The sequence below is a fragment of the Schistocerca piceifrons genome, chromosome 6 (genome assembly GCF_021461385.2).
Source record: "Schistocerca piceifrons isolate TAMUIC-IGC-003096 chromosome 6, iqSchPice1.1, whole genome shotgun sequence".
Lineage (NCBI taxonomy): Eukaryota > Metazoa > Arthropoda > Insecta > Orthoptera > Acrididae > Schistocerca > Schistocerca piceifrons.
Window position 1 is genome coordinate 422,555,440 of NC_060143.1, and position 72,089 is coordinate 422,627,528.

Below are 72,089 nucleotides of genomic sequence, written 5' to 3' on the forward strand. Positions count from 1 at the left end.
GACGCGGTCGAACCGCGGTATTGGTCGTCGATGGACGGTTGAACGACAGGCAACACGAGCCGTGTACCTCCTTCCTGGGGGAATGATTGGAACTGATCGGCTTTCGGACCACCTTCGCTAAAAGGGGCTGCTGATGCATGGTAGTTTACACATTTGGGCGGGTTTAGTGACATCTCTGAATAGTCAGTGGGACTTTGTCTGTAATACAACATCCAAAGTCATCGCCTTTCCTCAGGAGTTCTGGTAACCGGGCTAAAGCATACCTTTTTTTTGATATGTGTATATAAGCTGCCATCCAGAAAACGTTTGGTAACCAAGAGATAGTCGACGGACTTCCAGGACTGGATTTGCGTTATCCTACTAGGTCCACTTGATATTTACTTGTAATTGTCGAGTGCAGTAAGTGGCAGTGGTTCACCAACTTTAAGTTTTCGAGCGACGAGTAAATCACAAAGTCATTCATTATTCGCTCTGTGATAAATCTGATTCTTTCTGTCATTAGCCTCTACCACAGCAATGGTAGAGTGATCAAATCCTCGATGCCACACTGGATGTGTGCTACTGCACCTGTAGGCATACATTCAAATCCCGCTGCAAATGTGTATTTAAAGCCGGATGTTTTCCCTGTTCCTCTACTTTTAAATTTAAACGACCGCAACAATTTTAAGTAATGGGATCTTACGAAACCTTTCAGATCGTACTGCAGTGCTGTGTAAGTAATGAAAGTAACCATTCATAATCGCCAGATGTCTGATGGAGATTGCCAAACTTTACTATGTATTATTTATTAGTCCATAGCAGCTTTTACGCCGCTTATTTGCACTATTTTAATGCACTATTTCGATGGAGTTGGAACGGTGGAAACATCGGATGTTCGCATTACGCAGTATTCGTATTTAGCTGATGTACATATCTTCAGAGCAATGGCAGAATAACCAGTCAGAAAAGCTGACAACAAGAAACCGGCAAACGTACAGGGAACGACCGGGATGATGTTACAAACATTCAGGGGTGATGGAGAAGTGTGACTGTACCAATCTGAGATAAAGGACGCTGGTCCTGAAAGGACCGCGTCGAAAATTGCAATCGAAATAAGTTTTCATGCCACTGACATGCGATTAATTAGCATATAATAGGTCTGTGTTGTGGCGTGCAGAGGTTTCGATGCTGTTCACCCAGCGTTGCGCAATTCCTTCACAGGCAGAAATAAAATCTTCCGCCGTAATGGTAATTTGCCGTTATGAAACAGCAACATATGGACAGTCTCTATAAATTCTATGAGCTTCTGTCCATCTACGCCGTCGCATTACAACTCGATAATTCTCATACGAATGTTAAGGCAACCTAGAACGTCGTTCGTATTAAAACATGAGGGACAGAATTAGTAACAGTCCGCGCAGACGCTACGTAGAATCTCAGCACCACTTTCAACTTGGTGAACCAGTTGATATTTCGGGTTTTCTCTCCATTAAGAGTACTGAAAATTGGGAAACTCTTCAAAATATATGATTTTTGCTTTTATTGAGAAAGCATCAGAACTGGTAATATTGTAATTATTACAAGCAGATGATTTTAGTCGTTCTTCCAGTATTTACGGACTGAATGACGGTTTTGCTTGAGGACGACTTCTGCCAGACATTACTTTCAGCGTTCATGGCGCATGCTTTTTGTGCACAGTAGACTACTTGAGTTGGAACTTATTGTTATTCGTAACTTACGAAGTCCCTCTGTGAATGTTCTTTTGTGATCAGTGCTGTTTGTCTTTTCATTCGAGTTCCTTGGTTTTGTGGATGGTGCCAATGACAGCGTTCTAAGGAAAAATATTTTCCAAGTGTTTAATGATCAAAATTCGCATTGCCTACTCATAATTATTGGAGCATGTCGACTGGAACACTCTAAAATGTGAATCTTGTCCGATGAGCGAGCTTTCCAGTATTCAGGGTACTTAAGAAGGAAAACCCAAAGTGACTGCTACAGTTATTCATTTATAATAATTAATTTGTAGCTTGTGCTAGTGACTTATTAGTAACTACGCTCTAGATCCTAAACCTCGTTGGAGAAGTGGTAGTATAATTGAATCTTGGCAACAACGCGGAATAAGTTTGGCAACTCTGTGCCAGATGAGTTACTTCCTGGATGTCACAGAATGATCTAGCTAAATTCACTTCATTTTGTGTGTCACTACTATTGAATAATCTTTGTGATTTTCATTTAAAGTGAGACGCAAGCCTATCACTTTATGATTTTGAGATCAGAAAACTCATTTCACGTGAAAACAGCAACTAATCTAGTTTTTCACGTTGCGATATCAGTGTTCCAGCCACCGCTGAGACAGTAAGTGTTGTAGTAAACACTGCAGTTGTTCGCCACCTCTTGGGGTCACGTGGTCGCATGTCAAACGAAGGCTGTGATGACTTGCGGTTCAAGTCTCGCGGAAGGCTACATTTTTAGCCGTTCGGTTACAGACCTATAATCAGCCATGTCGAAAATCTGTAAGGATGTCTTAAGAAAACTTCTCCATGAAATATTGTCTCACCACTTCCAGTACCTCATAGCGTAAGGGCGAAAACCATCATGCTGTTCAAATTTTAATGCCTCTTTCCGTTTCTACTGACATAACTTTTGGTTTTTGTGAATACATAGCGCTATTTATGAAATTCCACATTTACACACTACTTGAGTATGACACAGCAAAGCAAGTAAACAAAGACCATATCATACTGTATAATATATTATTAATTCATAAAGATATAGGCACTCTCGTTTTACAGATATTTAATGTTTTATTAAAATAGACATTTGTCGTAAGGCTATCGCGGTAAGCTGCATTTCATTTGTATTGGTATTCTCTCACATTATCTAAAATAGTCCGAAAATGTTCAGATAGTTCACCGATTCCACACCTTTATAAACCTAGCAGTTCTGAGTAAAGGATGTCATCAAAGGAAGTTGGAAGTGCTGTTTCGTCCGCAAAAAAATAATCTTGACGGTTGTTCGATGAGAACAGGAGGAGTGTACATTTGAGGGCGTAAGAACAGAGTAAAAGCACGTGACGGATGATTTCCCAAACAGCCTCCTGAATAGTTATGTTTTCATAATCAGTAGAGTGCAGTATTGGGTAGTAGCAACACGCGATTCAGTTTTGTCTGTCGTTTTTCTTAAACGGCGACCGAAAGGTGTCTTAGGTGTTCGAAACAAATATCAGCTGCGATGGACACATGTCTGGGAAGGAGTCTCTAGAGCACAACACCCTTTTTCAGCCGGCAGAAGCAGAGTATGTTCAGACTGATCTTGTTGTTGTTGTTGTTGTGGTCTTCAGTCCTGAGACTGGTTTGATGCAGCTCTCCATGCTACTCTATCCTGTGCAAGCTTCTTCATCTCCCAGTACCTACTGCAACCTACATCCTTCTGAATCTGCTTAGTGTATTCATCACTAGGTCCCCCTCTGCGATTTTTACCCTCCACGCTGCCCTCCAATGCTAAATTTGTGATCCCTTGATGCCTCAAAACATGTCCTACCAACCGATCCCTTCTTCTAGTCAAGTTGTGCCACAAACTTCTCTTCTCCCCAATCCTATTCAATACCTCCTCATTAGTTACGTGATCTACCCACCTTATCTTCAGCATTCTTCTGTAGCACCACATTTCGAAAGCTTCTATTCTCTTCTTGTCCAAACTGGTTATCGTCCATGTTTCACTTCCATACATGGCTACACTCCATACAAATACTTTCAGAAACGACTTCCTCACACTTAAATCTATACTCGATGTTAACAAATTTCTCTTCTTCAGAAACGATTTCCTTGCCATTGCCAGTCTACATTTTATATCCTCTCTACTTCGACCATCATCAGTTATTTTACTCCCTAAATAGCAAAACTCCTTTACTACTTTAAGTGTCTCATTTCCTAATCTAATTCCTTCAGCATCACCCGATTTAATTTGACTACATTCCATTATCCTCGTTTTGCTTTTGTTGATGTTCATCTTATATCCTCCTTTCAAGACACTGTCCATTCCGTTCAACTGCTCTTCCAAGTCCTTTGCTGTCTCTGACAGAATTACAATGTCATCGGCGAACCTCAAAGTTTTTACTTCTTCTCCATGAATTTTAATACTACTCCAAATTTTTCTTTTGTTTCGTTTACTGCTTGCTCAATATACAGATTGAATAACATCGGGGAGAGGCTACAACCCTGTGTCACTCCTTTCCCAACCACTGCTTCCCTTTCATGCCCCTCGACTCTTATAACTGCCATCTGGTTTCTATACAAATTGTAAATAGCCTTTCGCTCCCTGTATTTTACCCCTGCCACCTTTAGAATTTGAAAGAGAGTATTCCAATCAACATTGTCAAAAGCTTTCTCTAAGTCTACAAATGCTAGAAACGTAGGTTTGCCTTTTCTTAATCTTTCTTCTAAGATAAGTCGTAAGGTTAGTATTGCCTCACGTGTTCCAACATTTCTACGGAATCCAAACTGATCTTCCCCGAGGTCCGCTTCTACCAGTATTTCCATTCTGATCCTAGCTCGAGTATATGTCGCTTGTTATGGCTCTGTCTTTAATTTCTTCTTATGAAGTTAATATGAAGGCATCATAACATGTCACCAGAAACAGAATTGCACAGGAAGCCTAATGTATGAACTGACGGCGTTCAAGCAAAAATGCATTAATAACCACTGTTTTGATTTTTATGGGATTGAATTACAGCGTGGAATATTCCTACACCCGGTCTCTGAATTTTGCCTATTGATGCAAATGATGCACGATGCTTCAACGGCCTCAGTTTATCACATTCAGTTCATCACGAGTGTCAGCTATCGAGACTTCATAAATGAGGAAAATCATTGATACACAACGGTCTTTCTCGAAAGAAGATAATCCTTTTTTGACGTGTTTTGCCCAAAGGCACTCGCCCCACATACAATACAAAGGTTTCGCGCTGCCTCTGCTGCCAACACCCCTCTATTAAATTCAAAGAGATTAAGATGTCGCAGATGCTAGACCTATTTCCACTTGCGAGTGTATTTTACAACTCTTGAACGACGGTCACAAGTTTCAAGCATGCAGAATCCAATACGTAACTGCAAGGTAAGTGCTAGATCTGCAAATAAGAAAACAACAGTTGATAAATATACCCACAGCCCCGCGCCGCGTTCACCTGGCGGACGGCGCCTGGCATAAGGCGGTGGGTGGCAATCATGACGCAGCCCCAAGCTGTTTGGCGAAATAGCTTCCAGGAATTTGTGCTGTTATAGGTGGGTGTGAAAGTGAAGCGAATTATCTTTGAGGTTCCAGATGGAATAGACTCGAACCACAGACTCAGCATCTACTTTGCGTGACGTTTAACCCCTCGCCCCAGATTTCTTTTCTTTTTTTTTTCTTTTTTGCCCGTTGAGTGACCTTGATCCACCCTTTCAGCCCATCCTTCCGCTCGCGATGCTTGCTTTCGCTTCCAGTCTTCCATGCATTCTTCTTACGTTGTGAGAAACTGATACTTTGGTAGTAAGATAATAACTGTCTCTCCTCTTTGTTCTGTCTACCTCAGAAGATAACGTCTGCACTGTAACTATCTCAGCTGAGCGACAGCTTCAACGTTGTCTTCACGAACGTGTGTTTTCCAGTTCATTCCGCAATACCTCCATGAGCCATCCAACGCAACCGTTCCCCGATGTTTGTTTGTTGAGTGGTCTTCTCTTAACTCCGAGCACACCGCTCGCCAGAATCTCCGTACTGCCATTCTGAATGCTTCAGATGAAGATGACTGTATCTCAGGATAGAAGAAATTAAGGAAGTCCTGCTTCTGATTAAAAGAGGTTTTTACACATGGAATAAAATAAAATAACATAAAAAGTTCGACATCTACTGTCGTGAGGATAAAGTTTTTCTCAGAGATTCAACGTAAAATAAGGTGCTTCTGAGCTGTGTATTTCAGATTAAATTTCTGTTTCCTTTCAAAACAAATTCATCGTACAACAAAAAAAGAGGGAAACAAGAATTTTTTATTTTGTTCTTGAGTTTTGTGTGAGTGTCTTTCTCTGTTGATGTTGTAGACTAAGTCTAACGTAATTATATATACTTAAAAATTGCAATTTTGTATGGTCTTTTGTCTTCATTAGGTTACGATGCGGAAGGATAAGACACGTTTGGAAATCATCTTTAGTTCTCTTTTATTCGGTCAGAAGGTAATGTATTGTTTGGTCTTTTGGCCAGTTTACGTCATTTATTACTGTGAATGGGTATGGAAAATCACTAGGATTCAAAATGTCGACAGTCAAGGTACTGAGAAGGGCGGTGGGGGGGGGGAGGCGGTACTGTTCGCTTTTTCGTGGCTTTTATGATAATTTACCAGATGTCCTTCACTTCAGTGCACACAAACCTATGTTATTCTCTGTCTATTAGGTCGCTATTGTCACATGTATTTGAATCACCCATGTGGATGGCATGATGTTACGCTTTGGTTGCTACATTTCTGTTCACTGCATTGTACGTAGTAGTTTCCACATTTGTTGGCGGGTGATTAGTGCTAATATTTTTTTTCAAATTCAAATGGTTCTGAGCACTATGGGACATAACATCTGAGGTCATCAGGCCCCTAGCGCTTAGAACTACTTAAACCTAACTAACCTAGGGGTACCACACACATCCATGCCCGAGGCAGGATTTGAACATGCGACTGTAGCAGTCGGATGATTACAGATTGAAGCTGCTAGAACCGCTCGGCCACACCGACCGGCTTTTCGAAATGACCTCCCAGTTGGAGTACAGGTACGTTTGTTCCATCACATTCCAGCTTTTATCTTCCGTTAATTTCATGTGTATGAACATAACTTTTACCATATTCGACGGGCGGACTGGTTTTGATACAACTGAGTTCGAGGAAAATTCCTGAAAATGATAAAAGCCGTTGGGGATGTGCCGCACATCTATGGGTGGATACAAGACAGTGGGATGAATTTCGCCTACGAAATGGGATGTGAAGCTGATAGTTGTAACTTGTGGCTTCCTTCCAACAACTGTGAGATTTAGACCCCCGTCGTCGGATGGGATAGTCAACGTGTCAAACATGGACCCTGAAAATTTTAGCATGAGCTGCAAACTGACCCAAAGCTCAGAGAATGCTTGCTGCTGTTTCACGTGATATGTGTAAAACCTGTGCCCCATAGTTTACTTTCGAGACTATGCGCAATTTTGCAAAGGATGGACATTTGGATATCGTCAAGTCTTTGCAAGCTATGTTCTTTGACGCTGGCTGACACTCTTGCGAGGATTTCCCTAGAGTTTGCAGCTTATAGGTTTGTATTAGAGCTGTGGCCCTTACCTAGAATTTGCTCGTGGGTGACCAGAATTAGTTCTTCCGTGTTTTGCAAAGATATTTCAAGCGTTACATTCATGGTGCGTGATTTAGTTTGCTTAGCTTCGCACCTGTTGGATGTTAGTACTTGCTGGTGGCCTGCAATGCCTTCTCGACGTCGCTTTCAGCGGTGACCACGAGACCCACATCATCTGCGTATGTAAAGCACATGATGTTTTGTGAGTTATTTCTGCAGAGTGGCTAGCAGAGTCTCAATGACAATAGCAAACATGGAACAACTTTGTCTCACCGAACCCATGATCGCAAGTTACCTTTTAAGCTGACCATTGTTCAAGATTTTCTTCAAAATCTACCAATAATTTTTCAAAACATTGGAGAAAATTCAGTGCGGTCATTGCTTTGAGAAGGTATTGGTGGCTGACCCTACTAAGACCATTCTCAAAATCAAGCGTCATTATAGCAGACTGAAGTCTGAGAATATCTGTCGTCGCTATGATGTGCCTATATTCGCAAACTGTTTGGATAATTGATCTGTCGTTAGCCACACTATACAGTCCGGTTACTTCAAGCATTATTATTTTTAGTCTTCGGGCAAGAATGCGTGCTATAATTATGTAATCGCTGTTTAGGAGAGTAATTTGCATTAGGCATTTTATTGGCACGCTGCAGGGATGGTTCAAAATTAGCACTACATTTCCTTCTTCTTCTTGTTTCGAATGGGCGTACTTTGGACCTCGATTGTTCAAATGTTGGGCTTTGATCTTTGCTCAGTACTGTCGCATCCTCTGCCGATGTAACTCCCTCCTTTCATCTGTCAAGGGGGGCTTTTCCTGAAATCGTCGGATTACCTTCAAATCAGGGCTTTTCCTGAAATCCTCGCACTTCCTTCAGGGTATGTCTCACACACTCTCTGTTCTGGAGATCAGTTATTCCTAGTTCTTTAATGTCCTTTTCAGCTTATGTGACCCATGCGGTGCAAACCTTCTTGTTTTGGTAGAAGGTGAACAGACGGTTGGTCAACCTGTTTGGAGGCAATCTTGCAACATGGCTATAGAAAGCTACCCTTCTTTTTCTTGCACTGTCAGAGAGCTTCTCGACATGTTCGTACACCTCTGTGTTATGTCGTCTTTTGAATTTCCGACCTTCTTCTACCGGGCCTGGGATCTTCCTGAGTATTCTCCTCTCTCTCTGTCTTCCAATTTGTCCATCAGACCCCTCCAGTTCATAGAAAGACATTCCATGGCATACAGGGCTTCTTGTCGTATGACTGATGTGTAGTGCTTAAGTTTCAGGTTGCGTGGCAGACATTTTTTTTTGTAGGTGTTCATAATCAATCGATAGGCTAGATCCAACTTGTTGACTCTCATGGATAATGACGTTTTCTTCCGATAAGTTGGGTTCAATCCATTCACCGAGATACTTAAACATCTCAGTCCTTTTGATTTTTCCCTGATCTAGTAACATCTCTCAATTTGCTTCTTTGATGTTGGCGAAGAACTGTTTGCTCCAGCGACACTTGAAGACCCACTTTCGCTGCCTATTTTCTGAGGCAGTTTACATGCATTGTTGGCATTTCAAGAGAATTAGCAATGAGCGCCATGTCATTTGCTAAAGCTAGGCAATCTACAATCAGTCCTTCGTTCTTACAGCCCAGGTAGAAGCCACTCTGACCACCCAAATTGATCGGTTCCTTACCCCATTCTCTCACAACCTTTTCAAGGACACAGGGAAGAGAGGTGGGGAGAGTACATCCCCTTGTCTCACTCCAGTTTTTATCTCGAAGCCCCCTGAGATCTCACCTCTAAATTTGACCTCCAAATAGATGTTTGTCAAGATTTCTAGAATGAGTCTGCGGATTTTGTTGTCTAGTTCTAGTCCATGGAGTATTTTCTTAAGTGTTTCTCTATCAACGGAGTCGTAGGCCTTCCAAAAATCAACAAATGTGATGACCACCATGTGGTTCGTCACCTTGAGTATGCCAGTACAGTTTTAAGGTTGAGGATCTGCTCAGCATAGGATCAGGTCTTCCTGAAACCTCCCTGATATTCTCCCAGGTGATTACCTGGTTGATCTTCTGCCCTTGTTAGTAACGCCTAGGAGAGGATCTTATATGTTACCAGGAAAAGAGAAATTCCATGGTTTTTGTTCAGATCAGTAAAATCTCCCTTTTTGTGAAGCGGATGGTCAGAGCCGTGTTCCAATCAGGTGGAAATTTCTCTGTTTCCCAGATATCCTGGATGATCTCCGTGAGCTTGCCCCCGACATTGCTCCCAACACATTTCCAGAATTCAGCAACGATACAGTCCTCTCCAGCTGCATTATTATTCTTTAGAAGTTATATGATTTGTCCAACTTCTTCCAGTGAAGGAAGCAGTGAGTCCAGGTTTGGTGTGGTTCATTCGCAGTCGAAGTCTTCGCTTTGTGGATCACAGATGAGTAGGTTTTTAAAGGTCGAGCTAAATGGTAGCAGTTGTCATGGTCGTTAAAAATCAGTTTGCCCTGCGAGTCTCTGGAGTTTTGGCGGATTATATTTTCTGAGTATCTAGTTGAAGGTCCTGTAGAAATCTCCGTTCTTAGCAAAGCTCTCTTCGATTTAAGTTAGATGGTTTTGTATGAAGGTCCATTTGGTTCCTTGAATTACCTTATCTGCAAGCCTTCTTTGTCCCAAAAAGTTCTCCTAATTTTTCTTGGATTTTTTACAATTCCATTTCCCCCAGAGTTTCTGTCTTTGGGCTGTATCGTTGTCACCGCCTTCATTCCACCACTGAAGCTTCCTTCTTCTCGTGAGGGGGGCGAGTTCATCGTCTGTCTTCACAAGACTCTCCTTCAGTTGCTCCCAGATGTTTAAATCTCTACTATTAAATCGCTGCTTTACTTCTTGCCAGTTCTTAAGTTGCTCCACGTCAGATCTTACCATCTTGGAAGTTCTGTGTACTCTAGTGTTTCTAGGCTGGAGTCTCTGGTTGATCTTTGAGAGGTAGTGGACTGAGTCCAGATTGGCACTTCTTAATACCTTTGCGTTTTGTATTTCCTTTTGAGATATTCTTGAAACGGCCACATGATCTATCTGGAATTCACCCATGTTGATGTTAGGTGAAATTCAAGTCTTCTGCTTCCTTGGCAGGTGTTTGAAGGCTGTAGACTTCATGACCAACCCAAAAGTCCTACACAGATACACCAATCGTTCCCCAATGCGGTTGGTTCTCGTAGGCACCGGATAGTTGCCCACTGTGTTCCTGTCCTTTTTCTTTCTTCCCAGTTGGGCATTGAGGTCACCAAGCTGTATGATGGTGTGTGTCTCTGGAACTTTATAGAGTATATCTTGTAAGTCTTCCCAGAATTTATAAGTTCTGTCTGGATTGCGTATATGGTCTTGGTTGGTTGAAGCATGTACGTTGACTACATTGTAGTCCTTGATAGCACATTTGAAGGAGAGTATGGATACACTGTTCCTTGGGGAGGTGAAGTCAGTCACTGAATTTAGTATCTTGTGACTGATTATAAGTCCTGTACCTAAGCGGTGTACATTCTTCATTACCTGCTGACCCACTTTCCTTTGAGGATTCTGTATCCTTGGGACTTGAAGGCACGATCATCCGTGAATCTAGTTTCCTATACTTTTGTCAGTACTATGATGTGTTGTGTTAGTGAATCAGTCAGATTTGTCAATTTACCCACTTTGACCAGTGAATTAGCATTAAATGTTGCGAAGAAGCTTTGCCGTCTTGGTATGAGTTTACGTCCGGTGATTTCAGGATCCTCCGACTCATCCTCAAAGCATGTTGATGTGGACTCCACAGAATTCGAAGATCCGCTAATGTTACCTCGTGTGATGGTGGATTGGTTACCACTTGGGCTAGTGTATTCAGCGAAATTTCTCTCCATGCTCAGATGAAGATTATTCTTCGTGGCATCAGTGGCGAGTCACTGTCCTAGATAGTACCCAAGTTGTTAGCTTGAGAGGCTTTTTATTGGAGTTTTTCACCCCTAGACAGGTTGCCTTCACTATGGCTAAGGAGCCCTGTCAATCCCACTCCTTACTTATAACAAGGGATGGTAGGAAAGAGGCCAAGGAAGGGACAGAATGAGGACAGGAAAATTGGGACAGATAGCCCGTTGTGGGACAAATTTTGTCTGGCTCCTTCCCTGCAGCCCGTCCGGCTTGGGTGACGCTTCTGGTAGGTCAACTACCGCCGGCATAGCCCTCCGGATCAAGACCATGTAAACCTCGTCGCCCGCACAGACAGTGCCCCCTGAGGAGGCCAGTTCCTTCTAGAAATTCCTTTGAGATTCATTAATTCATTACACTCGAGTAACAATTTATATTTAATTTGCACCTGGAAAAGATGGTAAAACTCTTCTGGAAGACCGTCAGGCCACGGCGCTTTGTTTTTGGGACTCTGCGCAATTACGGTTACCAGGTCATCATCGTGAATCTCTACTACAAGAGGCTGAGATGCCACAGTGCAATGTGTGCCATAAATATTTTGTTTCAGGGCCTCTTGTGCTTCACAATTAACACCACTGCCGCACATGACGTTAGCAAGATGGTCAAACATTTCATTTTTAAAGTCGTTCTGTGTTGTGAGAATTATTCTTTTATTTTTTATTATTTCTTTTATTTTTTTCCATTATTCTTTTTCCTCTATGCTTTTCATCTATTACATGAACCATTGAAGATCCTTCACGACAAACAGCGCCCTGCGTCCTCACACGCATACGAAACCTGTCTGTTTCCGCCTCCGTGCCAAAATTGTGGCTTTCATTTTCTTGATCTAGACATAATTTTCAGTGACAGATGCGTCGAGTTTGAATAGGTCCCACAGTCATTGAAATTAAACCTCTGCTACTTTTCTTTAGCAAAACTTTTTTTTCGCGAATAGTCGATTAACATTTTCCTTAATCACTGTTTCGCGCATTTTAGCCACCGCGACAGAGAAGAATTGTACAGTACTGGAAATCAGTGTAGAAGCTGTGTTCCTACTAAAGTAATATCTGAAGCATACAAGTATCGAATTTATCAAGAAAGTAGTAGATACACATAAGATATAAATAATCATGACGGAGTTGCATAATTCCTTCATAACACGAGTTATTGCCTGGATGGAAACTGATATAAGGGCACTCACTATCCAGTTGTGTTACTGCAGTGTTAGTACTTTGCCCGACATCCGTTCTTCCTGATTGTCTCATAGTGACCTACGGCGTTGATTGTGTTAAGATTCGTTGTTCTTGCAGTGAAACTGTCATGTACTCTTCTCGTATCGTTCTTTTGAGTTCACATGCAGCCTTAAACTGCCTTACATTGCGATAAACATGCCTTGCAAGTATTCCCCAAAGGTTTTCCACGTTGTTCAAATGCTACGTACAGCCCTGCGCAAGACATTGATATCTTTACCTTCAAACCGTTTTTTGACTGTAGCAGAAACAATTACACATGCATTATCTTGTCGAAACTTTAGACTTTATTCCCCTAGATCATCGTACATTCTAATCAGTTCTGTCTGCAGAATTTCAGTGTACATGTCAGATTTCATTCTAGTGATCAGCCAGGCAAAGCGTGATTTATCTTTAGCGTAGAAGGCTGTCCAAATCATAATACTTACATCACCAAAATTTCCGCTCATTCTTACTTGCTGCTCTGCTCTCACGTCATGCAAATAATATTAAAAAACACCCTGTCCACCTAAATTAAATTTCTCCGCTTCATTGAAGGCCTCTTTATCCCAGTGTAAATTCCATGACTAACGTTTTTAGCAAACTCATTATCTAGCTTCATTATGTTTGGGTGTTAGAACAGGTTTTAGCAGTCATTTCTTGAATGCAAGATGTCTGTCATTTGACAAAATTTGTCGTACACGTCTGGCAGCTACTGACAACTGTAAATCAACAGCAAGCTGAGACGAATAACGATTTGTGGCCATTGATTTTCGAAAAAGTAACCGTTTTGCTTCATAATTTTCTACTCTGGCCATATTTTCCGTTCTGTTCATGTCGTTCGCCCAGTCTAACGAGATTATCAGTCACTATACTTCAACGGTTCAACTTGCTTGCTACTTTAAGTTTAGAGTCCCATTTCCTTGTACACACTGATAGGCCCCTGTTTCTCCGGGTTAGTGGCTCATGGGCCACACTACTATGTGCAGAGTATTAGTCTTCAAATTGTTAGATACCTATATTCCATTCAAGCGTCTTGTCGAGCAATTGGTGATGAACGTAAAACCAAGCACGTCACCGTTTCTGTGCTCTCAGCAGACGAGTTAAGATTAATGAGCTTATCTTTGGGAGGTAGGATACAGTTATAAATCTCCCGCTAAAACAATAGTATCATAATGGACTCCGAAGAGGGGGACAATTTCGTATTTAAAAAAACTTTGTTCGTTTGCTGCTACCAGATGGAACATATAAACACATCAAAAAAAGTTTTGCATCACCCCGGTTCCGAGAACTCCTGCGGAAAGACGATGACTTTGGATATTGTATTACAGACACAGTCCCTCTGACTGTTCAGAGATGTCACTAAACCCGCCCAAAGATGTAAACAACCGTACATGAGCAGCGCCTATTACACGGAGGGGGTCCAACAGCCGATCAGTTTCTGTCATTCCACCAGGAAGGAGATACACGGCTCTTGTTGTCTGTAGTTCAACCATGCCTAGGCAGTCAATACCGCGGTTCGAATCCGTCCTCATTGTTAGTTTGTGTCAGTAAGGGCTCTCAACAAGGGAAGTGTCCAGGGTCTCAGACTGAACAAAAACTGTCTACGACATGCCTCGCTCAGGCCACCCTAGGGCTACTACTGCAGTGGATGACCGCTACCTAAGGATTATGTCTCGGAGGAACCTTGACAGCAAATACACCATGTTAAATAGTACTTTTTGTGCAGCCACAGGACGTCTTGTTACGACTCAAACTGTGCGCAATAGGCTGCATGACGCACAACTTCACTCTCGACGTCTATGGCGAGGTCCATTTTTGCAACCAAAACACCGCAGCGCGGTACAGATAGCCCCAACAACATAGTGGAATGACCGCTCAGGATTGGCATCACGTTCTCTTCACCGATGAGTGTCTCATATGCCTTCAAACAGACAATCGATGGATACGTGTTTTGAGGCAACCCGGTCAGGCTGAACGCATTAGACACACTGTGCAGCGACTGCAGCAAGGTAGAGGTTTCCTGCTGTTTTGGGGTGGCATTATGTGGGGCCGACGTACGCCGGTGGTGGTCATAGAAGGCGCCGTACCGGCTGTACGATACGTGAATGCCATCCTCCGACCGATAGTGCAACAAAATCGGTAGTATATTGGCGAGGCATTCATCTTCATGGACGACAGTTTGCTCCCCATCGTGCACATCTGGTGAATGACTTCCTTCAGGTAAACGACATCGCTCGACAAGAGTGGCCAGTATGTTCTCCAGACATGAATCCTATCGAACATGCCTGGGATAGATTGAAAAGAGCTGTTTGTAGACGACGTGACCCACCAACCACTCTGAGGGATCGACGGCGAATCGCCATTTGGAACTGGGACAATCTGGATCAATAGTGCCTTGATGAACTTGTGGACAGTATCCCACGACGAATACAGGTATGCATCAATGCTAGAGGACATGCTACTGAGTATTAAAGGTACCGATCGGTGTGTTGAGTAATCTGGACCACCACCTCTGAAGGTCACGCTGTATGGTTGTACAAAATGCAATGTGTGGTTTTCATGAGCAATAAAAAGGGCGGAAATGATGTTTGTGTTGATCTCTATTCAAATTCTCTGTAGATGTTCCTGAGCTCTCGGAACCGAGGTGATGCAAAACTTTTTTTGATGTGTGTTAGCAATCCATGTGTCGTAGATAGTACGAGCGATCCTTCTATTGTTTTTGGGTTTTTCAACGTGATTGAATATTATAGGCTCCTCCTTCGAAAGTACCACTGTCTCAGATTCACCTTAACTTCCAGCATTAATTACAGTGCTATAACTCTAAGATATCGTGTAGTGTGATGTCTGTCACTTCTTGAAGTACAATAATATTAATTTTTGCCGCATACAGAAAGTCTTTCGGGCTATTCAATTTCAGTGAACTGTGTATGCTGCTGATGTTCAGTATTGCAATTCTGTAGGCTTGAGATGAGCTCACAATTTACTATGTTTTTATACATTCAACTTTTTCATCACTCACAATCTGTATCAAAGCTGTCAGTAAATATCAGATACATAATCGCTTACTGTTACTAAGTCTCGGAGAGGTATCTGTTCTTGAAAGAAGACTGGCAGTGCCCCTGTGGAAGTTAAAGGAGTTTCTCTCATTTCCACATCTCCCAGTCTCGTCTCCCCAGTTCCTTTAAAAAGATCTGAAGTTTTCTTCCACGGCTGTATGGAGGATTTCTGCAACACATTTGTCGGGAGCTGCACTTGTGTTTTGTTCTTCTTCCTTCGTTAGGAATGGGTGCTCTACCGCCGGCTGGTGTGTGAACAATTGCGGACTGAGTACGACTGGAAGATTCCTGTCAACTTGCATTTACTTTGTGGGCTACCTTTTTGATCTTTCCATCCATCAGTGGAACAATTTGCTCAGCAGTTCATGTGCTTCGTTTCCTATTTTTTCTAGGCGAGCAGCTTTTCGGTGAGCTTGGAGATTTTTCTGTTGTAATATCCTGTTCAGGTTCAGTGATGTTCCCGTCAGCAGGTGGTGCGTCGGATTTCGGATTACTTTCCGGAACTGGCTCGTGTAGGGCTTCCTTGGGGTGTATGGTTGGTTGCAGTGTGGTTGGAATTACATCCTCTACTTCATTGACTTCCACTGGAATACCATTATCATTAGCATTATCAATCTGAGGAGTGGTCATAATGGGGGCGGCGTATGGGGCTCCAGTGACTGCCGCCACATACTTTATCGGCATACAGGATAGAGCTGTAGGTCTAACAGCTTCATCGGCCGGCATCTGGGCTGCACGCCATTGTATACATTTGCACTCACGTGACCCATTGAACCACGCCATGCACACATTCTATGCTGTCCTTCATCCATGACGATGGCTCGATAGGCGCAAACGTTGTTGTAAGGCAAGTTGTGTTTCAATAGTTGCACTTTAAGTTGTCTGATATCATTGAGCTCTGGAAAGTTATATGTGTTCGAACATTACAGAGCCCTATCTCATAAGACAATTCTACTGTATTTATTTGTTGGTCTGTAGCTTTCAATGGCCATTCAAAAACCATTACTTTCTTATACCCAAAACCGGCAAAAGTTTTTCCACTAGATTCGACCTTTTTACCACAAAGATCAGCATTCGTCAATTTGACATACACAACAGCATTCACCATCGAGAAATAAATACTAACTAAACTGAAATTTTCTGGCAGATTAAAACTGTGTGCCGGACCGAGACTCGAACTCGGGACCTTTGCCTTTCGTGGGCAAGTGCTCTACCAACTGAACTACCCAAGCACGATTCATGCCCCGTCCTCACAGCTGTACTTCTGCCAGTACCTCGTCTGCTACCTTCCAAACTTTACATAAGCTCTCCTGCGAACCTTGCAGAACTAGCACTCCTGAAAGAAAGGACACTGCGGAGAAATGGCTTAGCCACAGCCTGGGGGATGTTTCCAGAGTGAGATTTTCACTGTGCAGCGGAGTGTGCGCTGATATGAAACTTTCTGGCAGATTAAAACTATGTGCCGGACCGAGACTCGAACTCGGGACCTTTCGCAGGAGAGCTTCTGTAAAGCTTGGAAGGTAGGAGACGATGTACCGGCAGAAGTAAAGTTGTGAGGACGGGGCGTGAGTCGTGCTTGGGTAGCTCAGTTGGTAAAGCACTTGGCCGCGAAAGGCAAAGGTCCCGAGTTCGAGTCTCGGTCCGGCACACAGTTTTAGTCTGCCAGAAAGTTTCATATCACCGCACACTCCGTTGCAGAGTGAAAATCTCATCCTGGCCACTAACTAAACTATCAGAACTTATCTTCATAGCTTGTTCAAGAAAATATTCAAATATGTAAGAGTTCGGTTTAAAAGACTGCCAGGCGAAGGTGTCTGCTCTGTTTAGCTGACTTACACCTCCATATTCTGAGAATCGCGCAAAAACAAACACCACAGCATAAAGCTGCAGCAAGCGCTCAGACTCACCGCAAGCGAGTGAGACCGCTGCAGCTTGCAGCAGTGATCCGCACGCGTCTGCTGCCAAAGTTGGACTGCCACTGGACCGTGAGCAGGTACTGCACTGTAACAGCTCATGAAGAGTCACAGTATATCCTCCATACACTTCAGTATCCTACAGTGTTGCAAGATGGTGCATATGGCCCGAGTTAGAATTCTGAAGGGCAGCCAGTTGTATTGGCCACCTTAAGTGAATGACACCGACTTGGTCTCTGCGGCGGCCAGCACTGTGCATGACAAGCTGAATCATATAGTTAAACGCCTTCTGTATTCCACATGTTTACCGAAAGTTATTCGCAATATTTCAATTGCGCAGTATTCATGCTTTTATTACATTCTTAGTGCACAACGTATTTCAAAATTTCTATCGTCGTTTAGTGACAGGTATAACGTTTCCGCCGTTTGATGGTTTTCATATGACTACCAGGCATTGTCCGGCATATGTAGACTATTTATTTTCGTGTAGAGCTATCTGTTTGTTTTCCATATTTTTGTTGCGGATCCAATTACAGTTGTTCAATTTATTTAATACGTTCTCTGGCTTCATTGTAGCCTGTTTACTTACATTGTTGATTGTGTTTTGTAAATACTCCTGCCTTTAGAAAATTTACCTATAGTAAGTTTACTTGAGATTTGGCTTTGTGAATGAATATTCCACTCCAATGGCCATATTGTCTTTGTTATGAAACATACCCATGGGGTGTGAATAGTGTTTTTGACTAATAATCAAAACTCCTGCATGCTGGCTTCTAATGCTGCACTGCATAAATTTTGAGTAAAAATCATCAGCAATGGCAGCTGAAGTCTTCCAGCATAAGAAATCACCCTTTTCTGCCAATGGCGTTGTCAAAGAGGCAGAGAAGCGCACAGTGGTTCAGGGCACTCTCTTGCCTTGGGGTGGGAAACTGTTCCTACAAGGCGGAATAATCGGAAATTATCAGCAGAAGACGAGGGAAGCCACTGCATTAAAGATAGGTAATGTGCAGCCTCAGGACATATGGCCTGTAATGGAAAAAGTATCATCATGATCACTCCACTGGTAAAAGGTTCTGAACTAGTCCCCCATTCAAATCTTCAGAAGGGTTTTGCCAAAATGGAGGTGACCATGAGAAAAAGGCTGAATAACCAACGAAAGGGTGACGTTCTAAAAATTACGGCATGGAACATCAGAATTTTGAAAGTGATATGAAATTAAAAAAAAACCGCATTTAAATCAAGTAAGTGAATGAAAATAATGATGAAAGTCATTTGATTCCATTTAGCGACGTAAGGAATGAAATCCTTTTTTATTTTTAAATAAGTATAGAAATAACTTTGATCACTACTTTAATTTATTTAATTGATTTAAATGTATTTTCTTTAATTTTTTTTAATCTTTTCACACATCGATTAAATCATTGTATTAAATTTTACATTTTCTCTTTTATTTTCTTCCTATACTTTATTTGCTATCTTTGTGCACATGATTTCAGTGACTTTTTTGTATTAATTTCCATCTAACTTCATCCATTTGGTCATCTTATATTTTCGGCCATGTTACTGCATTCATTATTTCTATCCCTCATTTTCCACATTTATTTATAATCCCATCTTTTGTTTAAATATTAATCTGTGTTATTTTGTCCATGATGCAACAGCAATTTGTGTTTTAAATGTTTGTATGTCGATTACTAGCCAATAAAATGTGCACCTTGTATGTAACGAAAAATACATTAATGACACTATTACACCCTCAATATAAATAGACTATTTCACATTTCGTCTTTTAACCGATAGTTTGGCTATACGATTATTTACATGTAGCGACAGATAAATACAGGTAATAAAACCACATGCACAATGATTCCGAATCAAAATAGGAAGACGGGCAGAAGTTAAACTTATATAGAATATGATTAGAATTTTTTAAAGTTACATGTAAACCAAGTAATTGAATAAAATTAACTGTCAAACTGACGTCGATTACTATTTAAGAATAAAATGAGATCCGAACCCATATGGTCGTATGCTAACCATTATGCTAGAATGGAACTGTATGCCCTAACTTCAACTTTATGTCTCTAGAACATCACGAAAATCTGTGAATTTCTTTTTCCATCAATTACAAGCAAACAAGGACCCGCTAGGACTAATGACAAGAATGGGATATCTGGGACTCTAACCTATGTCACCATACAGATGGTTTTATAAAGCCAGTCCTAATGCATGATACCTCTACTTCTAACCCTCAATCTAGATGTAGTGGGGGACAGTGAACTTAAACAGAAATAAGACATGGACTTCTGGTCAGACGAGTTAGTGGAATAGCAAGAAAAGCAGATAATGGTAAAAGGTGGTAGGATTAGTTATGGATAGGAAAGAAGGCCAGAGAGTGAGTGACTGTGACCAGTTTAGTGATAGGGTTGTTCTGATCAACATCGGCAGGGGCGACAATAGTTCAGATATACACGTCAACGTTGCATGCAGAAGATGAGATAGAGAAAGTGTATGCAGATATTGAAGAGGTTATTCAATATGTAAAGGGACATGTTGAACGAATAGTCATGGGGGCAGAAAAAAAAATGTTCAAAAGTGTGTGAAATCTTATGGGATTTAACTGCTAAGGTCATCAGTCCCTAAGTTTACACACTACTTAACCTAAATTGTACTACGGACAAACACACACACCCATGCCCGAGGGAGGACTCGAACCAAGGCCGGGACCAGCCGCACAGTCCATTACTGCAGCGCCCTAGACCGCTCGGCTAATCCCACGCGGTTATGTGGGACTGAAATGTAGCTGTAGGAAAAGGAGTAGAACAAAGGATTATGGGAGAATATGGGTTTGGTATAAGGAAAGAAGCAAGAGAAAGACAAATTGGGTTCTCTAATAAATTTTACATAGTAAAAGCTAATAAACTTTCTGTGAATCTCAAGAGGAGGAGGTAAACGTGGTAAAGCCCAGGAGATACTGGAAGATTTCAGTTAGATGACATCATGGTCTAGTAGAGATTCCGAGATTAGATATTCGATTGTAAGGTGTACATAGGAGCAGATATAGACTCAGAAGAGAAGACTGAAGTTTAAGAGAAATGACCAGAGAAGTCATTGTACAAAGAATTGGGATTCTGAAGTACTGAGGAATGATGAGACTGTTGGAAAATCTCTAGGGATGTGGATACTGCGATAAGGAATACCAGGCAAAGCAGTTTAGCTGAAGAGGGATGGACATCAGTAACATGGGCAATCACATATATTCGATGCACAAACATATGTATAACAAAGGTAACTGAGAAGAAGCAGTAGGTAACAGAAGAAATAGTTCAGCTAACCAATGAAATAAATAAATAGAAAGACATTCAGAGAAATACAGAAATACAAATCATTTAGGAATGAAACAAACAGGAAATCCAGAGAAGCTAAGGCGAGCTGCCTACAGGAAAAATGTGAAGAAATCGAAACAGAAATGACTGTCAGAAGGAGTAGCACACAGAACAGTCAAAACAACCTACTGCGAAATTAAAGCAAAGGCGGGAACATTGAGAGTGCCACAGGAATGCCACTGTTAAATGCAGATAAGAGAGCAGATAAGTGTTGGTTGGAACATTGAGAGTGCAACAGGAATGCCACTGTTAAATGCAGATGAGAGAGCGGATAAGAGTTGGTTGGTTGGTGCTATAGTGTGCAAAAGTGCTAAGGTCATGAGCGACCGTATCATTATGTAAGAAAAGAACAAAAAAACCTGAGGTGAGAAAGGCAAAAACCCAATCAAGAAACTTTAAAAAAGAAGGAGCAGCTGAGGACAAGGAAGTCCCTAGGAAAAAATTTTCGGAACATCATGGAGATCGCGGAGGTCCCCATCGGGGAGGGTGGGGGGAGGGATCAAATTTGCTTCGCCATCCCGCTGGGGCAAATAAAAAGCAAGACGCGAACGACAGAGAGCGTGTCATTTGCTAAAACTTCTGGTAAAGTAGACAGCAAACAGATGAAAATGTAAACAGTTAAAAAATGGGCACCGGTTCAGTAAGAGACGTACCGACGAGGGGTTGAGAGCAGTATTAACAGAGTGAGACAGAGTCGCCATCTAATAAATAGTAGTGACAAAAACGACAGTGTCCTATATGCAGCTGGGCTAGAATGACCGCGTCGCAACATGGGGGCCAAGAGTAAGTTCACCACGCTGTTGAGAGAGGTTTGATGTCGTGGAGTTTGTTGCCCTGGAGAGAAGACCTTTGTGCTCTCCAAAGTGAAACCATGCGGTGTGATTGGAAAGTTTTAAGAATGGATCCGCTACTGCTTACAGGTTTGGCAACCAGGTACACGGAGAGTGGGGTTTGAGTCACTGCCTCGTTCTTGAACGCTCTATGACAGGAAACTGCATTTCCTTCATTCAGTTCATTGTGGCAGCTGTTTGACTGCGGGTCTGTTAGGGCTTGTTTCCAGATTCTGTATGCGTAAAAATGGACGTAAAAACGGAGCAACGAGTTTGTGTGGAATTTTGTTTTAAAACCGGGAAATCAGCTTCTGAAACTTAACAACTATTGAATACAGCTTTTGGAGATAATTTTATGAGCCTGTCAAATGTTTTTGTCTGGTTCAACAGATTTAAAAATGGCCACGAATCATTTGAAGATGAACCATGATTTAGCCATCATTCCACCTCAAAAATGATTGAAAATGTTGTGAATGTTGGCGACGTAGTGTGCTCTGATGGTAGACTTACAATTAGAGAGATAGCTGATAAACCTAATTTAAGTTTCTATGCAGTTCAGTTAATATTAACTGAAGATCTGAACATGCATCGAGTGTCGGCAAAATTCATTTCAAGTGTTGTCAAGTGACCAGAGACGACAGTACCGACCTGAAGTGTGCCAAGGACTGATTTATGGGACTAAAAATGACCCAAATTTGTTAAATAAGGTAATTACAAATGACGAATCGTGGGTATACGGATATGATCCTGGAACCAAAGTGCAGTCTTCTTACTGGAAGACTCCAGGTTCACCACAACTGAAAAAAGGACGCCAAAGTCAGTCGAAAGTGAAGACGATGTTGGTGATTTTTTTCGGTTCTATCAGTATTGTGCGTCATGAATTTACCTTGGAGGACAGAAAATTAACCAGGAATACTACAAATGTGTCCTTGAGCGTTTCCACGAAAAGGTGCAGAAGAAAAGGCCTGCATTGTGGAAAGACAGAAGTTGGGTGCTACACCATGACAATGCTCCGGCTCATCGTGGCTTCTCCATAGTTGAATTTTTGACCAAATTCAACATTCCTGTGCTTTCACAACCGCCATATTCTCCTGGTTTGGCCCCTGAAATCCTCTGACTGTTTCCTAAACTGAAATTTTTACTGAAAGGGAAGCGATTTGATTTGATTGAAAACATCCAGGCAAATACGGAGAGCATCGGCAACACACTTCAGGAAAAAAATTTCCAGGAATGTTTCCAAACATGGATACACCGTGGGAGTCGGTGTGTTCAATCATAAGGGGACTATACTGAAGGAGATGCATCAGAGTAGCATGTAAGAACCACCACTGTACAATTACAAGTCCATTCTTACCATTTTACAATTACAAGTCCATCCTTAAAACTTTCCAATCACACCTCGTACATGAAGATCACCAGAGGGAACAAAATGACTACCAGGCCAAGGGAGGAGAATTCCAGACTTTGCAGCTGCAGCAGGAGCCTCGTTCCCTGGCAAGCAGACGTGACCGGGAACCCACAGCAACACCACATTGGCTGCCCTTACAGTAAGCGAGTGGAGGCAGTCTTGCATCCGTTGCACTAAAGTGTGGATTGAATACAGTGCGCAAAGTCTGTGAAGAGCACTGAGAGAATCTGAGCAGATGACACAATTTGGAAGCCCGTGGCGCCAGGATGTACTGGCTAGGTGGCCTAATGAAGGGCGTCGAGCTCCACGGTAAAAAAGGATCATGGCCAAGTACAAGAATATGGTCAGATTTGGAACCATAGGTGCAGACGAAGACACTATCCCCAAGGCGCGTGCGAAGTGCGAGAAACAGGCTGCGATACACAAGGCCAGGAATGGGCCCCTTAGGAAATGGATGTAGTCCGAAATGAGCAAGTACCTCGGCACGAAGCCAGGGGTTTAAGAGCTCACCCACATGGAATACGTGGCAGGGCGCTTAAAGCAAAGCTGTCGAATCAGCAAATGAAAGCAAACTCCGGGTGGCAACAGAGATGATGGACGCAGCTGATACTGGCGGTCAAGGGAATCGTCAAACAAGGGAGCATGTAATGGGTGACCAGGCACAGAACACAACCGGCTTGCATAACGACTGAGGAGAACATCCCGCCGGTAGGACAATGGTAAGCCAGCAGCCTCGGCATAAAGACTCGTTACAGGGCTAGAATACAACGCGCAAGTGGCTAAACGTATTCCGCAATGGTGGATGGTATTAAGATAATTTAAGACACACGAACATGTTGATGAATATACGATATATCCATAATTCAGTTTCGAACGGACAAGGGACCGGTTTAAATGGAGGAGGTTAGTCCGATCCTCTACCTACGAGGCACCGCATTAAAACACGTAGGATATCAAGGGATCGAGTACAACGTGCTGCCAGGTAAGAGGCGTGGTAAGATCAACAGAGTTTCCTATCAAAATTAAGTCCCAAAAATTTCGTGTGTCAACGAACGGAGGAAGGAATGAGACGAGACTTAGGGATGGGGGAAGAAACTCCCGGCGCTGCAGGATGTTCATACAGACAGTCGTGTCAGCCAAAAAGCGGAAGCCATTGTTGATGCTCCACTAATAAAGATGATCAAGACATACCTAAAGACGCCGCTCAGGTAGACAGGTTCGCTCAGACCTGCAATAGATCACAAAGTCATCACCGAAAAGAGAGCCTGAGATACATGACGAGAGACAATCCTAGATAGACTTAATGGCTATGCAAATAAGACGACGCTGAGCACAAGACAATGAGGCACCCCGTTCTCTTGAATAAATGTGTCGGACAAAGACGACCCCACACATACCTTACAAACACAGTGTTTTAACAATTTCCAGGTAAAAGGGGAAGGCGACCACGGAAGCTCCACTTGTACATAATACGGGGGATATCCGTCCTCCAGTAGGTGTCATACCCCTTCTCCAAATCGAAAAACACGGCCGCAGTTTGGCACTTCCGCAAAAAATTGTTCATAGTATGAGTTGACAAGGTGACGAGATGGTCAACTGTGGAGCGGTGCCTGCGGAATCCACAGTGGGTGTCAGTAAGAAGGTTCCAAGACTCAAGACACCACAACAGCTTACCATGAATCATACATCCCATCACCTTCCAGATGCTACTGGTGAGGGAAATTGAGCGGTAGGTGTAAGTAGGTATAAGTATGGGAATGACAATGGTCTCACGCCAGTTACTGGGAAATGTGTCATCTGTCCAAATGTGGTTATATATATGGAGGAGAAAGCATAGGTCCTAGGGAGATAGGTTTTGCAACATAAGAATGTGAATGCCGAATGGTCCTTGGGACAAAGAGAGAGCATGTTTAAGCTCCATCATAGTAGAAGCTGTACTGTAAGATTCACAATTATGGGAGGAGAAGGATATCGTCCTTGCCTCTGCCGCCCGTTTTAGAGCCAGGAAGGCAGGAAGGTAGTGCGTGGAACTCTAATGTCTGCAAAATATCGGCGCAAGGTATTGGAGATACAGAAAGGGTGTACAATGACATTGTTCGCTAAGGTCAGACCAGGAAATGAGGAGTGAACCGCGGTTCTTGAAACCGATGGAAAATTACCCCAAACAACAGAAGAGGTATAAAAACCGTTAAAAGAGCTTTGAAGAGCAAGCCAACTAGCTTTTTGCTATCCCTGAAGATGTAGCGACACTGCGCACGTAGCTGTTTATAGCGAATACATTTCACCATCGTGAGATGGCGTTTAAAAACGCGGAGAGCTCGTCTATGCGGGGGGGGGGGGGGGGGGGGGATGCCTCAGTCCACCAGGGAATGGGGGCACGTCGCAGCGAGGAAGAGGTGAAGAGGTGCGAGGTATGGAACATTCTCAGCATTAAGGATAGCGTGTGTAAGGACTTCTACCTGCTCATCAGTGCAGAGGACGTGGTGTTCATCGAATGTGGCCATTGAGGAGTAGAGCTACCTGTCACCTTTGAAAAGCTGCCAGTTGGTTGGAGACACAGATGGATTAGCAAACGAATGACACGGGGGAAATGCTCACTCGAGTGGGTGTCGGAAAAAGCGGACTATTCGAGACGAAGAGCGAGCTGAGCAGTACAGATCGAAAGGTGCGAGTGGGAAAAGGAGTGCGTGGACACGGAAAAAAATTGTCTTTCTGTACCCATGTTCAAAGAAATTACATTGGGTTGGTTGAAAACATCTACTAGGAGAGAGTCTCCCAGACAGTGGCGTGGAGAGCACCAGAGGGAATGGTGGGCACTGAAGTCGCTGAGCAGCAAAAAGGGAGGTGGAAGTTGAGCAATAAGTTGCAAAATGTCCGCCCTGGTGACAGCAGAAGACGAGGGTAAGTAGACGTTACAAAGAAAGAGGAGCTGTAATTCAGCCATACTGGATCGGATTCGCGGATGTTCCATTGGAGAATAATCTTATCCAATGATAGACAGGAGATGAGTCAAATAAGGGGGCAGTCACCACGGTGGCTGACGAGTGCCAGAATTCGAACGTGGACAATAAACAATTTCAGAGGCTGGAGGATCTTGGTCCATCAAGTTCGATAGAGGTGTCGATAATGGCCTTCGATTGGCTAGTAAACAGGTTGTTGGCGGTACGTCCCAGTGAAACGGAGGTTGGCCGGACGAGGGTAATGCATGGTGACACTGTTGAAGAGAAGGGGAGAAGAGAAGGTGGAGAAGGGGAAGATGGTTTGCCTTTGTTTACTGCATAATACCTTGGCGTTCGGCCTGTGCAAACCCTGATGTTGGCTACATGTGTGCAAAATGGCTCTGAGCACTATGGGACTTATCTTCTGAGGTCATCAGTCCCCTAGAACTTAGAACTACTTAAACCTAACTAACCTAAGGACACCACACACATCCATACCCTAGGCAGGATTCGAACCTGCAACCGTAGCGGCCGCTCGGTATCCAGACTGTAGCGCCTAGAACCGCTCGGCCACTACAGCCGGCTATATGTGTGCAGAAAGCCACTGCGAAAGAACGTCTTTTTAGATTTCATGCTTCTGTTTGCGAGGCCGGCGAAGGTTTGTTGGCTGAAGTGGCCGTGCGGTTAAAGGCGCTGCAGTCTGGAACCGCAAGACCGCTACGGTCGCAGGTTCGAATCCTGCCTCGGGCATGGATGTTTGTGATGTCCTTAGGTTAGTTAGGTTTAACTAGTTCTAAGTTCTAAGGAACTAATGACCTCAGCAGTTGAGTCCCATAGTGCTCAGAGCCATTTTTTTGAAGGTTTGTTGGTGTGGTGGGCACCTGTAGCAGGTGAAGATGAGGGTGAGACCGTGGAGCTGGACGGTTTCGCAACAGTGGCACAAAACTGGTAGCCGCAAGTCTGCGTAGCAATGCCCTTCGTAGGTCTGGATGTAACGAGAACTGTACTATAATTGTCAGAGTGCGGTGTACGAGGTTTGCGGCTACTCTACATTTTCGGATCACTGTTAGTAGGAACATTTTCTTCACCCGATCTCCTGAATGTCTGTCTCATTGAGGTAGATTGGACAGTCACAGGAAGAAGCAGCATAATCGCCCTTGCATTTCATACTGTGAGGAGAAGGAAGTGGAGGACGACGGTTCAATCCCGCGTCCGGCCGTCCTGATTTAGGTTTTCCGTGATTTCCCTAAATCGCTCCAGCAAATGCCGGGATGGTTCCTTTGAAAGGGCACGGCCGACTTCCTTCCCTAAACCCGTGAGACCGATGACCTCGCTGTCCGGTCTCCTTCCCCAATCAACCCAACGCCAATCCCAAGGAAGTGGACACTCACACTCATGAGCGTCCTTGCCGCAGGTTACGCATTTGGCTGCATATTCAGAAGATTCACGGGTGTGGTTGTAGCAATTACATTTATAGTAACGCATTGGATTCGGGATATATGATCTGACAGCAATAGCTTCGTAGCCAGCCTTAATTTTTGATGGAGGTACCACACACCCTCAAATGTGAAGAATAGAGAGCGGGTTGGCACTAACTCTTTGTCAACTCTTTTCATACAAGGCTACCTGGAGTCGCTGTTGTTTCAGCTTCGGCCAGCCCAGCAAGCAGTCAGGTGTATATGACAATACAGAAGAAATTCAGAGTGCAGTGGGGTTTTACTTTAACGGGATAGCTGTGGAGAAACGTTGCAGTAAGCAGTTGTGTGCTTGAAATGCGCTATCCGTTGCCAAACCAAAGTCCCATTATGCACTTCTGGACAACAAGTGGATTAAATGTCGCGAAGCTGTGACCATCTACCACGCGTGACACCACGTTGTATTTGGGTGCACCCAGGAGAGGCGTATATTCTTTCATTTTAATCCATTTACGTTTTTGTTATGAGAAACTCATTACGAAGAGATCACTCATGATTGACAGCGTCTCTGACGGCGTCTTCCTTCCTGATGCCCCCAATCTCCCCTAGGGAGGGGTGTGGGGCGCACCTGCATTAGGTGACTGTTCACACCTCAGGTCACACTTCGCAGACTCCTAACAGAGGGACCAATTGGCATAGAGGAAAGTACCAGCTCAGGCAGTCACCTTTCCCTGGGCCTGGCCTACTTGTCGTCCCGACTTGGAATTACGCGTTACCCAGTCAACTTTTACGCGTCAAACGCTTGAGCTGACCTCCAGGACCGCACAGGGAGGAAGAAGAACAGAAGGAAAAAGAGAGACCTGAAACGCCAAAGTGAAGGGAGACTAAGAAGAGGAAGGAAAAGAAAAGAAAGACTGCTGGGCACGAGGAATCCACAAACAGCTTTACCAAAAACTTAGGTTTCCCAAAGAAGGGATACGACTCTATCTTCACGAGAGGGGAAGAGAATAGCAGGAGGATAAACATGCAGCACGGAAAGGGAAGGTGCGCGGCGAAGACAGACTCCGTAGTAGCCAAGCACGAACTCACGAAAGAGTGGTGAGCCCCCTGGGGAGAGAGCGAATATGTGGAAAGAGTACATTGAAGGCCTTTGCGACGGGAAGGAGCTGTCTGGTGATGTGATGGAAAGAGAAACAGGAGCCAACAAGGAAGAGATAGGAGATCCGGTATTAAAACCAGTATTTGGATGACATTTGGACAACTTAAGCTCAAATAAGGCAGCGGGGATGGATAATATTGCATCTTAATTTCTAAAATCATTGGGGAAGTGGCAACAAAACTACCACTTAAGTCCGATATTCCTGGTATGGTCAATGTGGGGGCAATCTGCAGTTTATGGTAACTGAAGAAAATTTCCAAAGCCAAGATCGCTAAAAAGGCATTCTACTGGATGGCAAAGGTATGCTGTCTCCATAAGATCTTATGTTCTGAAAGGTTTACATCTTATTGTCTGTCAGTGTTGCAAAAAAATTGTCGCTTTGATTTGTATGAGATCGGCGACATACCATTAGATTTTCGGAAGGACATCATCCACACAATTCTGAAATTAGGAAGAAGTGACAAGACCGAAAATAATCAAAGAATCAGTTCGACAACTGATGCATCGAAGTTGCTGACAAGAATTACTGAGTAACAACCGGAAAAGAAGAGAATCGAAGCATTTGAGATCTGGTGCTACAAACGAATGTTGAATATTCGTTGGAATGATAACTTACGCAATGAGGAGGTTCTCTGCAGAATCGGCGAGGAAAGGAATATATGGAAAACACTGACGAGAAGAAAGGATATGATGACAGGACATTTGTTGAGATATCAGGGAATAACTTCCATGGCACTAGAGGGGACTGTAGAGGGTAAAAACTATAGAGAAGGACAGAGATTTGAGTGCATCCAGCAAGTAATTAAAGACATAGGTGGCAAATGCTTCTCTGGGATGAAAAGGTTAGCGAGTTGCATCAAACCACTGAAATCGCAGACAACAATGAAACCAAATAAAATTTTTTTCTACGGTGTCTATAGCTCTTACAATTCTTTCTACTTTTGGGACGGTCAAATTAGAATTATCGAAGAAAGAGGTAATGTTACGAAAAGGAAAGAAATTAGTGAACATTTTGCCACTCGGTGACGCTGTAAGCGTCATAACATAGATGGATTCGGATAGAAACGGCACATGAATCGCAACACGAAGGCTTTGGTGTTGGTTGCACGTTAAACCAACCGCACTGTGCAATGTGCACGACCGATCAAGTTTGGCATTCAACAGTTGCACCACTGTTAGATAGGTAAGCCCTTCCACCATGGAAAAATCGTACCACATCGGATGGGAAAAATCGGTTTTTAATTGTCTTGAGACCAAAAACCGCATAAAAAGCAACAACGGAGTCGGTTATTAACTGTCGTGAGACAGGCGCACGGCGTGTTCCGTATGCTGTCGATCTTTTTATTCCACTAGTTGATATTGATAAACAGCTTCTTCCACAACAGGTGGGAGAGTCGCCGGCGTCACGTTCGAGGTGCCTCGCGCGTGTGTCTTCAGTTCACCTACGTTTGTGGAAGAGGAGGTTAGTGTTTAACGTCCCGTCGACAACATGGTCGTTAGAGACAGAGCACAAGCTCGGATTAGGGAAGGATGGGGAAGGAAATCGGCCGTGCCCTTTCACAAGAACCACCCCGACATTTGCCCGAAACAATTTAGAGAAATCACGGAAATCCTAAATCCGGATGACCGGAGACGGGTTTGAACCATCGTCCTTCCGTATGCGGGTCCAGTGTGCTAACCACTGCGCCACCTCATTCGGCGCTACGTTTGAAATCGGTGCATTGAACACAGCATCTTTCAGACAATCTCACAGCCAGGAGTCGTACTGATTAAAATTATGTGACCTGGACTGCCAGGCTGTAGCGAAATAAATGGTGATAATTCCAGCATTTCCAGAATGCCCCTGCAACAGCCACTTCACTGCCCATGGCAATGTCCGGGGAAGCGCTATCTTACACAAAAATGATTGTGCCCATAGATTGACGGTGTTGTAGGGCTGGAACAACTATGGTGCTCAAAATACTCTCATAACATTTACCAGTGTTAGTCATCTGAAATCTGGCCACAAAATGAGGGGCGGACCATCTAGGTGCTCTGTAGCTCTTGGCAGTAACTGTGCGACTGCGCGCCTTCTGTTTGTGTAAGTGTGCACTACGCTTTCGTGCACTCTTATTACTGTCGGCACAAACTAAGTTGGAGCGATCACAACGAAATCGCGCGTCTATGGAAATGACCGTCAGACCTCGGTATTTTTCTGTGGCAGTTATCGTATACACTCATAGTTATTGTTCTCTGGGAGTTAACGTGCTACCACTGCACGTAACCTAGAAATTGATAAATGTGTTCCGGACTCCAGTTAAAGGTCGTAAAAGCCGATGGTACTTCCAGAGAGGATAGTTACTGAAGTGAACAGTATTTTCATTCTGCTACCACTGACCAGAAATCACACAGCTGTGTATAATTTTGTAAGAATATGTTGTGTTAATTTTGGACAGTATAGAAAACTCATGTCAGTAATAATACAAGATGTAGCACATCATCAACCTTCTCAAAAAATGTACTTAATAATTTGTGACGTTGCTGAGAGGGAAAACTCCCTGTGTTTTATCTCGTACACAGAATGGAAAGAAACGAAGTGTTGTAAAGAGTATGCAACATTTTAATATTTTTTAGAGATTTTACACTTACTAAATTTTTTTGAGTATGGTAGGCGATCTGAAACGGAAAACTGTTGACTGTCTTCTCGAAGCATACCGTATCCCTAGTGCTTAGTGGCATCATTGATGAAAAAGTGCCAGTGCTGTATCACAGATCAATCTCATCAAAGGTATCTTAAGAAATTAAGAGTACAAAAAAGTTGTGTAATTTGGTGTCACTTAGCTTTGTGACATTGTTAAGTGATAAAAGGGATTTCTCAAATTTCACACCTGCATATTTTTTGTTTTTAATTAGTCTTTGGCCACTGACTTGGAAAAATTTTCTCCGACGTATTGGGTACATCGGTTTTATACAGGAAAATTGTACAATGTAGTATTTACACTTCAGACAAGTATGGAAAATTAAGCATTTGGAATGAATACAGGTTTTTACAATAATAATATGGTCGGATACTTGTCAGTGGTATTTAAATAAAACTGTAGATTAACTCACTTTAGGGCCTACTAGTACTTGTGCATACTACATCAACATATTTGAATGATGTATGCTTTTTTGTTTTCAAGGAGCTCAAGTCAGCTCATTTTCTGTGATGTTAGGGAACACTGAAAATCTTTCTGCCTGGTTCACGCATTATCGTGTTGAGGTTTAGTTGTAAACAAAAATTATTCCTTCATTATGAGTAGTTATCTGCCTCATAGATGATGTATCCTGTTATATATTCAGACACTTAACTATCAGGATATTAAAATGTAAAAACAAAGACAAACATCATAGCAGGCAGGTGACATTGCCAAAGTGTACCGGAAACGGTGCGTATTATTGCCTCACATATTTGACGAACTATGTACGCTATCATCACATTTAAGTTTTAAAAAAAGGCAAGACATGGAATCGACAGCTATGCATTCCCCCAGACAGGAAATTTTGTTATTGAGAAATTTCTGAAAACTCTGCACATTCGTATTCCCCCACACCAATACTGTAAATTCAGAATCTTACAATGTGGATACCCAAAGAAGAATTAGGTCAACAGAGTAAAAAGGTGCGGTAATGACATCTGAGGCGTTTATATCTGTTACTCTTACTAGGTTAACACAATCAGCCATCCACTGGAATTCTGCGTACAATAACGCCAAATAGAAGAGATACGTAACAAACTGAAGACTTGGAGATACTTATATAGCCGCTCTCTCAACAAAAAAGTAAGACCCTCTCGATAGCAGAAGAAATCGAGCAGTTTTCCGGAATCACAGAGAATTTCGCTCAGGTGGGCTATCTTGTACAGGAATAAGAGAATCTATCACATTGCGTATATTTTTGTGTTGTATTACAAGGCCCTGCACTTGTTCCATTAAGCGAACAGCATCACAAATTAAGCTTCGAATTTTACCTACGGTATTCAGCTTACGTATTAGTTCCTACATGAAAAAGCGCGTTTATAACATTTCACTCTAACGGTGCTGTAGCAAAGTTCTGTGTATTTCCTGTTTCAGCTGCGAGGGCAATATTTCTGATAGCGACCGATAACCTATATACGTACTATATGATACACCAATAATCGTTCAGTCATCAACTGATGTGTACTGGACCGTTAATATTCTAAAGGTGCTTCCACACGATGCCGTTTTTGTGTTCAATTTTGCGACTGCCCATAAATTTCCGACAGTGGAGCTATGCACACGCATTTGTACATGCGTCATTTCCTGGAAATGGCAAAAAGGAACAAATGTGTGTGAATTCCTAAGGGACCAAATTGCTGAGGTCATCGGTCCCTAGACTTACACACTACTTAAACTAACTTATGCTAAGAACAACACACACACCCATGCCCGAGGCAGTACTCGAACCTCCGGCGAAAGGGGCCGCGCAATCCGTGACATGGCGCAGCAAACCACGCGGCCATTTCGCGAGGCCCTGGAAGTGGAGGCCGTGCGTAAAGCATATTGCTGCCCGCCTTCGGTGGGAATCTTTGCGCTTTTCAGCAGACGACAAGCAGCTGGGACCCATAGGTGTTTGATTGTGAAGTGTGTTGTGGTTATACTGTGAACCGATTTATGTGCAATAATGTCTGTTGACTTCAAAGGAAGTACGTTTAAGTTTGTAGATGATTTCAGACAAAGAAAAAAGTCGTATGGAGTGCCACTTCTGAAGAGTATTTGAATGAAAATTCGAGATGTGTTGCCCTGTACGCCACGTATTAGATAAAAAGCCTCCGATCATATTTCTGTAAAGAATAAGTAAGCATACTGTAAAATTTTGTGTATGAAAAGTATATACGAAAACTGGACGAATATTCATGCGATTTAAAAGCACAGCAACTGACGAGTCTGACATTTGAAAAGAAGAAGTGTTGGGATATGTGTAGCTGCTCAACAAACTACTAAAAGAGAAATGAAGCACACTGATGATGCAAACAATATGAAACTGAAAAACGCAACCTCCGTTTTTCTTTGGATTCTGGATTATATAAAATTTCCAAATTTGTCGAGTCCGAGAATGTAATCAACATATCATATTTCATCGTAACATACAAAAGACGTGCTGAAATTTACTAAACTTCACATAACGAATAAGAACCTTCCTTAAGTATTTCACTGTTATTTTTATTTATTATGCCTGTTCCGTTGATCCAGTATGCAAGATAATTGCATGGTAATGGAACGAGTCATAATTATATATGAGATCAGTACTTACACATCCTAATAGCCAAGGGCCAGTGAAAGTGGTACATCTGCCCAGTTTCGTGTGTGGCCCCCGCAAGCACTCAGAAGTGCCGCAACACAATGTGGAATGGACTCGACTAATGTCTGAAGTAGTGCTGGAGGGAATTGACACCATGAATCCTGCACGGCTGTCCATAAATCCGTAAGAGTACGAGGGGGTGGAGATCTCTTCTGCAGGCATTCCAGATATACTCAATAACATTCATGGTTGGGGAGTTCGGTGACCAGCAGAAGTGTTTAAATTCATAAGAGTGTTCCTTGAGCCGCTCTGTAGCAATTCTGGACGTGTGGGGTACTGCTGGAATTGCCCAAGGCCGTCGGAATGCACAATGGACATGAATTGATGCAGGTGATCAGACTGGATGTTTACGTGTCACCTCTCAGAGTCGTATCTAGACGCTTCAGGGGTCCCATATATCTCCAACTGCATACGCCCCACACCATTACAGAGCCTCCACCAGCTTGAACAGTCCCCTGCTGACATCTAGGATCCATGAATTAGTGAGATTGTCTCCATACCCGTACACGTCCATCAGGGAGACCCAATTTGAAACGAGACTCGTCCGACCGGGCAACATGTTTCCAGTCATCAACCGTAAAATGTCGGTGTTGACGGTCCCAAGCGAGGCGTAAAAGTTTGTGTCGCGCAGTAATCTAAATCTACATCTACATCTACATCTACATCTACATCTACATGATTACTGTGCAATTCACATTTGAGTGCTTGGCAGAGGGTTCATCGAACCACAATCATACTATCTCCCTACCATTCCACTCCCGAACAGCGCGCGGGAAAAACGAACACCTAAACCTTTCTCTTCGAGCTCTGATTTCTCTTATTTTATTTTGATGATCATTCCTACCTATGTAGGTTGGGCTCAACAAAATATTTTCGCATTCGGAAGAGAAAGTTGGTGACTGAAATTTCGTAAATAGATCTCGCCGCGACGACAAACGTCATTGCTTTAATGACTTCCATCCCAACTCGCGTATCATATCTGCCACACTCTCTCCCCTATTAAGTGATAATACAAAAGAAGCTGCCCTTTTTTTGCACCCTTTCGATATCCTCCGTCAATTCCGCCTGGTAAGGCTCCCACACCGCGCAGCAATATTCTAACAGAGGGCGAACGAGTATAGTGTACGCTGTCTCTTTAGTGGACTTGTTGCATCTTCTAAGTGTCCTGCCAATGAAACGCAATCTTTGGCTCGCCTTCCCCACAATATTATCTATGTGGTCTTTCCAACTGAAGTTGTTCGTAATTTTTACACGCAGGTACTTGTTGAATTGACAACCTTGAGAATTGTACTATTTATCGAGTAATCGAATTCCAACGGATTTCTTTTGGAACTCATGTGGATAACCTCACACTTTTCGTTATTTAGCGTCAAGTGCCACCTGCCGCACCATACAGCAATCTTTTCTAAATCGCTTTGCAACTGATACTGGTCTTCGGATGACCTTACTAGACGGTAAATTGCAGCATCGTCTGCGAACAACCTAAGAGAACTGCTCAGATTGTCACCCTGGTCATTTATATAGATCAGGAACAGCAGAGGTCCCAGGACGCTTCCCTGTGGAACACCTGATATCAATTCAGTTTTACTCGATGATTTGCCGTCTATTACTACGAACTGCGACCTTCCTGACTGGAAATCACGAATCCATGGTACGAAAGTGGGCCTTTGACTCCAAAAGCCCATATCGATGATGTTTCGTTAAATTATTCACTTTTTAATGGCCCAGCATTGAAATCTGCAGCAATTAGCGGAAGGGTTGCACTTCTGTCACATTGAACGACTCTCTTCAATCGTCGTTGGTCCCGTTCTTGCAGTATCTTTTTCCGGCCACAGCAATGTCGGAGATCTGTAGTTTTACCGGATTCTTGATATTCACGGTACACTCGTGAAATGGTCACGAGGAAAAATCCCTATTTCATCCCTAGGTCGGAGATGCTGTGTCCCATCGCTCGTGCCCCGACTATAACACTACGTTCAGACTCACTTAAAGCTTGATAACCTGCCATTGTAGCAGCAGTGACCGATCTAACAACTGCGCCAGACGGTAGTTGTCTTATATAGGCGTTACCGACCGCAGCGCCGTATTCTGCCTGTTCACATGTCTCTGTATTTCAATATGCATGCCTGTACCAGTTTCTTTGGCGCTGCAGTGTAAATACAATTTTTAATATGTGTATAAGAACAAAATATGCTAATAATTACAAGCTTAGGCATTTCCTACAGTGAAAAGAGGTATAAAAAATTTAAATAATAAATTACAATTATTCCACTTTACACGTTACAGACTTGATAGAATTGAAATGCTTTGCTTCGAAATGGGGAATAAATGATTCAAACTAGTATGTAAGCCGTCAGTTGGTAGCTAACAACATTTTTTCCCAGCCTTATGGCTGCAGTTTCCAGAGCACAAAATCTAAAATCTCATTATGACCTCGCTCTGAAATACGCACACAAAACTTTGTCATCACTTTGTAGTTCTCTTACCTCTGTTGTTTACATACTTTTTTACCCACAGTCGCTTATTCGTTTTCTTTTTCTGTCACCTTTTCATCACAATAAACATCATTTCTGGAAACCCAGAATATACTCTGTAGGAATCAACATGGATTCCGGAAACAGCGATCGTGTGAGCCCCAACTCGCTTTATTTGTTCATGAGACCCAGAAAATATTAGATACAAGCTCCCAGGTAGATGCCATTTTCCTTGACTTCCGGAAGGCGTTCTATACAGTTCCGTACTGTCGCCTGATAAACAAAGTAAGAGCGTACGGAATATCAGACCAGCTGTGTGGCTGGATTGAATAGTTTTTAGCAAACAGAACACAGCAAGTTGTTCTCAATGGGAGGGCGTCTACAGACGTTAGAGTAACATCTGGCGCGCCACAGGGTAGTGTTATGGGACCATTGCTTTTCACAATATATATAAATGACCTAGTGAATAGTGTCGGAAGTTCCATGCGGCTTTTCGCTGATGATGCTGTAGTATACAGAGAAGTTGCAGCATTAGAAAATTGCAGCGAAATGCAGGAAGATCTGTAGCGGATAGGCACTTGGTGCAGAGAGTGGCAACTGACCCGTAACATAGACAAATGTCATGTATTCCGAATACATAGAAAGAAGGATCCTTTATTATATTATTATATGGTAGCGGAACAAACACTAGTAGCAGTTACTTCTGTGAAATATCTGGGAGTATGCGTACGGAACGATTTAAAGTGGAATGATCATATAAAATTAATTGTTGGTAAGGCGGGTGCCAGGTTGAGATTCATTGGGAGAGTCCTTAGAAAATGTAGCCCATCAACAAAGGAGGTGGCTTACGAAACACTCGTTCGACCTATACTTGAGGATTGCTCATCAGTGTTGGATCTGTACCAGGTCGGGTTGACAGAGGAGATAGAGAAGATCCAAAGAAGGGCGTCGCGTTTCTTCACAGGGTTATCTGGTAAGCGTGATAGCGTTACGGAGATGTTTAGCAAACTCAAGTGGCAGACTCTGCAAGAGAGGCGCTCTGCATCGCCGTGTAGCTTGCTGTCGCGGTTTCGAGAGGGTGCGTTTCTTGATGAGGTATCGAGTATATTGCTTCCCCCAACTTATACCTCCCGAGAAGATCACAAGTGTAAAATTAGAGAGATTCAATCGCGCACGGAGTCTTTCCGGCAGTCGTTGTTCCGCGACCATACGCGACTGGAACACGAAAGTGAGGTAATGCAGTGGCACGTAAAGTATCCTCCGCCACACACCGTTGGGTGGCTTGCGGTGTATGAATGTGTATGTAGATGTAGACGTAGAACACAAGCTCCCAAGCAAAGAAGGGGACTCATACCAAACGGCTCGCGCATTGAACAAACGTGTGGACACGAGAACGCCCATGCGTACATGCGTTCTTTCCACAAAGTTTTGTTTGTGCCCTTTTATTCCCGTTGTAGCAGCTCACTATTCTCCGAAGTAACTGGATTAATAGATGTGTAGAACCAAAAAAACACTGAACTATCGTCCCTGGACTACTGTCACTAAGATTATGATACGTCCCCACGGTAGCCCCCCCCCCCCCCCCTTTCTTATGTGGGGCATACGGGTACCATTCAGTGTCGACTCTCTGGAGAATGGTTTCTCCTCTTCCGACTGTAAACATTTCCGGAACCCTGGTGCGCCTGGACCTCAGGACGCGTAGGATAAATGCGACGTGCAGGTCGGGAGAACACTTCACTGCGCTGTCCTGTTGTTGATCGAGGTGTCCCAGTAGGCACTGCAGTCGGTGCCCATGACCTTCTTTGCTGTTCCTGTGGCTGCGGCTGATTGGCTGGCGCGGCGTCTGGAGTATAGGGCGCCGAGGTACGACTTTTCTTCCTGCCCGCGTTCTATGTTCCCCTCGGACTGCGTGTCCAGCTGGCTGCTCGTCCTCTTCCTTCTGACATGTCTGTGAACTTTTCTCCTCTCTCGTGAAGACCACTGTATTATGAGGTGATAATGTTTCTCCACCTTGTCGATTGTTTGTGGTTCCTGGTTTTTCAGGTTGCGCTGTGTCCTCCTACTCTGCCACATACTCTGGTTTTAGTTTCTCTATAGATACTGCCGTGGTCTTGCCTTCTTGCTCTATGACAAAAGTATGTGTCTTACGCTTCAAGACTCGGCATGGTCCCTCATATGGCGGGCATAATGGTGGTTTGACTGCAACTCCTAGTCGTAACCACACAGCAGAACATTGATGAAGATGGCTCTGAGCACTATGGGACTTAACATCTATGGTCATCAGTCCCCTAGAACTTAGAACTACTTAAACCTAACTAACCTAAGGACAGCACACAACACCCAGCCATCACGAGGCAGAGAAAATCCCTGACCCCGCCGGGAATCGAACCCGGGTGATGAAGATGTTTATGAATAAATACAAGTATTATACAGTGACGCAGAGGAGCCTATGGGGGAAGTTTTTGGATTGAACGCTAGCTGAAGGTATCATTGTATTTTGAAGCTCTATTAAATCCGCGGGAATACAAATCTGTTTGCCGAGAACCATTTAACTTGGTGCTAGGTCCATATCTACTTTAACAGCCGTTCTTAACCCAAGCAGCAGTACAGGGAAAGCTTCTATCCATGTCTCCTGGTGACACATGAATGCAGCTTTACGAGTTCTATGCAGTCTTTATACCATGCCATTGCTGGCAGGATGATAGCTTGTAGTCCGCAAATGGGAAATTCTACATAATCCCTTAAGCTCTGTAAACCGTTCACACTCGAACTGACGTCCCCGGTCAGTTGACACTGTGGACGGACTCCAACATAGGGGCGAATTTGACCACGAGCTGTCTCGCACCACGATGTCGTATGCCTCCCGCCGGAGGTTAGAGTCCTCCCTCGGGCATGGGTGTGTGTGTTGTTCTTAGCACAAGTTAAAGTTAGTTTAAGGAGTGTGTATGTCTAGGGACCGATGACATCAGGAGTTTGGTCCCTCAGGAATTCACACACACATTTTTGATGTCGTTAGCGCGGCCGGTACGTAAGTTTCTTTCAGTCCATAACTCGAATTTTTTTTCTTCCTTTAATCTCTGCAATTCATCGTCTACTTTTTGTGCCGGGCCAATAGCTGGCCATGAAATTCCTTGAATCGCTGTACACGCTTTTGATATACAGCCCGCCACAATGTCGTCATAACCACTGTTGTTACGAACGTCCTTCGTAAATTGTCCTATGAATTCCAGATGTCTGATGCGACGTGAGGTACTCTCCTGGTGAATCCTCTGAAAGGCGTTGACCAGTGGGCGGTACAGAAGGGTCTTGCCTCTAAATCTGTACTGAAATATTTTACTTCTTTGTATATTGCCAATAACTCCCTATTGATAGCTGACCACAGAGTTTGAGCTGGTAAGAGCTTTCTTGAAAACAACGCCAATGGTTGCCATATCGCTGCCACCCGCTGCTGCATTGCTACACCAATGTCGCTCCGGCTTGCGTCAGCCATTAGAGCCAGCTCTGCAGTATGAGCTGGATGACATAACAGTAGCCAACACCAACGAATCCTTGAGTTTAGAGAAGGCTCCTGTTATCTGCTGTAACCACGGCACCTGAGGTTTGCCACTGGTATGTTCCCCTGCTAGATTTGTATAAAGAGGCTCTAGAATCTCAGCTACATGTGGTAAGTGACGTCCGTAAAAATTTATCAGTCCCAATAAACGACGTAACTCTTCGTATATTTCTGGTTGGCACATGTTTACTATTGCTTTTACTCGCTCTGGAAGGGGCTTACACCTTCTGCTGTAGCCTCGTACCCCAGAAATTTGATCTTCCTTTTCCCTAATCTACGTTTATCAGGGTTTAAAAGGACGTCAAATTTTTGCAAACGATCGAACAGCTGTCGTAAATGCCTCTTGTGTTCTTCCGCGTTTCGTGAATTATTCTCATTTTCAAGTGCATTGCGGCATTTGTTTAAATGAATATGTTTGGTTCGCTTCTCTTGCGTGTTTTTGAAGTTAGACAACAGTCAGAAAATCTGACAAAATGAAGGTGCGGACTACAACAGAAATTAGACCAGACCTTAAACAATGAAAATCAGGAATATACAAAGTAGCATGTAAAACTTGCTCAAGCTACTACATTGGACGAACTAGCAGGAATTTTCGAATTAAATTCAATGAACATATCAACTGCTACACGCATGACCAATTTACAAAGTCAGCAGTAGCATAACAGCTTAAAAAACACTGAAATACACTGTACACACATTCGAAAACATAGAAGATTTTAAAACACTTCACCTCTTCCAAAAACCTCTTGCAATGGATTTGATAGAGGAGCTTGAAATTTTTGTACACCACAAAATGGGAGGAGACTACATTCTCAAAGACAAACTATATGGTGAATCACTTAATTTCTACAAATGTTTGTCCTGTGTAAGTCCAACAATTTTCATAAATATGTACTTTTCGTTATTAGAAAAAAAGTCGATAATTTAAGACAACAGTTTTAAAAGTATGTTTTGTAATGTACAACCTAATAACCCTAACAACTGCGACTGAGTACAAACCTTTTGTGAAGTCATATCATCGTAATATCTTTGTGGCATGTTTTATAGACAAATAGTGTAAGTGTTAATTTGCATCTGTGTGATATTCTGTGTAGTGGAGTAGACACTCAAAGATTGAGTTTGTGCAATTTTCCGATTGCAGTCTAACTTCTGAAACACCTAAGAAAGGCAGAAAATCACACATGCAACCATCACCAAATATATTCATGTTATTTAATGCACTTTAAAACGAGAATAAATTCTCGCGACGCGTTGTGCTAAGCAAAAAAATTAAGTAACTGGTGCAGTTATTATTATTTAAACCATGAATGACACAAATACAGACTTACCTGAATCATATAATATGATGAACGATATTAAATCGATTGATTGTCTTGCAAGCCAGATCTTCCGCGTATGACACACAACCAATATTGATTTAAAAAGCGTCGTTATTGCGAAACATGGCGCTTTATGTATTCGAAGAACTAAGTGTTACCGACAGGGGATCGCTAGTTCAGTTTATATTTCTAGACTTCCAGAAGGCTTTTGGCGCTATTTCCCACAACCGGCTTCAAATCAAACTGCGTACCTGCAGTACAGTCTCAGTTGTGCGACTGGATTTTTATTTTCCTGACAGAAAGGTCAAAGTTCGTTCCTGTGTTCCCCAAGGAAGTGTTACAGGCCATCCGCTATTCTTAGTCGATGCAACCGATTTAGGTGTCAATCTGAGCAGCCGTCTTACAGTGTTTGCAAATGATGCTGTCGTCTACAGTCTGGTAAAGTCACCAAAAGAACAAAACCAATTGCAAAATGATTTATACAAAACATCTGTATGGTGCGAAGAGTGGCATTGGTCCCAAGCTATAAAAAGTGTGAGGTTCTCCACAATTGAAATACTGCCCATTCAACTGTAAGGGGCGATAAAGAAGTTTCCGGTTGAGGTCGTTGTTGCAGATTATATACAACAGAGCGCGACTCCGATGCTGGTATATAAGCACCGACATGTAGGCAAGGGATTAGTGAGGCTTTAGTGTCTTTCCGCAATGTGTGCACTGAAACCGGTATTACCTCGGCGCATCATAAAACTCCCAAATGACTAAGCAGGGCAGGGGAGCATTCACCTTTTATCGTTCACAATATTTACTAACGTCAATGAACAGAAATAAGAATTGTCATAAAGACCATCAGTTGGCTTCAGTACCCAACCAAATATAACAACTCTTCAAATGAGAAAGACAATACCTTAAAAAAAGGGTAACTTTACACATGAACTGTGAATAATTGTATTTTCTATGAACAAATAGTGAAGAAACAACATTTAGAATAATCTCCCAATCAGAGAACTTTTATATGTAAAGCCCATGAGTTGCTTTAGTTACGTCCTGAGGAGCGGCCATCTCGTGGTCGTGCGGTAGCGTTCTCGCTTCCCACGCCCGGGTTCCCGGGTTCGATTCCCGGCGGGGTCAGGGATTTTCTCTGCCTCGTGATGGCTGGGTGTTGTGTGCTGTCCTTAGGTTAGTTAGGTTTAAGTAGTTCTAAGTTCTAGGGGACTGATGACCATAGATGTTAAGTCCCATAGTGCTCAGAGCCATTTGAGGAGCGGCCAACACGGTCCACACCTGGTTGTGCCGCTCGGACCCGATTTATCCGCCCGACCGAGGGCGCGAAGTACCGTAGTTGCATCCGACTTCACTTCCCGGTTGCTCCTCTTCCTCAACCGGTTAATTCAGGGGCCTGAATTGGGTGCATCTGAGTCTTAACGGAACGTTCAGTTCCGTCAGATTCAAGAACAAGCGAGAATCAGAAGGTGTAGCCCAGACCCACCACCTAGGCACAGAGTAGAACACCACAATTGTAGTCCAACAAATCGCGTGTGGGGACGCATCAACAACACGGTACAATCAAATGTCTCAACCAGTGCGATTTTAGTAAAAGCAAAATCAATCACTTAAAACAACTTTAAATAAAAAGGCATAGCAACAGTATCGCAAGATTTAAAACAAATTGGGACTGCTAATTTTAGCTTAAAAGTAACCATTAAACTCAGGGTTGTGATATTTTAAGTAACCGATTGAGCTCAAATCCATATGTGATGCCCCCCCCCCCCTAAAAAAAAAACACCAAATGATATTTTATGCTTAAGATAATCGACTCCTTCGCGGATCCCGACATTCAAATCTTCGCACAAGTGTCTCACGGAGTTAGCGTACCTTCGTGCATCATACAGTTCAAGATCCATCAGTTGGGATGGTAAGGCAGAACGCCGACGTTACCAGACACCAAGCAACAAGTGTTCCATCAAAATGGTGCAAGAAATTGCGTACAGTCCGACCACAACATGGATTACTAACAGATTCCCATAACTCAGCACTCGCTAATAGTTTGTCTCAGGTGAGGTACATCTGCAATACGGGAGGCAGAAGGTGCATGGCCAGTGAAAAACATGAATAGAAAGACGTCACCTTATCAGTCCAGCGAAATAATCGTCCAACAGCATCGGAGAAGCAGGTCGCCACTACAATCTCCCAGTAACATGTCATCGGTTAACGGCCACCAGCTGCTTGGCTGCGCAGACCATCTCAAGACACAGCTTTTACAACTGGCGCCTGTACAACGCCTTTTCAAAAACACCTCTTCACCGACCGGGTTACCTCCCCTCCTTGGGCAATCGCACCATCTTCTCTCTCCTCCCAACTCAGACTCACTCGCTGACCCGTCTTTCCGCTCACCGCCGGGCCACCTGGCGACCGATCCACCAGCGCCGAAAGATTAGCATCTCTGAAGAAATATCGATAGCCGCAAAACCGGCATGGCTCATGCACTAAATGCGTAAAGGTCAATTATGGCGACGTTATTGCCAAATGTGTTCAAACAGGACGGACGTGCTGTTATTCTTTTCTTAGCTGGTGAAGGACGATCTACAATAGCCATTCGTCGGAGAACGAAGAATGTGTATGGGGTAGCACGATTGTAGAAAACCACCATTGTGGATATCGCAAATGTCATAACGCAAAAGTTACGCCAACTCAAAGAGGGAGGCGCCGAGCACCCGTCCTATTGTCGTTATCCCTGCCCATGCGTGTAGAACGCTTTCAGTCCCTTAGAAAAGGTCTTGAATCGTCGTCAGTCCCTGTAGGACGAAGATGTGCAGCAGGCACTTACGGCCTTCTTCATGTACTAGGATCTTCAACCTGGTGCGCCGGTGGGATGATGTCCTCAATGCTCACGGCAGTTTTGCCTGATTTGCATACCGATTCTATACTGTGCGGCCTACGAACGGAAATTTTTTGATAGCCGTTAGAAGTATCTAGTACCAACTTAATGTGGAGCTGTCACATAGAAAACGTTCGGGAAAGACGTTTTTTTTAAATTTTTTTTATTTTGCGCAACATTTACAAGATGCAACATATCAACAAAAGAGACTGACCACATGCACTTGCGCGTCCTCTTTGGAATACTGCTGCGCATTACGAGATTCTTAGCAGATAGGACTGACGGAGGACACCGAAAAACTTCAAATTCAGAGAAGGGCCGCTCGTTCTGTACATCACGAAACAGGTGACTAACATCGATATGATAGTCGACTTCTGGATGCCACTCATTAAGAGAGAGGTGTTTTTTCGTTCTGCCGAGAGCCTTTTCACGAATTTCAGTCACACATTTTCTCTTCCGAAACCATCTACATAAGGAGAAATGACAATCGCAATGAAATAAAGGAAATCAGAGCTTGCACGGGAGGACTGAAGAGTGCTTTCTCCCTATGTGCTAATCGAGAGCGGAACGCTCGAGAAATAGTGTAAAGGTGGCGCTATGAAGCGACTGCCAAACATGTAAGTATGAAATGCAGAGTAACCATGCAGATGTAGATGTAAAATGAATTATACCGCTGCAGGGGTTTTTCAAGGGTTTTCAGCCTGGCATCTACTGTTCCCTCAAGTCGCTTTAAATCATCGCTCGCTTCAGGTCACTCCTAGCTGTTTTAAATTTCTTGCTGCTTCCAGGGATTTCTCGCTAATAGCCTAACCGAATGGTAATCCATCTCATCGTCGCAATGCCTTTCGTTCATTTATGTTGAGCGTCAGCTGCTCATCACTGCATCAAACATCGATCATCGACCCTCTACAGTTCTTACTGAAATTGGCTACAGACTTCTGATCTTGCAACTTCCCTACGTTCAGCAGCACCATCTGCAGACATCCTCATCATGATTTCTATGTTTGCCACCTTATCATTTACATGAATTATGAACTGTATTCTTTACGATCTATCAGGTTTTCTCTGCTTAATAAATTAATGGCTTAGCTCTAGTACAGTCAGCCAATGACTCAGTAGATGAGTTTCAACCGTTAACTAACTTCAGGTAAGACCAGTGCGTTGACTTTTCGGGGGGGGGGGGGGGGGGGGCAACGGTAAAATGTTGCTTTCAAAATTGATTGAAAACTTTAAGAGATAACACTATCGTAATGGCCTAAAAATGCAGTTTATTGCAGTTTCTTTTCAGAAGGAAAGGTAAGAGAGAAATAATACTTACTATAGATACTGAGCATATATTTAAGTACATGGTGATTATATTTAAAGTTAAACTTTCAAACCGCTGTAGAAATAACATCATTGGTCAGAATGACGTCAAATTGCAACGAAATATTATCTGAGAAGGGGGAAATGGTATGGCATAACAAAAGCAAATAGTTACAAAATATAGCAATAGATGGCGCTGTAAGCGTCATAATTTAACAGTGGTCGACTACAAATGACAAATGAATCATACAACAATACCTATGGTGTACGTTTGACGTTAAACAAACTGTACTACTCAGTGTGCCTGGGTGTACAGGTGTGATACTGTTAGCTACGTTAGCCCATCCACCATTGCAAGGTCATATCAAATTGGATGGGAAAAATCGGTTTTTAATTTTCCTGACGCAAAAAGAAAAGTGCTTCAAATGACTCTGAGCACTATGGGACTTCACATCAGAGGTCGTCAATCCCTCAGAACTTAGAACTACTTAAACCTCACTAACCTAAGGACATCATACACATCCATGCCCGAGGCCGGATTTGAACCTGCGACCGTAGCGGTGGCGCGGTTCCGAACTGAGGTGCCTAGAACCGCTTGCCCACAGCGGCCGGCTGAAGCCAAAAAAACCACATCAAAAGCATAAATCGGATTTTAACTCTCCTGAAGCAAAAAACCACATAAAAAAGATAAAACACATCTGTTTTTAATTCTCCTGAGGCCAAAAACCGCATAAAAAGCATCAATTGAAATCAAATCGGATTATTAATTTCCGTGTGATTGGCGCAGAACATGTTCTGTATGCCGTCCGGCGTTATCTGCAACAAGCTGAAATCGAGAAACAGCATGTTTCACAACTTACCGAAGTCTTTCCGGAAGGACGTTTAGAATATGTTGCGCAATTCGTCCCTCCGATGTAGCTAGATGTGATATTCCTGACTGAACAGTACGCTTGTTAATTTAGTGACGACAAAGAAGTCCATCACGGAAAATTCTGTACATTTTGGAGCACGTCCGTCTAACTACATAATATTGCTATTATTTTGCCATGTTGAGTTACGTACTCGTGTGTGTAAGCCATACAAAAGGGGTCATACACAAGAAATGATAACGAAGCAAACCTTTATTAGGCCTGCTCAGATAACTCATTAAGGGTTCAAATAATGATGACTGTATCATCTATGAACAATTTATTTTCGAATCACCTAAGGCGGCTACGGGATAAAGCGCCTTGTGATCAACAATACGCAGAAGGGATACTGTGTATGTGGGTTTCTGAGAACACTTTAGTTTAATGAGAAACAGGCAGCTTGGTGTAGGCCTGTTTAAATTAAACTTAAGAGCACCGTGAAGGAAAAGTGCTACAGCGCCACGCCTGTGGTACCAGTTGGAGCCAAAAAGAATCCGTGATTCGTCAGTGAGCGTCTCTTTCAATGCCACGACGGCTGAACTTTCTCCTGCACGACGCTTTGTAGCGACCATTTGAATAGTTAGCTCACAGTGAAAGAAATACATGCCCCTAGTTCGTTATTCATAGTCGGTCTCTGTAAGGTGGTGAGTGGCAATGATAAGCAGTTTTACATTGTCTTGTTTCCATAAATAATACAAGCTGTGCGGCAACAAATTTGAAGCATTAGCGTATTTGTTTAAATATCGATTTATGATGTTGACACTTTTAAATTACTTACGTTTAGTATTTCTACGTGTATTTAGACGTAATACAGTGAAAAATAGCTACTAAAAGAAATACTGAGCTCCAGCTTCCTTGAGACGTGCCCTGTTTTAGACCATCAACATAAATATATATTCAAATAGATATATTGGCATACACTACAAATGTTTAGTATGGCAAATCTCTATATACAAAAGGCAATGTCCTGAGTGACTGACACATCACCGACCTGCCCAAACCTGTAAGGACAGAAACTTGAAATTTGGTGAGGGTGATAATCTTATACTATGGGCAACGCAGATGAAGGAATGTTTCGAAATTCCACCTCTAAGAGGGTGAAATAGGAGACTAAAGGTTTTTCTTGAAAATACGTCTCTATTAATCTAATTTTGAACGTAGAACGATGGAAATTGGTATTTGGTTTCTCGGTCAGAAATAAAGAAACACTTATTTCCATATTTTTTCAATTTTAACCCCTATTGGGGGGGGGGGGGGGGGGGGATAGTTGGTGAAAGATTTTTTGCAACGAATCATTATTGAAGAACTACTGAAGAATTTTTGAAAGGCACATCTACAAAATGAGTATTTGACTTCTAGGCCAGAAATGAAAAGTACGTGTTTCAGTGTTTTTGGAGTTTCATCCACTACAGGATTGAAATAGCACCTGAGTGAGTCATTGAATCATCATCACCCAGCCTAAACTGCTAAGGACAAAAAGTTTAAATTTCGAAAGGGTGTTGATTTTATATTGTTGGCATCATTTAGTAAGGGACTATTTGTAATTCCACCCCTAAAGGGATGAAGTAGAGGATGACAGGATTCTTGAAAATGTGTCGCTATTAAGACAATTTTGTGGCTAGATATACGAAAACTGGTGTTTATCTTATCGGTCAAAATTAAAAAAATGAAAGATGCATACTTCAGGTTTTTGGATAGTCAACAAATAAGAGGGTAAAATATTAGGTGAAAGATTTTTAGAAAATATATAATTATTAACGTTTTCTTGTAGAAACATTAAATAGCTAATCAGGTGCAAACTGAAAGGTTTATTAAAACCGCTTTACCATGGTTTCAACTTTTATATACACGTCTTCTCCACAAGGAGATATAGACAACTGGATTACATGTTGTGGCAAAGGTATTTTAGAACACAGCCGAAAGGCATCAGTTAAATATATAATTTCACATCCATAATAAATTAAAACCTGCATATCATGGCAGTTGTTATGTCGTGCTTCCTCGCCAAAGTACAGCTGGTGCACACGTTGAAACCATGGTAAAGCCATTTCAATAAACTTTCCAATATGTTGCTGACTGGCTGTTTACTATTTCTCCAAGGAAATTTCATTTTATGGTTGCTGCTCCAACCATGTACAAAATTTTGAAATATTGTTAAAGTACCAATGAAGCATTTTCAAAGCTACATCAATGAAAATTGGTATTGAACATCCCAGTTAGATTTTAAAAAATCGTGTTTTCACTGTTTTTGGAATTTTTATGAGAATAATTCGTTATATATAAATATTTTTGAAGTTAATTCTACGAAAATTTGTATTTGACAACTAAAGAAATATATATTAAGGGATGAAAGTTGTTACAGAAATATCACTACAAAAACTCAAAAGAGAGGACTAACTAAGACTTCATACTCTAGCTGCCAGAATCCCTTTTTGGTCGGAAGTACACTCGGAAATACAATGTTTCTATGGCCTTATTTAGAGCGCAATGTTTAGTGGATCCTGCAAATTGTGAACATAAAAATTCGATTAAAGGAAAAATTTAAAAAAAAAACAACATTGTCCAGAGTGTACAGTCGTCACGAGCAAAGCAGTGGGCGCTAAGCTAGTTTTTGTGTTGTTGTGGTCTTCAGTCCAGAGACTGGTTTGATGCAGCTCTCCATGCTACTCTATCCTATGCAAGCTTCTTCATCTCCCTGTACGTACTGCAGCCTACATCCTTCTGAATCTGCGTAGTGTATTAATCACTAGGTCCCCCTCTACGATTTTTACCCTCCACACTGCCCTCCAATACTAAATTGATGATCCCTTGATGCCTCAGAACATGCCCTACCAACAGATTCCTTCTTCTAGTCAAGTTATGCCACAAATTTCTCTTCTCTCCAATTCTATTCAATACCTCCTCATTAGTTATGTGATCTACCCATCTAATCTTCAGTATTCTTCTGTAGCACCACATTTCGAAACTTTCTGTTCTCTTTTTGTCCTAACTATTTATCGCCCATGTTTCACTTCCATACATGGCTACACTCCATACAAATACTTTAAGAAACGACTTCCTGACACTTAAATCTATACTCGATGTTAACAATTTTCTCTTTTTCAGAAACGCTTTCCTTGCCATTGCCAGTCTACATTTTATATCCTCTCTACTTCGACCATCATCAGTTATTTTGCTCCCCAAATAGCAAAACTCATTTACTACTTTAAGCGTCTCATTTCCTAATCTAATTCCCGCAGCATCACCCGACTTAATTCCACTCCAGTCCATTATCCTAGTTTTTCTTTTGTTGATGTTCATCTTATATCCTCCTTCCAAGACACTGTCCATTCCATTCAACTGCTCTTCCATGTCCTTTGCTGTCTCTGATAGAATTACAATGTCATCGGCGAACCTCAAAGTTTTTATTTCTTCTCCATGGATTTTAATACCTACTCCGAACTTTTCTTTCGTTTCCTTTACTGCTTGCTCAATATACAGATTGAATAGCATCGAGGAGAGGATACAACCCTGTCTCACTCCCTTCCCAACCACTGCTTCCCTTTCATGTCCCTTGACTCTTATAACTGCCATCTGCTTTCTATGCAAATTGTAAATAGCCTTTCGCTCCCTGGATTTTACCCCTGCCACTTTCAAAATTTGTAAGAGAGTATTCCAGTCAACATTGTCAAAAGCTTTCTCTAAGTCTACAAATGCTAGAAACGTAGGTTTGCCTTTCCTTAATCTATTTTCTAAGATAAGTCGTAGGGTCAGTATTGCCTCACGTGTTCCAATATTTCTACGGGATCCAAACTGATATTCCTCGAGGTCGGTTTCTATCAGTTTTTCCATTCGTCTGTAAAGAAGTCGTGTTAGTATTATGCAGCCGTGGCTTATTAAACTGATAGTTCGGTAATTTTCACATGTGTCAACACCTGCTATCTTTGGGATTGTAATTATTATATTCTTCTTGAAGTCTGAGGGTATTTCGAGTGTGTCATACATCTTGCTCACTAGATCGTAGAGTTTTGTTATTCCTGGCTCTCCCAAGACTGTCAGTAGTTCTAATGGAATGTTGTCTACTCCCGGGGCCTTGTTTCGACTTAGGTCTTTCAGTGCTCTGCCAAACTCTTCATGCAGTATCATATTTCCTATTTCATCTTCATCTACATTCTCTTCCATTTCTATAATATTGTCCTCAAGAACATCGCCCTTGTATAGACCCTCTATATACTCCTTCCACCTTTCTGCTTTTCCTTCTTTGCTTAGAACTGGGTTTCCATCTGAGCTCTTGATATTCATGGAAGTGGTTCTCTTTTCTCCAAAGGTCTCTTTAAATTTCCTGTAGGCAATATCTATCTTATCGCTAGTAGTATTCGCGTTTACGTTCTTACATTTGTCCTCTAGCCATCTCTGCTTAGCCATTTTGCACTTCTTACCGATCTCATTTTTGAGACGTTTGTATTCCTTTTTCCTTGCTTCATTTACTGCATTTTTATATTTTCTCCTTTCATCAATTAAATTAAATCTCTCTTCTGTTACCCAAGGATTTCTATTAACCCTCGTCTTTTTACCTACTTGATACTGTGATACCTTCACTATTCCGTCTCTCAAAGCTACACATTCTTCTTCTACTGTATTTATTTCCCCCATTCTTGTCAATCGTTCCCTAATGCTCTCCCTGAAGCTCTCTACAACCTCCGGTTCTTTCAGTTTATCCAGGTCTCATCTCCTAAAATTCCCACCTTTTTGCAGTTTCTTCAGTTTTAATCTACAGTTCATAACAAATAGATTGTGGTCAGAGTCGACATCTGCCCCTGGAAATGTCTTACAATTTAAAACCTGGTTCCTGAATCTGTGTCTTACCGTTATATAATCTATCTGAGGCCTTCTTTTCTGATTCTTGAATCAAGTGTTAGCTATGATTAAGTTATGCGGCTTCCTCTTTCATTCCTTACTCCCATTCCATATTCAGCTACTACGTTTACTTCTCTTCCTTTTCCTACTATCAAGTTCCAGTCATCCATGAGTATTAAATTTTCGTCCCCCTTCACTATCTGAATAATTTCTTTTATCTCCTCATACATTTCATCAATCTCTTCGTCATCTGCAGGGCTAGTTGGCATACCAACTTGTACTACTGTGGTAGGCGTGGGCTTCGTGTCTATCTAGGCCACAATAATGCGTTTACTATGCTGTTTGTAGTAGCTTATCCGCATTCCTATTTTCCTATTCATTATTAAACCTACTCCTCCATTATCCCTATTTGATTTTGTATTAATAACCCTGTATTCACCTGACCAGAAGTCTTGTTCCTCCTGCCACCGAACTTCACTAATTCCCACTATGTCTAACTTTAACCTATCCATTTCCCTTTTTAAATTTTCTAATCTACCTGCACGATTAAGGCATCTGACATCTCATGCTCCGATCCGTAGAACGCCAGTTTTCTTTCTCCTGATAACAACGTCCTCCTGAGTGGTCCCTGCCCTGACATCCGAATGAAGGACTATTTTACCTCCGAAATGTTTTACCCAAGAGGACGCCATCATCATTTAACGATACAGTAAAGCTGCAAGGCCTCAGGAAAAATTACGGCTGTAGTTTCCCCTTGCTTTCAGCCGTTCGCAGTACCACCATAGCAAGACCGTTTTGGTTAGTGTTACAAGGCGTGATCAGTCAATCATCCAGACTTTTGCCCCTGCAACTACTGAAAAGGCTGCTGCCCCTCTTCAGGAACCACACGTTTGTCTGGCCTCTCAACAGACACCCCTCCGTTGTGGTTGCACCTACGGTACGGCTATCTGTATCGCTGAGGCATGCAAGCCTCGCTACCAACGGCAAGGTCCATGGTTCATGGAAGGGGGGGGGGGGGGGTTCTTAATAAGTGCGAATCCATGAGCTGAAGAATCACTCTAACCATATGAAACACTTGTATTGACGACATTCAGTAGGTGTCAACATACAAAATTAAAGCGAAAAGAAACTGTGGTGCAGATTGCTCGGCCATCAGGATCAAAAGGATTGAGCGATAGATTGAGGTTAGGCCTCATGTTTTAAATGAAATATTTATCGAAACTCTTATTAAATATAACATTAACGATTTCATCAAGACAGCTTTAGTCAAATAGCCTTTTAAATATTGAAAATTGTTTGCCAGTAACAGTGAATTCCGAAAACCGTTACAATAATAGAAGAAAGAAAGGCTGGCACCTAATGCAACTGTCGAAAATTCTTATGTGAAGAACGAATTAATACCCTTCCAGAAAATAGTCTTTAGTTAAGACTGGCCAGCAGGTGGGACTTAATTTTAAAAGATTAAAGCAGGCAGTACACACATGCAACCACAACTACCAAAGGTAGTTACGGTTCTCTTCGGCACATCATTACGCAAACATAGAGAATGGAGCTGCTTCGAGACTGTTAAAGCAATCTTTCAATACGTTCAAGTAAGATTAGAAAATGCTGTTATAATAGATACAGTACATTTTCATTGTAATAGAAGGCACAAACAACATTAGCTTCCCTTGTTCAATGCTTGTTGCACCAGCGTCGCTCTCCTTCCCACATGTGACAGACCATTCGGCGCATCGTTTCTTTCAAGTAATGGCTGTAAAGGGAATCTAACCAGCAACAGACTATAATTAATAACCACTAATCACTGTTCTTAAAGTCAAGGCTGTTCAGCACTTCTTCCTTTCACTACAAATCCCGGCCAACGTAAATATCAGTACACATCCCACTAACTTACAGTTAATCACGTGAGCTAACCGGCATTCAGCAAACAGCAAGCAGAAATGTCGGCGCCAAAAGAAACACTATGTGGTGAAACGTTCCAATGAACAATTTTGGTGCCAGCTGGAATATTATGGTGTCTGTAGAAATACAATAGATATGTTAAGGTTGATCTTGTTTTGTCACATTCTGGTATCTTTAATTTTTCAACGTTGAATAGATTTTGGGGAGAGGGGAGTAAGTCCGGTCATTATTAAATAATAACCATTCAAGTGAATAAACCGGTGTACGCAAACAGTATTACAGTCCGGTGACAACTATGAGTGTAGAGAAGCGAAGGAGTTTAGCAGTGTTTCGAGGTAGTAAAAGGTCAGCTCATCCGAGAAGCCCTCTGCTTCCTGCATACTGATCTAAAGCGACGCAGGTGTTCTTTTTCTAGATCGTAAAACTAACCATAGTCATGAAATATGGCACTAGGAAATAACCCGTTCGTACCTCTCTCGGTAATGTTAATCCCTTTTGTGTGGTGCGACTAACGATTTCATAGAGAATCATCCACAAATTGCGTGCGTATTTCATTTTCAAAATTATGAAGATATGACTCTCTCACTAAGCAGTCAACAATGTTTCTATCGTTTCGATACTCGTCAGTAAATGCAAGTCACACAAAGGGAGGTTTTACAGTGTGCTTTAATACAGGAACACAATCTGCCGGTGGACTCAAGTAAACTTACTGCCATCCAAAATGGAACTCAAGAAAATATGACAGTACCTTTAAACACGAAGAGCAAGCGCAGCCCAGGTTCGCTACACACACCACAGATACAAACCCTTCCACAGAAGGGGCCCAGCAGGATACAGACGTCCGATGTACAGGGAGCGGCGCTTAAATCCAGACAAATTTCAATTTCAATTTCCCGCCATATCGTAATTCCGCCGGAGGTCGCGATTGGCGTTCTTGAAAGCCATAGGCATCTAGTGAACAGTCATGGCCTCAAAATGGCCGAGATGTGACGGACAAGCGCGGCGTACAACCGAAGAGCCGCAATTATCGAATGTCTTCGCGCTGGGCGTCCGTCCACTGAAATAGATTCTTCGGAAAGCCAAGATCAACTGTTTACGATATTCTGGCCAAGTATAATGGTTTGGGGAAGTGGGGGAACGTTCTACTAACGCGGCGAGGAAACGCCATTCGAGGAAACGCGTGTGACGAACTGTGGCAGTGTTAGAAAAGGCTCAGGCGCTGATTTCGAAGCACCTGGGGCCATCGTTGAGGAATCTGGCGTCAGTAGTGAATGTCAGCAAGCGAACAATGCCTCGAATGGCAGAGGAGGACCTCATACGAGCCGTTTAATTCAAAACTGGCTCTCGAATAACGTTGACATGCTTTCTGGTCAAAAAAGTTCTGCCCCCCCCCCCCCCCCCCCCCCCAACAGCCGGGATCTGAACCCTTTCGACTATTATGTTTGGAGCGTAGTCGAAAGAGTTATCAATAACGCGAGACATCCTAACGTCGCATCTCTACGCACCGCTATCGAAGCAGCATTCGTGAATATGGAGAGCAATGTTATTAGAGTGCTCGTGTGATGGCTTCAGGACAAGACCGGTTTCGGTCATTGCGACTGTAGCAGATCATTTCGACTAATATACGATTATAGTTGGTGGTGGCTTCAATTTACCCTCAATATGTTGGCGAAAATACACGTTTAGTTCTGGAGGTACGCATAAAACATCATCCGAAATTGTGCTAAACGCATTCTCTGAAAATTATTTGTAGCAGTTAGTTCATAAACCCACGCGAATAGTAAACAGTTGTGAAAACACACTTGACCTCTTAGCAACAAATAACCGTGAGTTAATAACAAGCATCAAAACGGATACAGGGATTAGTGAACACTGGGTTGTCATAGCGAGACTGAATATTGTAAGCCCCAAATCCTCCAAAAATAAACGGAAAATATACCTATTCAAAAAGCAGATAAAAATTCACTTAACGCCTTCCTGAGAGACAATCTCCACTCCTCCCAAACTAATAGTATAAGTGTAGACCAGATGTAACTTGAATTCAGAAAAGTAGTATCGGCAGCAATTGAGAGATTCATACCAAATAAATTAACAACGACGGAGCCGATCCCCTTTGGTACACAAAACGGGTCAGAACACTAATACAGAAACAACGAAACAAACAGGCCAAATTTAAACAGACGCAAAATCCCCAAGATTGGCGATCTTTTACAAAAGCTCGAAATTTAGCGCGGATTTCAATGCGAGATGCTTGTAACAGTTTCCACAGCGGAACATTGTTTCGAAAAATAGCAGAAAATCCAAAGAGATTCTCGTCGTATGGGAAGTACGTTATCGGCAAGAACCAATCAATGCCTTCTCTGCACGATAGCAACAGAGATACTATCGAAGACAGTGCTGACAAAGGAGAGCTACTAAACGCAGCCTTCCGAAATGCCTTCACAAAAGAAGACGAAGGAAATATTTCAGAATTCGAATGAAGAACAGCTGCCAACATGAGTAACTTAGAAGTAAATATCCTCGGAGTAGTGAAGCAACTTAAATCACTTAATAAAATCAAGCCTTCTGGTCCAGACTGTATACAAATTAGGTTCCTTTCAGAGTAAGCTGATGCATTAGCTCCATACTCAACGATCATATACTACCGTTTTCTAGACGAAAGATCCGTACCCAATGACTGGACAGTTGCACAGATCACACGAATATTCAAGAAAGGTAGTTGGAGTAACCAACTTAATTACAGGTCCATATCATTAACGTCGATATGCAGCAGGATTTAGGAATATATATTGTGTTCGAACATTAGGAATTACCTCGAAGAAAACGGTCTATTGACACACAGTCAACATGGGTGTAGAAAACATAGTTCTTGTGAAACGCAACCAGCTCTTTATTCGCATGAATTGTTGAGTGCTATTGATAAGGGATTTCAGATCGATTCCGTATTTCTGGATTTCCAGAAGGCTTTTGACACTGTGCCACACAAGCGGATAGTAGTGAAATTGCGTGCTTATGGAATATCGTCTCAGTTATGTGACTGGATTTGTGATTTCCGGTCAGAGAGGTCACAGTTCATAGTAATTGCCGGAAAGTCATCGACTAAAACGGAAGTGATTTCTGGCGTTCGTCAAAGTAGTTTTATAGGCTCTTTGTTGTTCCTTATCAGTATAAACGATTTGGGAGACAATCTGAACAGCCATCTTAGGTTGTTTGCAGATGACGCTGTCGTTTATCAACTAATAAAGTCATCAGAATATCAAAACAAATTGCAAAACGATTTAGAAAAGATATCTGAATGGTGCGAAAATTTTCAGTTCAACCTAAATAACGAAAAGTGTGTGGTCATTCATTTCAGTGCTAAAAGGAATCCGTTAAACTTCGGTTGCACGATAAATCAGTCAAATCTACAGGTCGTAAATTCAACTACATACCTAGGAATTACAATTACGAACAACTTAAATTGGGAGGAACACATAAAAAAATGTTGTGGCGGAAGGCTAACAAAAAACTGCGTCTTATTGGCAGAACACTTAGAAAATGTAACAGACCTACTAAGGAGACTGCCTACACTAGGCTTGTCCGTCCTGTTTTAGAATACTACTGCGCAGTGCGGGATCCGTATCAGATAGGACTGATGGGGTACATCGAAAAAGTTCAAAGAAGGGCAACATGTTTTGTATTATTGCAAAATATGGGAGAGGTTGTCTCTAAAATGATACAGGATTTGTGCTGGACATAATTAAAAGAAAGGCGTTTTCGTGCGACGAAATCTTTTCACGAAATTCCAATCACCAACTTTCTGCTCCGAATGCGAAAATATTTTTTGACACAGATCTACATAGGGAGAAACGATCACCACGATGAAACAAAGGAAATCAAAGCTCACACGGAAAGACATACGTGTTCCTTCTTTCCTCGCGCTATACGAGATTGGAATAATAGAGATTTGTGTAGATGATTCGATGAACCCTTTGACAGGCAATTAAATGTGATCTGTTGAGTATCCATGTAGAAGCAAATGTAGAATGTTACTCTTGAAGGATACCACTAATTATAAGAATTTCCTTTTTCATTTGTATTTTGTTTCATAAAATTGCTTTAAAACAGTTCCATTTGTCCGGATTTAAGCACCGAACCCCGTACAATGTCTCAGAGGATAAACTTAAGGACATACACCAGACCAGCTGCGGACGTCTGTTTGCCGGCCGAAGTGGCCGTGCGGTTCTAGGTGCTGCAGTCTGAAACCGCGAGACCGCTACGGTCGCAGGTTCGAATCCTGCCTCGGGCATGGATGTGTGTGATGTCCTTAGGTTAGTTGGGTTTAAGTAGTTTTAAGTTCTAGGGGACTAATGACCTCAGAAGTTGAGTCCCATAGTGCTCAGAGCCTTTTTTGACGTCAGTTTACGAGAAAAGCCGTCACAACTGTTCGCTTCTTCCTTTTCCGTGCTGTCATTATCGACTTCCTCCCTCGTGCCCCGCAGGTAAACACTCTTTCTGGCAGCCATCTCGTAAAACGCAGACGGTGGAAGTATTGCCAACTTAGGTCATACTTTGGAACAGTGCCAACTACGGCACAGCTGAAGAATATTCCCTACATTTTTTCTACAGTTTCTTATAAATATTACCTAACATTCGCAAACAATACTCTAATCTATATTCCACACATATTACGAAAATGGATATACGAGTATGTATGTGTGATGTATTTTGTATGCGTATGAGTGTGTGTATGTATATTCCACACCTCCTCCTACACCGCGGAACCGATTTCAACCAAACTTGGTACAAATGTACCTCACTGTCAGACAACAATCGCTATGGGGGTGAGAACCACCGGCCTTGCCAAAAGGGTGGTAGCAGCGTAGCCTGTGACGTGTGAATTCTCAGAATCTATTCATCAAGTATTTGAGAATGATTGCACTTAGCGACTTGGAACAAACTTCGCATATAATTTCAAATCTTTACCAGATTTTTTATCTTTGACAACTCCTGCAAAATGATGACAGGAAAAAAGTTTATCCCTTGCCACTTTTCCGTTATTCATGCAGTAAACGTACCGTATGAGGCATGACGTCATGATTCGTTACTCCTTTACTACTAACTGTTTCGCATCACATTTTTCAGACAGTATGTACATACAGCACTCAATGTAACAGCAAAATTATATTATTGTGTGACTCGTAGTTCAGGAGCATGACGTCATAAACAATGAGATGCGTGAAAACTGTCACATCGAGCATAACGTTTAAATTTATTACTTCGTTACTATTAAATCCATTTGCAATACATTTTTCTGACACGTACGTATTTAAAAGTACCCAGAAAATTATATCATTGTACGAGACATGGTTCAAAATATATGAAGTCATAAAAAATGTTTCAAATGGCTCTGAGCACTATGCGACTTAACTTCTGAGGTCATCAGTCGCCTAGAACTTAGACCTAATTAAAGCTAACTAACCTAAGAACATCACACACATTGATGCCCGAGGCAGGATTCGAACCTGCGTCCGTAGCGGTCGCTCGGCTGCAGACTGTAGCGCCTAGAACCGCACGGCCACTCCGGCCGGCTATGAAGTCATAAACGTTAAGCACAAGGCGAGGCGCTGCGCGGTACGGGCGTGGACACACAGCTTCAAAGAAAAACCTGGGCCATGCAATGTTTCTCTCCTAGTGAATAAATAAAATAGCGGTAGATAGCACCGCAAAGTATAATTTTAGTACTGTAAACACTTTTGCCATCGTCAGTGTCCTGATGTAACATTTAGAAAAATTTTTGATGACACTATAAACCAGCGGCGGATTTCTGCTTGCCTGATCGCTTATTAGTTACAGCTAGAGCATCTCTAACAACAGTCCAACAGGGGTCTGTCAAAATACCAGTAGGCCTCTCCCCTGCATACCATACCCCTTCTCAGTGACTGCAGTAACTTATCACTCGCAGCGTTCGTCAGGAAGAGTCTGCAATATTCAGGGTAGAAGTCGAGGTCGGTACAAGGGAAGTGTCTTTCAGAGACATGTTACAGCCAAGGTTTTCGTACCATGACAACATTTCACTCCCAAGTTACTTATAATTATGTGCTCCCTTATTACCTAAGTAACTGAAGCAAACGTTATCAAATCTTGCCTAGGCAGCGTCCTTCTCTCGACTAACGTTTCCTCAAACTGCTTGCCTCTGGAAAGGTCCGGAATCTACGGGTCAACGAAGATACGCTCTTTCACTTTTGATTTGTTCAGTTGTGGCAGCTTTTTCTTCGTTTGCGTATAGACCTCACTTTCGTGGTTCATTTTCCTTATAAAATTTTTCATGAAAGATATAAAAATCAGTTTAGAAGAAAACATAACGGTAAATTATTGTAACTACCATTTACAGTATTAACTGACTTAATATATTGAAGTAATATAATCTGAGCACTGAATAATGTTTGCAGTACATTGTGTGATGACCTCAACCCACAGGACAAATAATTATCAAAATCTACTTGGAAAACCACACTCTTTATTATATTTCTCAATTGGTCACGATCCCACTTTGTTTGTGAACTGAAAACTCTAATATTCACGAGAAACTTCTCTGAAATTAACCTGAACCGACAAAATTGTTTATATATTCTCTGAAACTTCAAAGACATCTAAGACAATATCTGAAAGGAATTAGAAAAAGTGACAAAATTTCGTGAATCACACAGAATTCTGCTAATAATCGCATGAACACGGGGGGGTTTCACCATACATCTACCCACTTTTGAGTATAACCAGTGTCTCTTAATACTACGACTCATAGCAATACAGTATCAAAAACTTTTATTATTGGGTAAACAGTCCCTACATGATTTGACAGCTGACACTTATAATTCCCGCTCACGTCAGGAAATGCACCAATACGGGAATAGCAGCTTTTACGTTATTGGTCAGAACGCAAGCAATTATGGCGGTCGCCGTAATTTTCGCGTGTAGCCATAATTCGCGACAAAATACTCTTATTAGTCACTGTCATATATTTAGTCTCATAACAATACATAAAACTACATAAAATAATTACAATAATTTTGACATGCAAGGTGAATTAGTCCTAATGAGAGGAAGAATTTTATATTTACTGGTGTTTCAACAATGACTACCAGGCAACTTTTAATTCACTGATTGTAATTTTATTTTCGTTAGCAGAAAACAAACATAAACTAAACAAAGAATTTATTTAAATAGCGTACGTCATTCTTATACTTTTAATAGAGAAAGAAAGTTTCTAGGTCAGGGGATAACGTTCGGCGAAATCTCTTAACTTTTTGTTGCATACGAAGCGTTGCGTTGGGCAGCACGATGTCGGCGGGTTACGATGTTGAGAACAGGATACAGGCATTTCCGCTGGTTAATCTTCTCCGGCGAAACGCAAATAAAGTTCCGGCACAGCTGTATCATTAACCCCGTGGTGATTAACAAAGCACAAGACGCCAGTATACGACCGTTGTTGACATGTCCTCTCTTTCAAAGTACATGATGTAGACATCGCTCGTTTTTACACTTTATGCACTGTCCGTGACGCTATCGTCCATAAATACACAGTCACATTCATATAGTCTTAGCCAAAAATACACAGTTCATAGAATTGTTCTTGTGTGTCAAGAACACCGTAAACAATGTACACTCTGTTCTCGCATTTCAAACTTCGACAACGTCACTGAAAGTCATTTATATTGCGCAGTTAATTAAAGTCTTCACTTTCAATACCAGCAAAGTTCATTCGCATTAAAGCACAGTTCGTGTCGGCCACAACAAAGTAATGTTAGTGGCACTTTCACAGTCCGGTTTATTTTCTCTTAAAGTTCGATGGCATTACATATCGCGGTGGTAAAGAGAATTAACAATCTGATAGTTCGGTACAACTGTCCATACAATTACGTATGCTTTTCATAAAACACAGTACTATTTTCCCGCGCTCGCTCACAGACACACCATCCACCATCCCCTCTACTATACAACAACCTTTCGACTATTGATATCACTATCGCTGTCCCATGTCTATAGATGTTATACCGTTATCGTAAATTACATAAATCTTTATAAATGGTATTGACTGCATTTTTCACAATTAATAATATTCCAAAAAAGAACTTTACAAACTTTACCATAGGTACAAAGTAAGAAACATACTTATCCATTGGCAAACGAAATAATCACAATTATATCTTTACATTTAAAAACCACAGTAGAATGTTATATAATCACAATTAGAAATGCCCATATGAACAAAAGAAAAAGAATGGAAATCTAAAGAAAATCACAAAAAAAATTTATATGCGTAATTAGCAATGCCTTCACAATAGTTTCATTTTTTACGTTTGTAGCAGTTATACGTGCATTGACAATAAATTTCTTCTAGTTTCCTTTGTAAAATGAATGCTTCAGCTAAGTTTCGTTTTTCTTTGTTATATTCGTTGTTAGCATTATGAAACCGATAAAAATTATGTATTTCATGCAAATTTGAATTTTCACTGTAGTACGGTGCTACCTAAATCCTTTTATCTCTAGACTTCGCGTCATGGTGTCACGAATATTATATGAGCTTGCATCATTGTGCGTTGCCATATCTTTTAATTGCAGCTGAATTTCTCAATTACAGCGGAAGTGCTTCTGTCCGCAAGGATGTGGCGGAATCTCCGTCGCTGGTTTTCGTGCTGTGTGAGGGGAGAGGAGGAGGAAGAGGAGAGGAGTGTCCAGCTGGAGAAGGAGGAGGAGGAGAAGGAGGAGGCGTCCTGTCCAGTTCCTATGGGGGAGAGTGTGCAGGTGAGCATCGCCGTGGTTCGTCACTCTAGATGCGTTAAAACACAGCACTGCTTCGAAGCAGCCACATTGTGTTTAGCATGTCCACAGCATTATACGGTATCCTGATTTACTGTTACTGATTCTGGACAATAGCAAGATTACTTAGCGAAACATAGTTTTAAACATTGTATGGTCGAATTCCAATTTTTATGCCACTACTCATGAACGTAGCCCTCTGTATTCATGTTTATAATAACAGGAATGAAATGTCATTCGAGTTTCGAGAACCGTTCTCTGTACTTTTGTAAGGGACAGTCAGAGGGAAACAAGGGGGATGGAACAAAAATAAGTAAACTCTTTGTTATTTCAAAAGTAATCACTGCACCTGTTAATACAATTATACCATGGTTAGAAAAGCCAGCCAATACTTTCATGGAAAAATGTTTGCGGTTGTCGACGAAAAAATGATTGTTCCCAGACATGCACCTCTTCCTTCGGAGCAAATCAGCAGCCACGAACCTCTTTGTATAATTTCACTGAAGCTTGATAACTTTTATTGTGCCTTTAAACGTATTCGTGTTAAATCAGAAAGTATAGTTAGATTTTGGCTACCACGCAGCTTATCAGTCGTTTTCTTTACAGGATAGTCCCATCTACCTTGGGGATTTCTGCGGGCTGTACGGTGGGCTGCTCGTGAGGCTCACGTTGAAGTCGTCTGGGGTGAGTAGCATCAGCTCTGTAGACTCGGGTCGTAGCATAAGGCCGCACGCTGTGGCTATAAATCCACTTGTTACCTTCCGTTCATAACCGACTACAGACGTTTAGCCATTAATTACTTCGTTCCTCGGTCATTTTTAACAGTTATGGCTGCCATTATGATCAGATGACACTGAGATTTTCTCACGTTTCTGAGTCCGTATCCCGACAAGTAATACACTTTGTGGCAGAGTGGACTATGCACAGAGATGGAAAGAGCTGTCTACTGCTTGCCAGGAGCGATATGCAGTTCACTTACACACTTCTTCGTGTACTGCCAGAAGGATAGTGGACGTAGGCGCGATCGTAAACATCAGTGTATCTTAATTCAATATATGTGGATGGAAAGCTACAAGTATATGCTAACGGACCAAGACAGTGCGACCATAGCCCGCCACGGGACTGAATGCGACGCGGTAAAGAAAGCGTGTGAGCGGAGCAGCGGCGAATGGGAAGCCATTCTAGCGACATCACGGGCCAAAAACAGGGATATCCACAGACATAAGCTACTCTGGAAAAGCGCGGATGATACCGCCCGACGCCTGGGAACAAGCATTTCGGCAACAGCGAAGCTGGTCAGCTGTAGGCACGCTACTGTCTACTGCCGTGAGCGTCTATGGAAAGTGGCTTGAAGGACCGTGAAACCCCTAGTAGCCGATAAGGTGTTCGACGTCAGAGCCAGATCACAGAACATGGAGGTTGGGTGCTTTCCCGCTCTGTAAAAGCAGAATAGGCTAAAACGATACCTGGTTCAACATAGGTTGTCGGAACAGGTGAAAGAAAACGCTGAGCGAAAGATCTGCCAGGTTACAGAAAGTCAGTGGGTTTTGGGAAGAAAACATAAATCAGTCTCACTCCCTAATGCGATCCAGCGCACTAACCACTGCGCCACATCCCTCGGTAATTTGATTTTAGGAAGGACAAATGGACCATAGACTCTGCATTGTGTTGCGTCTGATAGTGGTACCAACACTTTAGAAGGAATTTTCATAGCTAGATTGATCACCTAAGGATGTCGGCAACTGCGTGTTACACTTGCTTGTCAAACTGAACATAACTTGTGTAAGGATCATATTTCAACGGTCAGGCAACATCGTTGTTGTTGTTGTGGTTTTCAGTCTGAAGTCTGGTCTGATGCAGCTGCCCATGCTAGTCTATCCTGCGCAAGCCCGTTAATCTCTGAACGGACATTACAGCCTTCGTCCATTTGAATTTTCTCAGAGTATTCCTTCATTGTCTACCCCTAAAAGTTATCCCCTACCCCTCCCTAAATTTCCTCCTGACGTTTCTTGATACCTCAGGATGTATCCTGTCAACCGAACCCTTCTTTTAGTCAAGTTGTACCACAATTTTCTGTTTTGCCCAGGTAGATTCATTACCTCTTCATTACTTATCCGATCTAGCCGTCAAATCTTCAGCCTTTCTCTGAAGTACCATATTTCAAAATATTTTATTCTCTTTTTGTCTGAGGTGTTCGTTATGCGCGTTTCACTTCTGTACACGGCTATATCCCTGACGCAAGTCTTCATAAAACATTTTCTAACGTATAAGTTTTAGATTAGATGCGAACAAATCCATTTTTCTTCCCAAAATGCTTTTCCTATTATAAGCAATCTAATCTCCATTTGATCTCCTCCCTACTTCACGCATTGTCAGTTATTTTGTTTGTCAAACACCAAAACGCATCCAACATTTTTAATGTATTATTTCCTAATCTAGTAGCCTCAGCATTGTCTGAGTTAATTCGAGTAGCTTCCATATCCCTCATTTTACTTTTGTTGACGTTCATCTCATATCCACTTCTCAAGATACTATCCTCTACACTGAACTGTTTTTCGGAAACCGAACGAGGTGGAGCAATGGTTAGCACACTGGACTAGCATTCGGGAGGACGACGGTTCAATCCCGCGTCCGGCCATCGTGATTTAGGCTTGCCCTCGTTTCTCTAAATCGCTCCAGGCAAATGCTGGGATGGATTCTTTAAAAGGGCAAGGCTGACTTCCTTCCCCCTCCCTCCTTAATCTGGTGAGACCGAAGATCTCGCCGTTTGGTCTCCTCCTCCAAACAACTCAACCCAAGCTCTTCGAAGGACTTTGGTGTCTCTGACATAATTGCAATGTCATCGGCAAACCTCGAAGTTGTTTTTTTGCTTGATCATCAATTCCTTTTCCAAATTTCTGCTTGGTTTCCTTTACTGCCTGTTTAAGTACACACTTAGTAACAACGTCCTTGGAATCTCAAAACGGTAGCAGGTTTCTGTGCAAGCTGTGTACAATCTTTCACTCTCTGTGTTTTATGACGTCTACTGTAAAATTGCAAAGAATAGATTCCGGCCACTATAGTCAACAGTTTTCCTTAAAGCAGGGTTTCCCAAATTCTGTTCCGTGGAATACTGGTGTTAAACAAAAGCTCTGGCAAAAACTTGTCAATAACATGGTTGTTTTTTCCGATTTGTTGTCAGTACTAATAGCTTTTTTTCAAATATTATCGTTATTGTGTTAGTAGCTATGGTTTAAATCTGAAGTAATCACTGAATAAAACAAGTTTCTCTGATTTTTTTTTTTTAAAAAAATATTAACCATCAAAATAAAGGTATTCCATCGAAGCACCAGGATTCTCAGTTTTCCGTCAGAGCAGAAGTTTGGAAACCTGTTTCCTAAACCAACATATGCTATAAACGTAGGTTGTCATAACTGCAACGAAATTCCCTGCTGTTTACCAGAAATTTGCCAGTCTCGCCAGTGCCCCCTCGGTGTCAGCAGTTGACACGACCCCGCTAAGTGTTGACCCTGTCGTGCAGGACACGTCGGCCCCAGCCCTCGCTGCCTACTACTCCGACAGCCGTCGGGAGTTGCCGCACCGGAGGCGGAAGCGCCGCGAGGATCTTCGTCGCCGCTCGCCGACGCCCAGCAGTTCGACCTGCAGCAGTGAGGAGAGGCGGCACATGTCGCGGAGGCGGAGCCGCCGCTGCCGCCCCTGCGACCGCAACGCAGCCGCCGCGCGCCAGCAGGGCCGCGTCAGCGTGCGATGTAACTACAGGCTGTGTCCGCGCAGCCAGCGTTTTCAATAAACGGCTCTTTCTGAGCCATGTGTACTCAGCTGTTTTTTTTCCTTTATTGAATTTCAATTCCCCCCCAAGGGGGCGGGCAGGCAGCAGCTTAGTACGCTGCTCTACAGCCTACAGACTTTTTTAAAAACAGAAGAAGAAAAGAAACAAGAAAACCAGGCGAGAAAACGGTGACTTAAAGTGTAAAATGGCGGAAAATTGTGGAAAGATAAAACAGAAAGCAATAATAAAATACACAGGAATCAAACAAGTAACATAGTGGACACACAATTAAAAAAAAACATGGCGACAGTCTGGTCCCTGTTTGCAAGAGATAAAAAATCACACCCAGCGACAGTATGATGGCCGTTCGCAATCCTTCGCAAAAGACACACAACAAGGAACACTCACAGTAAAACACTCACTCTAAAACACTGCACGAAAATGTTGGCACAAGGATGACACTCCCTAGCCAAGAGCAGATGAAGGGGGGGGGGGGGGATGGAGGAGGGGGAAAACAAGGAGGGAGGAGAGGAAAAAACGAAAAGGGGGGGGGAAACCAAAGGAGGGTGAGGACTCATAGGGGGGAGAGGGGCAGGGCACACGCGAAAGGGAAAAGGGTAAATGCGGAGGAGGGAAATGCAAAAGGACTCATGGGAGAGAAGGTGGCAGAGAGAGGGGAGTTGGGGAAAAAAGAGGATGGAAGGGGGGGAGAGGGAGCCCGGGAAAAGGACAGAGGAAAGGAGGGGGAGTGAGGATCAGAGTTGATAGGAGGGATAAATGGAGGGAGAGAGGGCATCATCTGGGAGGGGGAGTTGATGGAAGCCACCTTGGGAAAGGAGATGAAGGGTGTAGAGATGGAGGGTAGGGGGGACACAACAGTGAAGATGTGGCAGGGGATGGGGATGGAAGAGGAGAGGAGGAATCAAGGTGGCGGGAGGTGTAGAGTATGCGGATATGTTCGAGGAATAGGAGCGGATGGGGGAGGTCATAGACTATCTGCGTGGGGGACGGAAGGCGTATACGGAAGGCGAGGCAGAGTGCCTGACGCTCAAAGATCTGGAGGGGTGGAGGCAGATATCCAGGCAGGACTGGCATAACAGAGGATGGGACAGATTAAGGATAGGTGTTGAGGATGGTAGAAGGGTGCAACCTCCATGTCCGGCCAGAGAGGAGTTTGAGGAGTCGGAGGTGGTTGTGCGCTTTGGATTGGATGGAGCGGAGATGAGGGATCCAGGTGAGGTGACGGTCAAGGGTGAGGCGAAGGTAGGTGAGGGTGGGGGTGAGGCGGACAGGACAGGCGCAGATGGTAAGGGAGAAATCAAGGGTATTCAGCTGTTGATCTTGTGGTCTCACTTAAGGATAATAGATGCGCGCCAATCACCCGACCGATCAACTTCGTGTGCAACTTTCACACGACCCGACCGACTTTACTCAGCCATTACAATGATGCAATGTCAAACTTTTGTGTGGCGGTTGGAACGACACCACTACACACGGCACCGTTATTTTTAGTGAAAGGGGAGGGGGGTGGGCGAGTGAAGTAGTTGGCGGGTCGCCTGTCGAGTGGTCCTACGCTACAAACCAAATGACAAGAATAGTTGGTCGGTCGGTTGGCCAAAGCGTCTGCAAACATCCAGTTCGTTGGTCGGTCGGTTGGTACGCATGTATGGCCAGAAACATTCTCAGAGTTATGAATTCATTGATAAAATCATTGAGCAGACTTAAGCGTTCGATACCGCGCGTCAGCTCTGAACTGTGACGTAGTGGTGCTCTGCGGGTGAAGTCATACATGTCTGTAGCGCTGTTCGTTTTTCTCTAGGGCGCCATTAGCGTGAGTTAATGCTGCATTTGCAGTTTGTTCTCTGCGTCACGTGACCTTACTCGCACACCAAGGAACAACCGTAAGTTGGTTTAATGAACGGATTTTTGTAAACCCTCGTCGACAGTTTTCTAAAGGCCTTCTCGCTACTCCTGTGGAGGTCGAGTTGCCACTGTTACGGTAGGCCGAGTTTGTGAGTTCGTGTAACGGCTTCTCGTGCGGTAAACTTCTAAGACAATTTCTTCGTGCCACTACCTAACAGTTATGTCCTAGGATCAGGTAACAGTATATGAGAACGAAGGTTCTACAACACTCCAACAAGTTAGTAACAAAGTCACACAAATGAATTAAAGGTTTACTCTCTCTGTGACTTGTTGAATATGGGAGTCCTGAACACTACATGTAATACAACACAAAAAGGCTATCATTGGCTAAGTGCAAGTAATCGTAGGTAGACATCACAGTACACAGCAAATGCAATTTACAGGAACTGTCTGTTCACTTCAAAGAGTTCACTAACGACGTTCCACATCTAAGTCAGCTCTGGGCAGTGATCTACAATCAAGTGCGAGAGCTGCTCTTCTGTCTGTCGAGTAGGCTTCTGTGCGTTGTCGCCCGGTCATTGGCGGGTTGTACTCGGCCGGCAATTGGCTGAGTTGAAATCGATGGCATCATCCCTGGCGCGGCCCGTGGCGTTGGTGGACCTCGCGCAAGTGGCGAGTCTGTATGGCGCTGACACCATCTCGCATCTTTGCGCGTGTGGTTCTTTTGTCCATGCTCTTTCGTGTTCAGAAGATTCTTCACAGATAACGTGAGAAGTGGGCAACCTGATGTACTACAATGCTAAAGCCAAACACTGCAGTTTCATTTTATCTCATTCCATTCAAACAGATGAGTGAAAAATATGAACCACTCACAGTTCAAGTCTTTTCGGTTAAGGCGACCAAACAAAACTCACCTCAAAAATGAAACAATGTTATGTAGTTATTTTGGGATAATATCTGGAGGAGGTAGGCCACCAACATGATACAACAGGAAAACTGAAATATGCCACTGTTTCTGCAAAAGCATCTCGAAAATGCCTATCACAAAACAAAAGAAAAAAGAAAAACAGTGAGAGATGATACAGTGTTGGACCTTGATAGTACCACACACGATTGGAAACACATTGCTGGCATTAAAATTGCAACACGAGGAAGAATAGCTAATACCGAAATGTTACTTCTTATAGGTATATATAGTATAATGGTATTACGCATCAAGATTGTAACGGAATGGGAGAGAGAAAATTTTTGTAAGTCACTACAGCTCAGCACTGCTCCAGCACATGGTAGAATCAACACAAGCCAACCACTAGGTATAAACATTTCTACATGGTTAGGCAGTCACCAAGATTGTAAAACCAACACTTCAGCATGTGAATGTAAGCTCAAAGGAAAAGTGTAAAACAAGTGCATACCAGCCTGCCTCCATCACTCTCGTAACATTAAGCAAGAAGCACTAGGTAGGACGCAACAACACTTGAGTCTGATGAAGCACTTAAGATACTGAAACAAACTGATGAGTCAATGCAGCAAAACTGAAGATATCTGATGACTTGTAATGAGGATACCTATTAGGTCATTGTAAATGACTTTGTATTGCAAAGCCACTCCTCAGCGCCAGAAATACTCCACTACAGTAGCCAAGAGGCAGTCAACCTTAGAATTCACGGTGTTCATGCCATTTGTACTTGATTCTCTGTTTATTATATTGTTGTAACTGCGACTGGAACGGTCGCGGGGTTGACGTGTCGGAAAGCGCGGTGGGACCCATGGAGCGACCTGTGAACAACACAAACGTGAGAAGATGGACACGACCAACGAAGGACCTTACGAACAACAACAAGATCGAAACAACAATCACAAGAAAACCTAACTAGACAACCACATCCACTCGAACACAGAACAAGAAAGTAAATACACCGTCGAAGGCGAGGCGATATGTCCAGAGACGTACGCAAGATTAGACGGGCTGACTGAGCGAGAGGCAGGTGCCTAAATACATGATCGGGGGCGCCGCTATTGGTCGCTGGGACCACGTGTTCTACTGTGGCGCCCTCACTTTAAATGTTTGTCAGGAGGCGCACGCCGTCACAGCTTATGGTGCGATGGTGCAGAGACTTCTAGGGGTCTTCAACATCCATGCCGTCTGGCGCGGATTCAAATTCCGTGGCATGCGGTACCAGATGCCTCCGCCCTGAATCTTGCACCTAGTGGAGGAAACGCCCCGGACGCTGCTGAGGTGGGCGGCAGTGGGAAGGAGAGCCGGGCTCATCAACTGCCATTGGTGGGGAGGAAGGGACGCCTGGGGTATACATAACGGCTGACCCAGAGTCCAGGATGGGGGAGGGAGCTGCTGATCCACCCGCGGGTGGGTAGGGGTAGGGGCAGGCCCGGGGGAGACAGTAACTGGGGGCAAGGGCGGCGACTCGAGGACCACGTCCATAGCCAAAGGAGGTAGGGAAGGAGGCGGCGGAGCGAGTCCCATGAGGGCATACAGGTAGAGCTGATTATGATGGAGGTGCTCCAACTCTCTCGATGTCTGCAGCAACGTCACACGCCGCCCATACGACCGTGGCAGGCTTACAACCCACCTTGTAGCCGTATTTGCGGGCCCACACGGCCGTGCTGCGGGCATAACACTGCGAAGACCGGGAGTGGAGGCGGGAGGGGTTTGGCATCAGCAAATGGAGCAAGGTCGGCGGCTCTCGCCCATGAAGGAACTCCGGCGGACTGCGTCTGTCAATTGGCATAGTGCAATAGGTGCTCAAAAATAGCACGAGGGCTGATGTGGTTGGAGACGATTGGACCACCTTTGCCAACTGTTGTTTAAACATGTGGACAAGCCTGATACCGCGCCATTGGACGAAGGGTGGAAAGGGGGGCTACCGATATGTTTGATACCGTTGGCCTGACAGAAGTCGTGGAAGGAAGATGCTGTGAATTGGGGGGCCATTGTCAGAGACCAACGTGTGTGGCAGGCCTTCAATGGCAAGAACCTGGGCAGGGGCTGTCAGTGTACCCTCCATGGTGGTGGATGCCATGTGGACGGCATATGGGTATTTGGAGTAAGCATCAACGATAAGTAACCACAAGGACCTCAAAAACGGGCCCAAAAATCGATATGGATGTTATCCCAGGGCCAGTGAGGCACAGGCAAGGGTGCAAACGACTAAGGGGGCCTTGCCTAGTGATGTGCACACACACTGCACCCACAGACCAGGCAGTCAATATCGTCATCAATGCTGGGCCAATACACGAGCCGATGAGCCAAAACTTTCATACATGACATACCGCAGTGCCCGTGGTGTAAGAAACTGAGCACCCAAAGCCGCAAATCCGGAGGGATGACAACCTGATGGGCACCTGACTCTGTGGCAACAGAAGGACATCATCGACCATGGAGAGCCTGTGTGACAGGTGGCGCCAGGGGCTGAAATCGGACTGCATCCAACGAGTAACATAGAAGGGACACCAATGGGCCATGTAGTGGAGAATCTGCCACAAGATAGGGTCGCGGTGGGGAGCTGCTTCAATGTGAGCAGCCATGAAGGGCAGACCGTCCAGTGCATCCTGGCTGGCTGAATCAATGTGGAAGCAGAGGACCTCCTGTTGGTCAAAGGCAGGATTGGGGCCTACTGGGAGACGTGACAAAGCGTCCGCGTTAGCATGGTGGTCGGTGGGGTTATACCAGATGGTGTAAGCATAATTTCGTAAAAACAACGCCCAGCGCTGGAGACATTGAGCTGTGTGCTCTGGAAGGTGAGAGTGGGGTCCGAAAAGCGTAACCAAGGGCTTATGGTCCGTCAGGAGGGTGAACTGTGCCCCAAAAATGTAGGTGTGAAATTTTTTGACGGCGAACTCGCCAAGGCCTCCTATTCAATCTGGGAGTAGATCCACTGTGCTGGGGTCAACTTCTTAGAGGCATAAGCTATGGGCTGTCGGAGCCATCAGCATCCGGGTGGGCGAGGATGGCCGTATGCCAACGCATCAGCCACCACAACCAAGGGGCGGTCCAGAGAGAAGGGAGTAGTAAGGCAAGGGGCGGACTTCAGCATCACCTTGAATGGAGAAAAGCCTGGTCACAGGCAGGAGTCCAATCAAAACGTATCCCTTTGCGATGCAAGTGATTGAGGGGTTGAGCAACAGAGGCAGCTTGGGGCAAGAACTTTAAGTAATAAGTAACCTTGCCCAAAAACACCTGGAGTTCAGTTAAGTCCTTGTGACGAGGAAGGGTCTCAATGGCCGCGACATTACTACCTGAAGGGCTAATGCCATCTTTGCTAAGCCAGTGGCCTAAGTATTCCACTTTTCCACTTCCGGTTGAAAAAAACAACACTTCTCCAGCCGACAGCGTAAACCCACGCTGGTATGGGTGGCCAAGCGGTTCTAGGCGCTACAGTCTGGAACCGCGCGACCGCTACGGTCGCAGGTTCGAATCCTGCCTCGGGCATGGATGTGTGCGATGTCCTTAGGTTAGTTAGGTTTAAGTAGTTCTAAGTTCTAGGGGACTGATGACCTCCGCAGTGAAGTCCCATAGTGCTCGTAGCCATTTGAACCATTTTTTT